The sequence below is a fragment of the Neofelis nebulosa genome, chromosome 12 (assembly GCF_028018385.1).
Source record: "Neofelis nebulosa isolate mNeoNeb1 chromosome 12, mNeoNeb1.pri, whole genome shotgun sequence".
NCBI classification, from domain to species: domain Eukaryota; kingdom Metazoa; phylum Chordata; class Mammalia; order Carnivora; family Felidae; genus Neofelis; species Neofelis nebulosa.
The window spans coordinates 15,777,899-15,849,987 of NC_080793.1; the positions used below are offsets into that span (position 1 = coordinate 15,777,899).

General features: G+C 46.9%; 1 long non-coding RNA gene across 1 annotated transcript; it reads right to left on the bottom strand.

Annotated features, from left to right (window-relative positions):
• Positions 1 to 34,557: 34,557 nt before the first annotated feature.
• On the bottom strand, positions 34,558 to 58,315 carry LOC131491427 (uncharacterized). The gene is made up of 3 exons (XR_009251450.1): positions 58,028 to 58,315; positions 55,888 to 55,946; positions 34,558 to 34,739 (listed from the first exon to the last, which is right to left on the bottom strand). It is a non-coding gene; the product is annotated as an uncharacterized LOC131491427 (long non-coding RNA).
• Between the last annotated feature and the right edge of the window lie 13,774 nt (positions 58,316 to 72,089).

Below are 72,089 nucleotides of genomic sequence, written 5' to 3' on the forward strand. Positions count from 1 at the left end.
GCCTTCTTTGGCAGGAGGGCCTATTAGGGGACCTACTTCATCTTGTTGATCCTGCAAGAACATGTTGTTATACATAGGACAATCCTTGGAAATTGTCCGACATTCTCTTTTGGATGATGTATGCACATCAATTGCATATACTGTATGTTGGAAGAAAACAGAGTTGCTTGTTTGTTTGTTTGTTTGTTTTTGTATCCATGGGTCTTTCCATAGCTCATGCCTTAGAATAGAGCAGGTTCAATTACCAAAGATGTTTTTCTAACAAAGGTAGATTAATACCAATTAACAGGTCAGGATAGGAGTTGGGACCTTAGCCTGCTCCCAGAATCCACTGTGATTTCATGTCACCTGACACATGCATAATTACACACACCAGGAAGCATCCTCCAGCGTGTGCATCACAATAAATGTGTGCTTAATCACAGCCACTCTGCATATATGCTGAATTACACGTTCTGCTACCTGCAGGATTAATTACATGTCGTGTTACATGCACACGATCAGAAGAGGTGACATCTGATGACATGAAAAGACCTAAGGGAACATAAAGGAACAATTTTTAAACAGGTGCATAACGTGTGTGCTTTCTCTTCTCCACAGAAGGCATCAGACGTTAATTTCTATGCAATCAATCAAGAAGTACTTATTGAGCACGTTCTGTCAATTTTACTTTTCTAGTGTCTCCCGCATGTAGACTTCCCTCTTCCATTTTCATGATCCCTAGTGCCATCACCTCTCACCTGACAGTCCAAGGTGATGGGAAGGACACTGCAGCAGAACATCTCTCCCTAACCCTCAGCTAACTCCTGGTCCCCGGTTCAAGTTACCAGCCTTTCTTACCTGCATTGCTGCAGAGATCCCTGATGGGTCCCCTGCTTTCTCCTGAGTCTTAAACCCTCCATCATCAACTAGGGACTCAAAACTCTATTCTGGTCATCTGGGTCCCAACCTTAAGACCCCTCAATGACTTGGAGCTTACCTAAAACAAAGCTGGACATTCTGAACTTGAACTGCAAAACCCTGTTTGTCTTTGCCCTTGCCCACTCCTCCAACCTCTTGTTGCCTTGACCTCTCTCCCTAACTCAGGAGACCCTAAAGCAGTCACACTGCTTTCCCTCCTTCCTCCCAGCCGACCATCATTCCACTTACCTCAGCATCATTCACGGGATGCCTGGGTGGCTCGATAAGCATCTGACTCTTGATTTCAGCTCCGGTCACGATCTCGTGGTCCGTGAGATCGAGCCCTGCCATCAGGCTCTGCGCTCACAGCACAAAGCCTGGTTGGGACCCTCTCTCTTCCTCTCTTTCTGCCCCTCCCCTGCTCACCATCTCCTCTCTGCTCTCTCAAAATAAATAAATAAAGTAAAATAAAAAGATATCATTCACACACACTGACTCTTCTGCTCCAAAGTTCTCCTCCCTCTCCGTGTATCTAATTAAATCCTACCTAACCCTCAGATTCCAGGTCAAGTGTACCTTTCCCAGAATACTTTCATGAGTGCCCAGACCAGGTTAGTTCCCACTACTAAACTGTGTACTTTTCCTTCGTAAGAAATGACTTATGGACCCCTGGGTGGCCCAGTTGGTTGAGCGTCCAGCTCTTGGTTTCAGCTCAGGTCATGATGTTGCGGTTTGTGGGATCGAGCCCTGCATCAGGTTCTGTGTTGACGGCGTGGAGCCTGCTTGGGATTCTCTCTCTTCCTCTCTCTCCGCCCCTCCCCCACTTGTGCATGCTCTCTGTCTCTCTTTCTCTCAAAATAAATGAACAAACTTAAAAAAAAGAAATGATCACAATAATTCCGATTCACCTGTGCAGTATTCTCATTAATGCCTGCCTCAGTCATTGTAAGTTCCCCAATGACATCGATTGGGTGCATTTTATCATTCATTATGTTCTCCTAGTATTGTACCTTGGTACACCGTAAACTTCTAGTAAAGTTATCTCGTAAAGTTTGAAGTATGGGCCATGCAATATGTGGAACAGATTTCTGCTAAAACTTATTTGTGCTTCACTGCAATTCAAATTGAACTGGATGTTGTGTATATGACCTGGCAACCCTACTTCTTAATATGTGATGATCGAGTGAAGGAATCAATTAGTAATTGAGTGAAGATTCGGAAGACCAGGCCCAGCTCTGGATTCTGGTTTATCCTCACAGGTCACTTCAATTTTCCTCACATACACAATGAGAGTTCATCATCTATAACTCACACTCCTACAATATGGGCGTGAAATGATGAGAAACTATGGGCAAAGCCAAATAATGATGCTTCCCTGCTACAGTCCCTTTCAGGACGATTCTTTGTTTCTAGAATTAACTGACTGGCGGAGGCATTCTAGTCTCCTCCAAATTCTAGCTCTCCCTCAGGCCCCTACCCCCAGATTTAAGCTACTCCGTTTTTGCAAACTATGCTAGGTCTTTTGTCGTCTGAGACAGTCACATTTTAGATCTCCCAGGCAGGGCTGGGACTGATATTTAATATTAATGCTTAAGAAAATAGAGATCAATGCAAGGAATCCATGATGAGCAAAATCTCAAAAGTTGAAATAAAAACGGCATCAGTAGGGCTGTTTTTTTTTTCTTTTGCCTCAGGCTCCAATACGGCTTGGCACAGCGCTTTTTGGTTAAACTTTTGATATTTTGCTCAGCATGGATTTCTTTGCATCAATTCTGTTTCTTAAAAAAATATCCTGAATCGAATACTTCAAAAATTATATTGAAAAAGCGTATTGAATGCATTGCTTATCTCGATTACTAAGTATTTTGCCCCTTTTCTCCACCTAGCACCCCAGTTGAGTGCCTCACGTGCCTCACTCGGGTCCCGGCTCTTGTAAGTGGAGCCAGCTTTGGAAGGAAACTTGCAGTGGAAAGGGTGTCAGGTGTAGGGGTAGGCGGGGCCGAAGTGCCATGCTGCATTTATCCCGGGGGGCCGAGAAGAGTAGAAAAGTTCCGAGCAACAGAGAGACAGATTCTAATTTGAGTTTTTGGAGGAGTGTTCTGGCTGCTGGTCTGGTCTAGAGAACGGGTTGGAGGGATCGTGAGCGAGGCGCGGAGACCAGTGAGGAAGGCAGTGCTGGGAGGAGCGTGCGAGATCCGGAGGAGGGAAGAAGCAGAAAGACTAGATGCAGTCAGCACCCCGCACGATGACAATGGACTCACTACATTTGCTTGCAAGGAGCACCCTCTCCGTTACCTTTACTTCTGGACGATTCTCTGCTGTCTATTCTCTGTTCAGCCTAGCACGTCTTCTTGGAAAGGAGCAGGCAGGGAGGGAGCGCAGAGGGTGGGCTTGTTAGCTCCAGCGAGTAGGATTCTGACTACGTGGATGCTCCCCGATTTATTTGCAGACCTTCTGGGCATTTCCCCAGCCCTTACATAAATTAGTTCCCCAGAGATCCATACATTGAATACCATACTTCTTGTTCCCCGCATATATGTTCCCAGAGCTGGGCCAACAAATTCACTTTCCAAAATGGCCTGGAAAGGGACTGTGTTATTGACACTCTCTCCCATGGTATTTGTATTTCAAAAAGCAACATGCTCAGGAATCCATCATTTCAATTAAAGCTCATCTAGGTGTCCAATGCAAAAAAGATATCAATATAGCAGAGTCCCCAACCCAGGAGGATTCAAATTTCATTTTCAGCCTGAGACCACCAGGAACGTGCTGTGTGGCCTTGAATCCACCGTATGGCTTTCTGTGTTTCAGCCTCGCCTTTGGGAGGAAGCTTGCAGGAGACAGATGAGCCTGAACTGTAGGATTTAAATCTTGATGCTGCTACTCACTCGTCATGTGCCCTTGGTCAAGTTATTTAGCCTTTTTTGAAACACACCTGCCTTCCCTTCCTGTCAAAGAGGGAGAACGATGCCCTTGCTCGAAAGGTTGTGATAAAGACGGAAGATGTCAACATCCGACAAGCGCTTAAAACTTCACGGCGTTCAATAAATGCAAGCCATCCCCTCCCCGCAATGGTTAATTGAGGCTGGTAATAGAAAAGAATGTGCCAAAAAAGAGTGGAATGCCATTTTTTCAGTTGGCGAAAACTCAATCCATTTACATGCCAAGATCTGCTGATACAATGAATAATTTTGGAGTAATTTTACAGTTGTGTATACAGAATGCCAAAATTCAATATGAGGGTGGGTTTTGATGAGACGGAGTCATTCAAGCTAATTGTAGTGCCATATAGGGAAATGCTGCTTGTGTTTGTGTCTTAGCAATATTTTTCAATTGTGCACTTAAAAAATAATAATTTCCCATCAATGTTCTCTTGACGATTTCCGAGACGGGAAAAATGAGCCACAAGTAGACTAGCTCCATACCATTGTGTACTATGGTCCGAAATTCCAATCACGAAAACAGGCAGAGATTTTAAGGCTTTGTTATTTTTTGGATATTCAACCTAGTTATTCCTTTAATGTGTTTTTAAGTTGGGTCTCAAGTCACGCTAAGTGTAGTCTCACACCATAGTGCCGAACAACATTTAAAGTTTGAGACATTTTTTTTTTCTCCATCTGTAAAATGGAAGCCACATCTGCTTCCTGTGTGTGGAATAAAATGAAATCAGAAAATGTATGAAAAGAGCTCACTCAGCTTAGTGTCTGATACGGAGCAAGGATTCCTTGATTGGGGTTGTGAGTATCATCATTATTGTTTTTTATAAATCGGTCCTGAACTTTATTTATTTAAAAAAAAATGTCCCCAATGTTTATTTATTTATTTTGAGAGAGAGAGACAGAGCGCGAGCAAGGGAGGAGCAGAGAGAGAGAGAGAGAGAGGGAGACATTGAATCTGAAGGAGGTTCCGGGCTCCGAGCTGTCAGCACGGAGCCTGATGCAGGGCTCAAACTCTCAAACCGAGATATCATGACCTGAGCCCAAGTCGGACGCTTAACCGACCTAGCCACCCAGGCGCCCCTGAACTTTATTTTTTTAAAAATGTTCATCCATTTATGGGGCGCCTGGGTGGCTCAGTCAGTTAAGCGTCCGACTTCGGCTCAGGTCACGATCTCGTGGTCCGTGAGTTCAAGCCCCGCGTCAGGGTCTGGGCTGATGGCTCAGAGCCTGGAGCCTGCTTCTGTTTCTGTGTCTCCCTCTCTCTCTGCCCCTCCCCTGTTCATGCTCTGTCTCTCTCTATCCCAAAAATAAATAAAAAACGTTAAAAAAATTTTTTTTTAAAAAATGTTCATCCATTTATATTTGAGAGAGAGAGAGAGCACAAGCAGGGTAGGGGCAGAGAGAGAGAGAGAGAGAGGGAGAGAGAATCTGAAACAGACTCCAGGCTTTGAGCTGTCAGTGCAGAGGCCGACTCAAGGCTCTAATTCATGAACTGTTGAGATCACAACGTGAGCCAAAGTTGGATGCTTAACCAATGGAGCCATCCAGGCGCCCCTTGAATACCCTCATTATAATGGTGATGAATAGGTAAAATGTGTTCTTTATTTTTTCAATTTTTTTCCAATTTTATTGAAACATTTCTCCCAACCATGTAAGTGAGCCTCAGTTTTAACACTGTGGCCCTGTAATGTGACTACTGCTTGATTATTATCTTGTATTATGCCATGGAATAATTACTTTAACTTTTATTTATAGATAAGACAAAGGAATAAAATATTTTTTATCTTATTAGAAATGAACTTTTCCATAACAAAATGAGGTTCATAAGATTCCCACAACCTGGATTCTCATAAAAGGTTCATCAATTTATCCAAAGTCACCAAGCAAGATCTTTGATTCGGAACACTTTCCACTATCCTAATTTTTTTGAACTTAACGTTCTCTCTGTGGATTTTCTTCCAGAATATTTAAATTTGAGTTTGACTTTATATCCTCTGGAACATGGCTTAGACACTCCCTTTCTTTCCCAGCCCCTTTGTTCTGCCATTAGTTGTCATGTTCTCAGTGAATGCAAATTCATTTTTACATCAGCAAAAGCAAAATTGAAGAAGGAAGGCCATCTGATATGTAGTAAATCAAACAAAACCACAATGAATTTCAAAGCCAAGTATAAATTTAAGACACAGCGGGATGTGTAGGAAAGAGCAATGAGCTCAAATCAGGTGAGCTGGAGTCCATGTTAGACTGTGCCACTGACTCATGCCACAGCATGACCTTGGGAGAGTCATTTTTCTTCTGCAAGTTTCTGTTTGTATTTTGACAAAATTAAGCGTAGTGCTAGATAATCACGAATTATCCATTGATTTCTCTTAAACGTTCTATAACCCCCCATTAATGAATCTAAAAAATTAAGCCTGGACCCCATCAAGTGTTAGAAAATAATGTGAGTTTTCCCGAGATTAAGAAGTATCCTGATTTTCTCCTATTATGGGTGTATTAGATTGAAGAGTAATCAGTGTAACACATCTTGATTTGACATGTTGACATCGAGGAACTTGATCATATGTTTCTGGACAAATTAGAAAAACGTGGACCAGATGGGTGGCAAATAAACCTGAGAGAGGGCTGGAATCTCCAGAGGAGTCATATCAGCATACATGTTTCTGAATGTCATCCTCAGACATTGAGATTGAGATGGTCCTGGGTCAGATTTGGTGATCACAATGATCTCCAGTTGATTCTGAAGATCATCTTGGCTTGGAAACCACTGGACTCGGTTACAACCAGGTAGATTAGTTAGTTGAATTACCTGGGTAATTTACCAAGGTGAGTCACAGGTTTCGATCTTTGACCTGATGCTTGTCAACTCGTGTAGGCATGATTTGGAGAAGATACAGGGGAGATATTGATCAGGTGTATAAATGTTGCAATATGTCGGAATCTCAAAATTATGCCGATGGATGGACTAATGAGTAGAAATAAGCAGAATAAAATGTAAGGGATGCACAAACTCCTGTACTTTATTTACAAGCTTTAAATTAAATTTTTACTTGTGAATTAAATATTTACAAGCTTAAAATTAAATGTGTAGTATCAGACGGCGTGTACCTGACCTGTGAGCATCTCACGTGAAACAGACATTCAGGTATGAGAAGACTAGAGAGGCATCTTTCTCCGAATAAAATTCTTTTTGTGGGCAAACATTTTGTACATGGTAACCCTATTTTTAATTATTTGAGGAACCTGCACCATTTTCCTTGGTGGCTGCCCCGTTTTGCATTTCCACCAATAGTGTGTGCGCTCCCTCTCCTCTACATCCTTACAAGCACTTGTTGTCTGTTACTTCTTTGATAAGAGCATCCCGACAGGTGTGAAGTGATATCTCATTTTATTTTTATTTTTATTTTTTTTTTAATTTTTTTCAACGTTTTTTATTTATTTTTGGGACAGAGAGAGACAGAGCATGAACGGGGGAGGGGCAGAGAGAGAGGGAGACACAGAATCGGAAACAGGCTCCAGGCTCTGAGCCGTCAGCCCAGAGCCTGACGCGGGGCTCGAACTCACGGACCGCGAGATCGTGACCTGGCTGAAGTCGGACGCTTAACCGACTGCGCCACCCAGGCGCCCCAGTGATATCTCACTTTAATGTCGATTTGCATTTCCTTGATTATTACCTACCATATGATCCAACAGTCCCAGTTCGGGGGTCTTTATCCAACGTAACTGAAATCAGGATCTTGAAGCAGTATTCGCAACGTGTTCATTGCGGCATTATTCACAGCAGCCTAGGCATAGAGACGATCTAAATGTCCACTGGCAGATGAAAGGGTGCAGAATGTGTGGTATATGCAATACAATGGAATAATATTCTGCGATATTAAAAAGAAGAAACTTCTGCCACATACAACAAGATGAATGAACCGTGAGGACGTTATGCTGAGTGAAATAAGCCAGTCATGGGAAAGCAAATTTTACGTGCTTCCACTTATCTGAGGGATCTCAAACAGTCAAAATCATAGCATCAAAGAGTGGAATGGTGGCCATCAGGGACTGGCGGGAAGGGAAAAGGAGGAGTTGCTAATTAACATGCATAAGGTTTTAGTTAAGGAAGATGAATAGGTTCTCGAGGACTACTGTGCAACATTGTACTTGTAATCAAAGTACTATACCATACACTTAAAAATTTATTAAGAGGGTCGCTCGTGTTAAGTGTCGTAACAACAATAAAATAAAGAAAAACGCTTGTGTAACGTATAAAGCAGTCTAAATATTGTAAAATGACAACAACGGATCTCGGAGGCAGAAGAGAATGGTTGTTAAAAGTCAGAAAGTCCCGGATATAAATCCCGACTTTAACTATAGACAGTCATGTGGCCTTGGGAAAATTATTGAACTATAGCATGGCTCGGCTCTTCCATCTATAATACGGCAATAATACCTTCCTAACCAGGACTGTATTAAGGATTAACACACGTAGCATATTGCCTGGCATATCACGGCACTCAGTAAATGGTATATCTATTATTTCAGGTATCATTATATGGTGCCCGGGATGAAGGAGGAATGAGGTTGGCTGTGCTCTGTTAATTGTCGAGGGACACCTGAAGAATCACATCCAGTTTGGGGTACCCTAATTTAGGAGATTTATAGGAATGTGTTCGAAGGCACGAGGTGGCACATAGTTACCGGGACTGTGAGTGCCTGGTAAGTACAATCGAATGCATTTTGCAGGTGTTGAGAGAGTTTTTTTTCGTGAGAAGTGAAACCAGAAGACAATATCAAGCTAACCCAAAGTGCAAATATAAGAAAGCTATTTTGGTTTTTAGCTCCACAAGGCAAGCTTCACTTCGATTGAACATAAGACTTGGACACTTTCTATGATTAGAAGATTATGCATTTCCTGGAGCGGGAGGCAGTCCCTTTACCCTTCGTTGCGTTCAAGCCCCATGGTCAGGGTCTTTGTGGAGGGGACTCCTTCCTAAGGTCAGAGGTTACGTACGGGAACTAAGACCTCTAAACCCCTCTGGAATGTTAGCATTGCTAGGTGAGAGTGATGGCAGCGTTCCCAGTGTCCTCCTGAGCATCCCGATATGCCAGGTGAGTGTACCTAGAGATGGGTGGGGTTGCCAATGACTTCCAGCTCCAGCCCTGGGAAATGATTTGTGTTCCCATCTAGTTCAGTGCATCTGTCTTTTCTCCCAGGGCATCAGCAAAGTGCCTGCATATTGGGCTCATCAGTCTTTCTTGAACTACAGAATTAGGGGGTTGCATTTGGCTAATGAACCTCTTCAGAAAAACATACTTCTTCAAATTAGGTTCTAATTGTGTTGGGAAGCGGCAATTGCCTGTAAACTGTTAATATTTCTGGAAGTTGCACCCACCTGAGTGATTTGAGAGCCAACAGCCTTGGGAAGGGCTGGACCGATAGGCTTCTGGACTGTCCCCCACGTGTTCGACTTCCCCTGCTCTCCACCTTCAACCTCCCCGAAAGGATCTGCTGAGTCTGAGCCTTGGGAAGCTCTATGTGTCTCATCAAAAGGGGACGCGGATGGAGTTTTCATATCAGAAGATCTTGCAATCAAATGGGATTTGGGTTAGGAATCCAGGGTACTTGGATTCTCAAGACGGGTGTAGACCGAGGAAACGTGTATAGTCCCACCCTCATTTAATCAATTAATCCGTTTGGTAATACCCCGGTGACGTGGCCTTAAACTCCTCCTGAAACATTTCCCAAACTGGGCAACTCAACGCTGTCAGATATCTCATTCTGTTTTTGTACAGCTCTGGGAGCTAGAAAGGTCTTAGTGAGGCCACCTCAGTATGAACTGCTTAGCTCCTTTGGGGAATAATACTGACCAGGATGATTATAACAGTCTGCATTTACTGAACACTTACTACCAACTAAACATTCTAGTAAGGACATTTTCTGGTTTAATCCTGATTATCATGCTATCGGATAAATGTCATGCATCCTATTTTATGGAGTAAGAAACTGAGGCCAAGGGGGTTTTTGTGATTTGCCCAAGACTCAGAGGTGAGTTTCAAGCCCAGATACATAGCATTGAAAAAGCCTGTCCTCCGAACCTCTTCCTTATACTCTAAATGCGGGTCTGTGTGTCCTCTCCTGAATGGGCCCTCTTTAAAGTCTCCCATCCCTGAAAGAGACTAGATCTTAGATGTGCATTTCATCTCAAACTTCTCTCCAATCAGTGTGGTTATCACTGGCCCAGAGCAGAGGTTTTCAAGCTCTGCTCTGGAAAACTGCATTTGGATGAGGTGCCCCTGTGGGGGCTGAGAGGGGCTGGGCTCACACAACTCTACGATCCCGTGTTTGCACCTATTTCTTTTTTACTTTTAAAGTTTATTTATTTATTTTTGAAAGAGAGAGAGAGGAGGAGTGCATGCACTCGAGCACACAAGCAGGGGAGGAGCAGACAAAGGGGGGAGGGGGAGGGAGAGAGAGGGAGGGGCAGAGGGAGAGAGAGAGAATCTCAAGCAGGATCCACACTGTCAGTGCAGAGCCTGATGTGGGGCTCACACACTCAGGAACCCTGAGATCATGACCTGAGCTGAAATCAAGGGTTGGATGCTTAACCGGCCGAGCCACCAGGGTGCCCATGCACCTTTTTTTTTTATCCACTGGACTTCTGCGTACGATCTCAGTTGGAGAAAAGTTCCATGGCTCATCAAAGTTCAAAAACTACTTCAGCAGACCGGAATATGGATACAGAATCTAAATATTAATGGGATATTTTAGGCCAATCCCTATATTATAGTACCTGCCCACCCTCGGATCCAGCTCTGAAAAGAGCCATGAACAAATGCCCGTTTCATAAAGGAGGGACTTACGTGTTCATCAGGCAGCAAAGCTTCCTAAGCATCTTCTTCAGCTACTCTGACTCTGGAGAGAGTATTTCCTTCAAATACAAATACACACCCCCAACGCTCACAGACACGGCTGTCTTCCTCACCCTGCGTCTTCCTATGCTGGCATGCACTCCTTTGTTTCTCCCCCACCCCTGACCCCACCTTGACTCCCACCCTCAGGAGCTTGACATCTGCATTAATCATAGCTTTTCTTTTGCTGTATTCTTGACGGTTTGACATTTGGGGGCTTGCTGACTCTGAAAGGACTGCCTTCCATTCTCGCAGAGAGTGAAGGACGCATGTCTGTCGTACGTAGGCCACCCAATGCAGGGCCTACACGCTGACCGCCATCTCTGTCGGGCTTTGACACTCTGCGTCACTATTCTCCTGCCCTAATCATCCCAGCCCCAGGTGCCAGATAGTCAGGGACAGCCCCTCTGTCTCAGACGTCACTGAAATTATTTAAGTTGGACAACCCTAAGCTTGGGTGCCCTGCCTCACTTGTTCCTTCCCATGGAAACCTCAGCTGAGGCTCCTGTCCATGTTTCCCCACCCCCATTTGCGTTCGAACTGACCCTGACGCTTCCCCAGGGAGCCCCCTTGAAGTAGGGGGTTTGTGTGCACAACAAACTTCTCAACGGCAACCTCCTCCCGATCCGTTAACCTCGCTGAACGTGAATAATAATACAACCTGTGTTTTATAGGAACTCTCCTTTCTCAGAGTGTAGCCGCCTGTTCTCTGCTTCTGCAATCTGCTTTTGAATAGTTATTAACCCAACACAACCAGATCTGCTTCTCAAGTTTCTTCCTTCTAGGAGAAGGGCAGGTACAGGTGGATTCTGAATAAACACCTTTTTCCCCCAACTAAAGACATAAACACATGCATACACACACAAGGACATGTCCTACCCCTGTCCCTTCCTGACTTGTCCCGGCTCTTAGCCTCCGCCCCAACCCTGGGACCTTCACGTCCCTCCCGTATCTACTGGCCGGCATGGCTTCCTGAACTTCACCCTCTTGTTTTCTCCTTAAATATGGCTTTACACATGTCCCTCTTGGCCTGAGCTGCTTCAACTGTTCTGAGAAATGGTCCCAAGGCCACTGCTTCTCCCTACGTATCCCTTACCTTTCCTCCTCACGTGACCTTTACCCCAGGCCTGATCGCAACGGCTGATGACTTCCTGATAGCTTTCTGCCTCCATACCAGGTTGGGCATTCCGTGAGGCTGGGGCCCACCCAGCACCGGCTTATGGGGAGCTCACAACAAATATTTCTTGGTTGAATGAATGAAGGAATGAATGGATGGTTGAATCTGACCTGTGCTTTCTGTTCTTTGCCCCTCCCTTTCTTCCCAGGAGCCATCAGACGTGTGTGCATGTGCACACACACACACACACACACACGCACACTCCTTTACCTTAAAATGATGCCTCTGTTTACCTCTTGGCAAATACACACTGAACAGCCCCAAGGAAACCATTCAATTTCTTATATATGATTTATAGGCACTATATCTTGAACTGAGTAGTAAAGAGCTTAATTTTTTTAATACATGAGAAAGATCTGAAATTGTGAATTTGGATTCAGGGAGAGGGAAAGAGAAAGGGGCAGGAAAAAAAAGAAGAGAGAGAATGAATGAGTGAAAAAAACTTTGAAGGAAGGGAGAGTGGAGAGAGAGAAAGAAGGGAGGAGGGAGGGAGAGAAAAATCAGTTGGCAGATGTCTCCTGCCAGGACGGCTCTCTTGTCTGGTTCACTCCAGGAGGGTGGGATATGGGACCCCATTGCCCCAACCTTAACTTATTTCCTTATGAACACGATGGTCAAGTTATTCCTGGATCACTGTCAACCCGTAGGGATACTCGCCCACGACTGTTATTTGGATACAAATTGCTAGAAACACCCAGAGTTGGAAGGTGTCGCTCGAGCCCCTTTGGGAGCCATTCAGATGGGAATCATTCTGTGGGCTGTGTCCCCAGCCCGTGGCTTGTTCTCCGAACTCTAGGACAGGTGCAGGCCTGGCGCCCGTATCGCCTTCCACTTCTTTGTCTCCGTCTAAAGAAACATGACAGACAGGAACAAGCTCTAGATGAAAATGATCAGTGGGACCTATGTAAGCTCCAGGAAGCAGATAGCACCGGAACAATAGGTTTGGGTGTGCCACGTTGGGGGGTGGGAGGGCTCTTCCCTTCAGGAGAATTAGGAGACATTCCGGGCCCTTCTCCCTACCTCTGCTGCTCATGCATCCAGAGACTTCACCGGAACACCACCGGTAATTGCCGCCTCCATCGAGATGTCGTTGGCTCCAGTTTAGAGGGGATAAGGACATGTGGCCTGTCTGCCGACTTGAACGGCGATGTCCCTCCCTGTCTCTTTCTGACCCCTGTTTACCTCTTCCTTCCCTCGGTCCCTGCTCCACTTTGTCGTAATTTCAGCCACAGGGGGAGGGAACAAAAAAAGTCAGATACGGAGATATCACTGGAGCAAATGGCGTTTACCGTTAATGTGGCGGCAAATGGCCTCCTCCCTGACTCATCGTGTTTTAACTCTGCCCTCTGTTCCCGTCCACGTCCACTGCTCACCAGCTGTGTGTCCCTGAGTTCACAATCCCCAGCCTCAGTCTTCTCGTCTGCAAAATGGTGCTGGTGAGGCTATTGCGAGATAGCGTGAAGCACCATTTAATGTTCACTATGATTATGGTTACCTTGTGTTGGGATGCCTGCAGTTGCCCACTCTGTATGTTTTTTGCTCTTCCTTTCCAATACCGGCCTCCCGATATCCTCTCACGTCGGGTTCCCCCGGGATCAAATCCTCTCAAAAAAAGTTTCCAGGGGCGCCTGGGTGGCTCAGGTGGTTGAGCGTCAGACTCTTGACTTCGGCTCAGGTCATGATTCCGGGGTCGTGGGATCAAACTTCACATCGGGCTTCCTGCTGAGCCTGGAGATTGCTTGCAATTCTCTCTGTCTCTCCCTCTGCCCCTCTCCCCCATTCCTACTCTCTCTCAAATAAAAATTTAAAAAAAAAATGTTTCTGAAAGCAGTCATTTCCATGTGAACATCGTTCCGTCTGTCTGCCCCTGGCTTCCCCAGTTCTAGACCACTTTCCACCACGCCAGCCAGATTATCTGTCTGAAACACACGCCTGATCCCTCCACCCCCCCCCCGCCCCCGCCCCGCCACGGTAGTCTCCACTGGCCAGATCTCCATACTTAACACAGTCAGATGAACGTGCTCCAGGCACTGTCGTAGGTGATGAAACTGTAGCATTAAGTGAGACGAGAGAGGTCCCTCCTTCAAGAAGAAGAGACAAAAAAGAAAAGAAGGGTGAACAGAGAAGATGACCTTAGTTAGTGACAAGTCAGAGGAGGGCAGTAAAACCAGGGAGAAGGCCAGAGTAATGAGGGTCAGCAGCACAGGATAGTTGAGCTTCACCCAAGCAGGGGAAGGAAGCAGCTGCATGCAGCCTGGGGATGGGAGGCTTAACAGGACGAGAAAGTAGCAATTACAGAGGCCGGACAGACAACGCGCTGGGCTCAGCAGAGCTGCAGAAAGGGGGCTGGGGTGGTGGGAAAGGGGAGGATGGCCGGAGGTGCAGGGACTAAGGAAGGCAGGACCCTGTAGACCATCTAGCAAGGTCCTCAGCTGTATCCTGAGTGCAAAGGGAAGCTTTTGCAGGGTGTAAAGCCGGGGAATGACATGATCAGTTTCCCCTTTTAAAAAGATCCCTCTGGCCGCACTGTGGAGAACGGAATTTTTGTGGCTGAAACTCCATTATTGACATTCAGCGCCCTTCGCTTGTTGGGCCCAACTTAAACTTTCGGCCACATTGTCCATCACTGCCACACGTCCCGGGATCTTGGCATGCTCCGCTGTTTATCGTTCCTAAATTCCACGTCCTTGCACACTTTTAATTCAGCCATTGGTGTTCTTTCTTCTGGCAACGCCCTCCCTGCTGGTACAGGTGGCTTCGTACCTCTGGACGTCCACGCTGCACGCTGGGACGTGGAACCAGCAGTTAATCAAGCAACAGATATTTAGCGATCGTCCACTGTGTGCCTGGCGCTGTGCCGGGCTCGTAGGATTCAGGGAGAATGAGACAGACACAGTCCTATCTTCACGGAGCTCATGTTCTGAAGAGTGCGTGAAAGTATTCAGGAAACATGGAATGTGCTAGAAAGCCTGTACCTGGAAAGATAACCAACCCAGTGCTGGCAGCACTCATCTTGGAAGCAAAGAATCACAGATTTACGGTCTCATGGAATCTGTAGCTTATAGAATCAAATCCTACCAGGAGAAAAGAAAACTTCAGGAATCGGAAATGAATATTTATCAAGTCTCTGGAGGAGGGGGTGGCTGTATAAGCTTAGAAGTGATAGAAGATACCACAAAGGAAAAGACATAAAGCAAACTGGAAAAATACCCACAGCAAATACGACAAAGGATTACTATCTTTATTATGTAAAGAGCGCATGCAAATCAATTAAAGTCACTAAGACCCCAGCAGATAAGTGAGCAGAGGGCAGAAAGAGACAATTCTCAAAAGAGGGAAATACATACAACTGGTTAACAAACACAAGAAAAACATGTTCATTCCCTCTAATAATCACAGAAACGCTTATTAAAACCATGAGATAACATTTTTCGCCTATTGAATTAACAAAGTTTAAACAGAAACAAAAAGAGGACAGCCAGTGCTTTCGAGAATGGGCTGACAGAGGCTCTCCACCATTGCTGGGAGACGCATAAACCAGGGCAAGCGTTTTTGGAAAAACAATTTGGCAGTGTGCGTGAAGACTCTTAAAATATGGTTTAATTTTAGTAATTTAATTTCTCAGATTTTTTTTTTCCTAAAGAAAGTTTCCGAAAATAGAGAAAGGATCTATGCATGAAGATTCTTTTTTTCCTGGAGCATTATTTATAGTAGCCAAAGGGTGGGGGGTGGATAAGAACGAAATAGAAAATCAGAGAGGTACAGATAGCCATATAAGGAAACATTCTGTGGCCATTTAAAAAGATGTTTATGAAATGCTAAAGTTAAGTGAAGAAGGAGGACAGAAAAAGAAATTCTGCGTTCAGTATGATTGTGCTTATAGGGAGAATGTCATAGGCACATAGACTTAAAGATTCCCACATTGTTAGAGAGAGCAGAGCAGGCCTGGGGGTGTTGGTCTGGGTCCAGGGACGTGAACTTCGCCACCCAGCTCATACCTCCTCGACGGTTAGAGAATTGGCAGAAGAAACACAGAGCCGTCCCCGGCGTCCCTGGGGGGACTGGATTGGGCTCCCCAACTTCTGAGTGAGCACCGGCATGATTCTGAGAAATCAGGCTAGTGTTCATTTTGCAAAGGAGAAAACTGAGATCGGGAACCGTTTGGTACCTTCCTCCAGGTTGCACCCATCTGTGGGAGAGCTGGTACTAGAATTCAAAGCAGTACAGCCTTCTACCTCAATATGCCTCTGGATGGTGGATCAGTATTTGCGTGTATTTGCAGGAGTGTGTGTGTGTGTGCGTGTGTGCGTGTGTGTGTTTATCCATGCACTTGCTGTGGATCTGCCCGCCTTTGTGTATGTTCAGAGGGCTAAGCAGCCAACCATTGGGGTTCGCCTCGACTGTCCCGGTTTTCTTACTCCAATCAGGCAGCGACGGCTGGTCCCCCGTGAACGCTTGTGGGTTCCACCCTGTTTGGTGAGCACAGGCTTTGTGGGCATGCTATGCATCTCTCGGTTTGTCTTGGTTTTTCTGCTGCAAACTGGCTGCCGTTTCGGCTCCCGCCACTGGGCTTCCCAGCATCTCTAGCCCTAGGCCATTCGCTTCCAGTTTGGTGGGCTTGGCTGAGGGAGGAGGGGGCGCGGTGCAGGCAGCCACCACGGCACCGGTCAGCTGGCTTCTTGGACGCCGATGGACGCCCCTCTCCTGTGATCCCCCTGCCTCACTCAGCCCACGAGTAGATCTGTTTGCTTTCATCGCGCCGACAGGCACACGCCTCCTGCCTCTTGCGGCTTAATTAGCTCTAATGGGGGTGGAGACTGTCCTTGGACGGCTTCCCGCAGCTGCCCTCTGCTGGCCAGTAGCCGCATAGGCGGCCGACACCGGCGACCCAGAAGCTGTGGTTTCTGCCTCAGAGACTCTGCCGACCGGTGGTGGCAGGTATTTCCCAGAGCGACCCTGACATGGAGAAGGCAGTTATGACAAAAGACCTTTGTGCCGGTCCTGGCCACTCAGCAGCCCCAATCTCCCCCTCCAAGAAGTAACGTGTGCAAAAGTGACTTCCCTGTGTCCACTGGGAAGATGGCTTGTTTGTTGAAAGCACGATTCTAACCTTTGTGACCCTGAGCAAGCAGCTGCGCTTCTCTGGGTCTTGACTTACTCACCTGTAAAATGGGCACACGATGGCGTCTGTCATGAGGTTCCTGAGTGCCACCCGGGGATCTTGATAAATGATGACGGTTGTCATTGATAAAGATACTATTGTCTTTGCAAAGGGAGCTAGCACTGGTTAAGTCTTCCCTGGAGTGAAAGGAAACATTGTGTGGATCAAATGCTTTCTGAGCTGGGTCTGGACGCATTGCTAGGATTTGACAAACACCGTTTTATTGTTGTTATTGTTATTGCTATTATTACAATGTGCCGAGTGTTGTCCAAGAGATGAGAAGGGTACAGAAATGAATAATTCACCGGGCCCAAGTCAGAGTAAGTGCACTACATTTGAAATCAAATAGAGAATTCTTATATTCAATTGCAGCATGTTTTAAAAATAATAATGACCATAATAACACAATCTCACGTTTGTCTAGCATTTTTCAAGTTTCGGAGTCCTTTTCCAGGCCCCTCAGAGAGATAATGGATGTGAGCACTTTAGGAAATAGACAGCTTTCTGCAAAATTAAGGTGATTTGTATTGAGGGGCGAAGTTTGTCTATATCCTTCATTGACTAAACAAATCGTTTGTTTGCTCCTGTTAGATTGATAAAGACGAGCCCAGAACTGTAGGATCGTGGACCCTCGGAGCCAGGCAAGACTTTTATCTGTCCCTCTCTTCATCCACTGCTGTCTGCAGAACGCTTGTCAGGAAGGAATCCATATTGCCTGTTTGATTGCTTCTGGGGATGGAGCGCTCACTTCCACTCTGCGTGGAAGTTCATCCGTCATCGGATAAGCAGATAACGGTGAGTGTTCTGCCTCTCTTTCCCGCTTGCCGCTTAAATCTCGACAACCAGTTATGTTCGTTTCTCCCCCTAAATCTCTCTCAGCGTCTTCATTATTCCTGCCTCTGCACACACATCACTTCCATTGCAATTACAGTGATGCTCTATTTGGACTGTCGGCTTAACCTACCCCCCGCCCTTCCCTCCCAATCCATTCTGCACATTGCTTTGTCACATGCAAATCTGATGTTGCATTCCCTGCCTGGAGAAATGCAGCTTCCTGAGCAAGGCCTGTGATCTCCTTTACGCCCAGCCTCTGGCCTTCTCCTGGAGCAGGGGTTGGCAAACTACAGCCTACAGGCCAAATGTAGCCCGCAGCCTGGGTGTGCTGTGAGCAAAGGATTTTTTTTTTTTTTTTTTGCATTTTTTGCATTTTTAAATGTAAAATGTGAAACAGACTGTTAGCTTTTTGGCTGCTCGAGGAGTTGAGGGCTTCATCTCTTGGACTTCAAAGCCTAAAATACTTAGCATCTGACCCTTTACTGAAAAAGTTTGGGGACCCCTCCTCTGGAGGGTCAGCTCCCAGCTTGCCAGCCACCTGGGGTAACTCACCAGGCTCGAAGCGTCATATGGTTGACACAGCTCTGTATCTGGCTATCCTGTGCTTCCCTGCCTGTCCCTCTGGGATGCTCCTGCTCACCTTTTTAATGTCGATGTGGATGCCGCTAGCCGAGTGCCGGAGACTGATGATGGGCCACGCGGTTTAAAGCACTTTACGTGGATTAACTCACTTGAGCCACACAAAGTCTATGACGGACTCACTATCATTATTCCCATTTTACAGAGGAGGAAACTGACGTGCCAGAGATCAGTTCGCTTGCCCCAAGTTATGGTGGCCAGTTGATTAAAGTCACCGCTCTGGCGTCCACAGGCAAGACCTCTCAGGACTCCTGGAGGTAACCTGCTCTTCTCTCTGCTCAGATAATTTAGTGCCCACCTGGATGATAACACATCCCCCAGAAGGTCGCCACTCTTTGTGCCAGTGGCCACCTGCCTACCTGAATAGTGACCTGCTGGAAGCCTGGGGTCATATATTTTGCAGTTTTTATTTCTTCCCCAGTACACATTCCTGGACCCGGCTCACTATTGTTGCTGAAAACAATACCCCAGAGAACCGGATGGCGGGGTTCACTGTATCAGAGGCACATCGACATTGGGGGGCCCCGCCAAGCTCCAGCTCTAAGGGGACGTGCCATGGACTCAAGAGGCAAGGAGTGAGTGAAGACCCTGGAATTTGAAACTCTTGCTTTAAGGCTTTATTGATGAAGCGATGGGGATGGGACAGGTTCTTCTGGGGTCAGACTCCCTGAAGAAGTCTAGAGGTGTAAGCCAGGAAGGGCAAGGATATGAGCTTCTCTAAAGATGGCAAAAAGAAACACACCTCCAGATAGGGGTCTTTTAAGCTTCCTATATAATAAATAGCTCTAAAAAGTGTGAAATGCTGTTTAATGGTAGGGAAAAGGCATTCTTGACGCTCTTAGGTTTAAGAGTGAGGGCTAAGTGAGAGGGAGGTGGATATGAAGGCTCTGGTAGAAAGTCTTTATCTCTGGTTTATTACACTGGGTTCTCAAAAGTCTCCCTTGCTCTCAGTCTTGGGGTTTCAGGATGAGAGTGAGGTAGACATTTCAGCCCACCCTGGAGAGCCACAGCTGCTTAAGGCATGGGGAAGCCTCAAGCATCACCCAGTGTGACCCGATGGAGGGAAATCTTAGGCCAGAAGCTACCTGACCCAAGAAGAGAGTAATTCACTAGAAAGACACGGGGACGTCTTGTAAGCTCTGAATGACGGGTATAGCTAGGTCACAGGTGCTCCACACAGCCAGATGTGCAGCTCTCTTGTGTCTCTCATTTCTGAGCATCACTTCCATCCTCTTCTACTGGCTTCCTCCATGAGGCACAGAACACGGAGCCTCATGGTTGTTATCACTCGTGTTCCATGACTACCACTGTGGAAAGACTCAGTCTCTTCCTTTAGTTCTAGTGTGAACACCCAGGGGGATTTCTGACTGGCCTGGCTTACATGCAGGAGTTACCCCTGGGACAATTTTCTGTGGCTGGGGGCCAGGGCAACCCAACACGGGCATTGCCGCCAGGGTCCCACCACAGTGTACTAAGGAAACCCCCCAACTTGGGGGGTGGTTTTGTGAGCTGGGTGGCTGCTTCTGTTGGTATCCACCTCAGAAGATGAGAAGTAGGGACCTGCGAGGCTCTTACATAGCCTCCACCGGAAATCTCATCTTTCCAAAGAAGCTGGCATTAAAGAACACTGTTTTGAGTCTTGGGTCTTCCTTCTAGGAAGCGAAGTAGGCAAGGCCTCCTACATGCTAGCTGTTTTATATTTAATCTTCAAGGCAAACGTATGAAGAGGTAATATTTACTTCTATCTTACACACGAGGAAACAGAGGCTCGGGGAGTTTCAATAATCTACCCGAGGATGCTCGGCTGGTAAAGAGCTAGCCTGGGAGGGACATCTGGGTCTCTTGATACGCCAAGCCCCTGTCCCTCTCTTTAAACAACTTTACGTCTTCCACTAACCAGAAAGTTGTTTTCTCCTTTGGGGGATTGGTTTTTCCTCGTTGATGGGAAGTGATCCTTTCTAATTTAAAAATCCAGCTTTTCTATTTAATTTTCACACGTTTGCCTGTTTTTTTCCCAGCCTCGACAGACAGACGCGTCTCCAACCCTGTGACAACTGACACCCCCCGTGGTTACGGAGGAAAGTGACTCTTTACCTGTGAGTTTCCGGGCAGTAAGGTAGCAGGTTAGTCTCTTACTCCAACAAGATAAAACCCAGGGTCTGAAGACCAGGCTGGTGGCCAAGCTTTCGGGTTAACTTCCTGTGTGGACTTCGGCGAGATGCTCCTCTTCTGATCCTTGCTTTGCGCATCTGTAAAAGAGAGCTACCACTTGTGCGCCAGAGACCCAGCGGGTACGTGGTGGGGCTACGGGAGGAATCGCTCTAAAGCCATTTCTTGTAGGTAGATTTTCAGTTTTCTGAGCTTCCCTTACCCATGCCACTCCAGGCGCTCAGTTTTCTCATCTGTAGAATGTTGCGTGTTGGACAAAACGCGTTGCCTCCCTCTGGCTCTCAAATTCTGAGCCTCTGGTTTCCATGCTTATGAAAACGGGTGCGGGACCCTCGCCTCGCCCAGCCCCACCCCTCCGCTTACCCCCGCAGAGATTCCTGTCCTTGTGCAGCCACCTCCCCTGCCCCCCTCTGTCCCCATCAGGCCAGTGACTCGCTCACCCCCCAGGGCTCCCAAAGATGACTCCCAGCAGTAGGCTTTCTCCTCCCGGCTCTTAAGGTGGCCACACACTGGGCTAAAAAAGCTGCTTACCAGCACGGGAAAGGATGACATTTAGAGTATCACATCTTTTTTTTTTTTTTTTTTAAGACTTGCTTTAAAGGGAAGCTGATATGGGAATGTGTTCAGAAGATGTCCCTCCAATTTGGTGCTTGGGGGCTCCGTGAAGGTGGGGGCGCAGGAAGAGAAGTTCTTCTGTGTTCCCTCGGGTGCTTCCTAAGGGGCTGAAAGATCAGTGCTGTTGTTCTCGCTTCCCGAGCCCCTTGGAAGTTATTTGGTTCCACCGGGAGTTGGCCACATTCACGGTGGCAAGGCTCTACAGCACCGGGCGTGAAGTTAAGTTTGATTGGCTGTGTGACCTTGGGGGAATCATCTCACTTCTCAGAGCTTTGGTTTCCTCCTCTGTAGGGTATTAGCATAATACCTGTGCTCACTCAGCCACTCGGTAACAACGGCCAGAGCCAGTGTCTCTGAATGCGTCCTATATACTAGGCACTAAGAAGATTGCCATGCACCCTTCTCACTTAATCCTCATAATAGTCCATGCATTGAAATGCTGTCCTTCTTGCTATTTTGCAGACGAGACAAATACAGTTCAGAGGAGTGAAATAACTTGCCGGGTCTGGAGGATGACACCCCCTGGAATTCCAACCCAGTCCTGTGTGACTCCAGAGTCTGTGCCCTTAGCCTTCTGCTACGCAGCTGGGCTAGACTATGTAGATGGTGCTCTGGTTACCTACCTGTCGATAGGTACCACGCCACCCCAAAACTTAGTAACGTAGAACAACTGCCATAGTATTATGCTTGTGGGTTCTGTGGGGAAGGGAGGTTGGGCAGGACACAGTACGGATGCTTTGTCTCTGCTTTACAATGTCTGGAGCCTCAGCTGGGAAGTTTCAAGAAGTCTGAAGGCCTGTCTGGCCCCTGGGTTGGGGTGACTCAAAGACTGGGCTCATATCGAAACTGCTAACCAGAATGCCCACATTCAACTCTCCATGCAGACTGGGCACCCTTACAGCGGGGTGACCTCCAGGCATTTGGATTGCTTACGTTTTGGCACAGGGGCTCCAAGAACGAATGTTCTTGTAAAACATTGGAAGCCCAGTGGCCCTTCATGATCTAGTCTTAAGAATCACGTGGCAACACTTCTTCCTATGATGGGGTCAAAGCAGTCATAAGCTACTCAGATTCAGCAGGTGGGCACATAGGTCCACCTCTCAGTGGACTGAGCTGTGAAGATTTCTGCAGCCATGCTCTAAAACCACCATTATGGGATCAGCCGTGATCTCTGCTGGGGCATCTGGTTAGACTGATAAAGACTGAAGAACCTGATGGGATCAGGGCCAAAGGGCACTCATTAGCTCTACCGTTGGCCTCAACATGAGCTTCCCAAGAGCCCAAAGTACAGTGGCCAAAGTGGCCGAGAAAGCTCCCCTTGATCTGAGTCAGCACTGTCTTTTGAGACGCCCTAATCCAGCGTATCCTGTAATGGCACAGAGGCTTCCGGGCCGCGGTGATGGGCGAAGTTGATCAGGGAGCAGATTATGGTCATTTAATCTTGTTTCCTGATGATGGAGAGCATGGGCTTTGGGATCAGACACGGGTCCAAACACAAGCTTGACCGTTTCCCAACCCTGGGAACCTGAGCAAATAACCTGACCCTTCTGAGTGTTGGTTCACTCTCATGTGAAACAGGGTCCTACAAATCGTACCTCCCTCCCCAGGACTTTTGTGAGAAGTCAGTGAGAAAGTGCTAACATGGCCCTTGGATCCTAGGAAGACTTCTAAGTGTTAGTGATAATTATTCGTCATTCAACCCCTCATTACACATGTTTTTATTGAGCACTTGCTATGTGACAACCACTGTTCTAAGTGTTTATTGTTTGTATTGTTGTTGCTCTGGTCATCATCAGCAGGTGTGGTCTACCTGCTTGAAAGGGCTCTTCAGATGGAAACTGAGAGTCCCGGGGAAGGATTGAGCCGCCAGGGAAACAGACGAAGAAGGCTGGGGTTCCGGAACCCCAGAGCAAAAACCAGTTGTGTCAACTGGGTAATCCGCAGCGATAGGGAAATCCCTAAATTCCATTTGGGCCCATGGGTCCCAAGAGTCTCCTTGAAAATGCCAGCAAGAGCATTCCCCATTTCTGGGGTGAATGTGCCTAATCAGGCCAGGCTTGGGTGAGAGGTTAGCGGGTCCCTGCAGTGATCATTGTCAGAGCCTAAGGTGCAGGAGCAGGGGAGGGGGGAAGCAGGGGCCGCACTCTCCTCCCCAGAGCTGTGAGCCTCAGACGAGACAAAGGGTGAGAGGGTGCTTTGCACACGGGGAAGGTGTGACAACATAAGGGGTGATGTAGATGATGCACCCACACACAGCCGTGCTGTCTGCAGTTTTCCCCATTCCTCACTGTCATGTGTAAGGAAAAGAGCGCGCCCTGAAGTTAGACTCTGCTTCTTACTGGCTGGGATAAGTTTAACAAATTCTCCTCTCGGCATCTCAGTCTTCCCATCTGCTGAACGGAAATAATGACCACAGTAACCGTCTTGACTGGTGTGAGTATTACATGAAATATCCGTGTGAAGATTTTGACACGAAGCAAGCCTGTGTTTTTCAAGGGGTCCAGGGTCTCCTGCATTGGAATCCCCCGTTTCAAATGCAACCCTTCCAGGGGCGCCTGGGTGGTGGAGCGTCTGACTCCTGATTTCGGCTCAGGTCATGATCCCAAGGTCGCAGGATTGAGCCCTGCTTTGGGCTCTGAGCTGAGCATGGAGACTGCTTGGGATTCTCTCTCTCTCTCTCTCTCTCTCTCTCTCTCTCTCTCTCTCTCTCTCCCCTTTCCTCCCACCCTCTGCCCTCTTCCCTCACTCATTCTCTTTCTCTTTCTCTAACATAAAATATAGACCCTACCTCTACTCCCATTAGAGTTTTGTCATCCCTTATTTTGCTCCATATTTCCCTACAGCTCTTATCACCTGATATACAGTATACTTCGTCCTTTCTTTCTTGTGTGTTTTCTCCACTTATTTTCCTATAAACACCATAAGAGTAGAGACTTTTTGCTGCTATGCCTCCAGCCCCTAGAACCGTGTTTGGTAAGTAGGAATAAAAGAACCCACGAATGAATGAATGAGGATCTCTGGAAGTGATGCCTCAAACTGCCTTTTCTTAAGTCATCCCAGAGGATTCTTATACACACTCAGGTTGGAGGACCACCACAGAAAGTACCTACTCAACACTGGTTGTCTTTCTCCCTCCTTTCTCCTTAAGCACCTTAAATTTGTTTAACTTGCTCAAAGAACCAGATTACCAAAATGAGATAACAGAGTGAGTAGCTCTAGGATGGATTGGATTATCTGATTAACCCACTAGCCGCCCCCCCCACCCCCACCCCTCTGTTGCAGACCTATACAGGACTTGGAGGGAGATAGCTCTGGTTTGGTGTATTTTCATGGCAGAAGGATAGGCATCTTTTAGGCATCGACCCCTCAAAATTGGGTGCCTATGGCTCAGGATCCTTGGAGACCCAGAGAAAGTAGCCTACCTAATGACCCCACCTTCTGCTCAGTTTGACCCAAGTCCTTGCTTGCTTGACCCCCATTGCATCAGACTTGGGAGGTGGCTTACCTTTGGACCAAATGGGGCATGGCCTCCACTCTAGCGGGATGGACTGGGGTTCAGCACTGGCCCTGCTTCCTGGGCTGATCGGGCTCTGGTTTGGGAGAGAACCCAGGATGGCTGACTGACCAACATCCAAAGGCCACGGAAAAAATAGGTGGAGGGTCGCGTCATCTATAATAACAGCATTGCATGGGGGTCCTCACGAGGATTTAAAGAAGATCAGAGAACTCCCATGGGCATACAGTAAGCCCTCGATGTTTTTTTAACTCCTTAAACCCCAAGTCATGTAAGGGAAAACAGGGCAATGTCAGATGGAGAAGGGTGGCTGTTGCTGGGAACATAACATACGGCTCCGGAGACAAGAGCCAAGGGGAGGGACGCACGCACTGGGGGAATTTTGGAGCCACTTGACTTAAGAAGCTCCAGCTAATCAATCCCTCTCGGCTCATCATGGGCCTTGCAATCAGGGCTCCCCCTGCTCACCTGCTGCTCTTCCCTTGGGGAAGCTGCCAGAGCCAATCATGGGGTATTGTTCTCCCAGCTCAGCTCCTTGGAGGAACACTCTGGACTTGGCCAGGAGACAGCAGGGGGACTCATGGAGTCTCAGGCCTGGGGTTTAGATCTGGACGGCCTAGTGCAATACCTTCAGTTCTCTCCTGAGAATAAGGAGGCGATGTGACTTGGCCAAGGTCACAGAGAAAGCCAGATCTAGAGAAAGGAGGAGATTCTTATATTCATTAATATTTACATTCAATCATTCAAGAGTATGTATTCATTGCATGTCATGAGTGCAGGGCCCTACGGGTAGCACAAGGCCACACTGCATTCCTAATTCAACTTCCTTTCCAATGCTTCATGCTTACTTCTCTGCAGACCAAAGACATTCCGGTGGTACCTTTATTCACACCTGGATGAGGGTCATGAAGGCGTTCCTGCCTGCCCCTATGTTCTCCCCAGCTCAGTCCTAGATTCTCAAGCCCTAGAAATTGCTTAGGACACCAGGAAATAGTGGATCCAATGGGAGTCCGTGGAATTTAGTTTATTTGAATTGACTTGAACTGAGTGAAATAGAATTACAAAACTAAATGGAAGTAATTGAATTGAAATATAGCAAATTGGATTGAATGGAGATTAATTGAAATGAAATCAATTGAGGATGTATGGAATCATGGTACTAGAAAAGGTTTGGACCTCACCTCCCTGAACTTGCTCATTGTACGGTGAGAGAGGTACCTCACTATACCATGTTTCCAGAACTAATGGAGAGTCTGAGGCGGGATGTCTGAAAAACGGGCCAGGAGCCAGTAGAAATCAGCTAGTGAAAAGGACTTTGGGGGGGAAAAATGATGTTGCCCAAGTCTGATAACCTCTCCACCTTCTAATGAATAACCAAGCTAGTCTTCTGAGCCTGGCTTTCCAAGGTATTTCCTGTCTAGGTTTGGGTGGGTGCATGAAGAAAGAGAAGCTGAAAGTCTCTGAGCCTAGTGGCAGAAAGAATGGCAGGGAAGTTCTTTGGGCTTGATTCCCTATGAAACTGAATTTATTTCGAGGAATAAAGATGTGATACTTGAAGCTGACCACCTTCCTTGACTTCCGAGTCACAAGATCCCTGTGCCCAAAAGTCCACCAGAAGTGCCCCTCCTCGGATAATGTTTTTAAAAAATTCTATTAAAATACACATGTGCTAGCTGGAGGAGATAGCGTATTTAATACCCACATATTAGTGTAATAACCTTGTTGTATCAACTGTCCAAAGCCAAAACGAAGGCTTGCATGGAGGGTGGAAAGAAGTGTGGTTTGCAGTAGGGAAGTTGGTTTGTATCATTGGCCAATGCTATTTTTAAAGATGGATGTAAATTGCTCTACCCAGGAATTGAAATAGGAAAGGCTCTATAATGAGGAGGCGTGATTCTTGGGATGAAAGAATTATATAATAATATCAGTCTGGTTTCCTAAAGAAAAGGCAAATGGTAGCCCACTGACCCCTTGTGCCGTTCTCTTCCCACAAATGGTCATAAATGATAATCAGCACTCAGTATAATAATTAAAGTAACTCACAAGCAATCTTTACAACAATGAAGGGAGTTAGTCAGGCCCTCTTTTTACAGGGGAGAAACTGAGCCCTGAGATCTTCAGCCATGCGCCTTGGGTCTTACGGTAAATCAGAGGCAGAAGGAGGATGAGAACCTCAATCTTGGCTCTCCAAATCCAGAGGTCTCTTAGGCATGTTATATGCTCATGACTCTAAGACTGATATCGATTTCCCTTAGTTGTCGTTGGTTGTGTGGGATAAGGGTGGCAGAAACCATGGGGTGGGCACCTCTGAAAGCCAAGGGTGGCTACAGTCCATTTCACAGACCTGAGCCTCGGTGGAGCAGCCTCTGGGGTGTGTAATCACCCTAATGAGCTGTGGCACTTGTCAAGGTATGTGGTCTGGATGCGTGTTGCTGTAATATGGAGATAATTGGCCCTGCCACAGGAACAGTGAGCCGGCCGACAGGCTCTTAGCAGACCCCAGGCTGGGCAAAATGACACACACACTGAGGGATGTCGCCAGCTACCCCAGCTCCGAGTTTCTTTAATGTTTGCGATCACAGTCATCTCTTACCACTAAGCACCAAGACCAGAAGCAAGGGCTCTGTAGGAGTAGATGGGTGGGGTGTTGATGGCACATTTCGGCACCAGCGTGGGTCCTTACTCCACTCGCGAGGGTTTCAGATGAAACTGAACTGAACTCAGGAAGACTCACAAAGGAGAATTGCAGTGACTTAACTCAGACACACACATCTCCAATCTTCACCCATAGTAAGGACCATCTCAGGACTTGGCCGGACCCTGAGCTCCATGTACAATCCATGGGAGGAGCCTTGGGCAAGTAACTAAGTGGCTTCCATTACTATGGCATAATTCCAGTTTCCATTTTTACTCCAGTTCCAGTAACTTGGGTGTTTTTATGTTCCCTTAGGATCAAGTTTGCATACGTGTTTCTGCCGTAATCATCACTCAGTTCACAAATATGGAATGGGCACGGTTTGCGTGATAGGCACTGTTCTAAATCCTCGGAATATAGGCATACAGATGGCAGACAATGTCTGCATGGTGATCATGTTCCATGGGGAGACAAATAAACGAAAAACCAAATGTACGCTGTAACATCAGGAATTGTATGTCTTATGAAGACAAATAAATGAAGCAAAAGCATCAAAGATATTCATCTAATTGAGTGGGGCGGGGTGAGGCGGTCAGGGAATGCCTCTCTGAAGATGTAGCATTTGAGCAGTCTTGTCTGGTGGACAAATGAGTGTCTGGGAGCAAGTGTTCCAGGTACAGGGGGCCAAGGGCAAAGGCACGGATGTGGGGACAAACCCGGACTGTTGAGGCATCATTAGCAGGCCAGCAAAGCTTCAGTGAAATGAGGGTAGAGGAGAGCTCTAGGAAATGAAGTCAGGTAGGGAGTCTGACCCACTTCCTTACTATTAGTTTGACCAGAGCACCTTGAAGATCACGGCAAGCTGGTTGGAGTTCTCTGTCCTGCCTGTGTTCTGCCAGAATGGTCTGATGTTAGTGACATCTGCTTGGAGTCCAAGATGGCTCCCTCCATGCTCCTGCCTGGTGATCCCAGAGGCGGCTGATTCCAGCTATCAACTTCCTTCTCTAGGCTTCGCCATACAAGCCAAGAGCAGCAGTTACTAAAGCTGAAAGACGCAGAGTGGGCTCACAAGGCCCCATGTTTTACTCCTGGATTTTTTCTCTTTCCCCCTGGGATTGGGCCAAAGTCCATCCGCCCTAACGCCAGTCTCTGCTGCTTGCTTGTCTTTGCCCCAGTGGGTCTCCGTCACCGTTGCTCGCGCTGATGACCTCCAGAAGTCCTCGGGAAGCTGGCTTTGCTGGAGTAAAACAGGAGTACTTTGTCACGGAGATTGCAATTGGAAAGAAGTTTGAATAACTGATGCGTTTTCTTCGTGATTATTGGTGGGCAAAACCGGCCCCGGCCAACCTTGCAGGCTCTTTCCTGGCCACACCCTGTCAGCATCCCTCTCTCTGCAGCCCTGTTCCAAGCTTGTGAGCGTTTGCACCCACTGTTCTCCCTGCCAGCAATGTGTACCCCCCACTCCCTCTTCTGTTAAACATCTACTCACAAGAACTCACAACTCCTCTGAGTTGTCCGAGAGTCTTGCGTTGTTCTGCCGCCTTCTGGTGGGCCCGTTCAGCATCTTCTTTCCCTGGCCACTTGTACGTGCTGCCCTAATAGCTAGTCCTAAACTTGTCCCCTCCTAGAGAAGGTCTACCTCAGGGCTAGGATGAGGCGTCTAACTTGACGGGGTCTAAGCTTCACAAGAGTCACAACGCCCGAGTTCGAGTTCAGATGCTGCCACTTACTAGCTCTGTTGACTTGTGCCTCAGTTTACTCCTCTCTGAAACCAGGATGGTAATAATGCTTCCCTCTTGAGGCTACCCAGATATGATAATCACCTCCAGGTGACCTCCTTGGTTGTCCTTTTACCCCTCTACCCAGCGACCACAGCGAGACTTAAGACAGCGTTCCCAGAGAATTTTCACGTGGTTGTAACCTGTTTCTCATTAGTCAAGTCTCAGCTCCAGTAAACTGTTCAGAAAGGCTTTCCATGGCCATGGTATTTGAGGTAGACCCTCCCCCTATCCAAGCCACTCTGTCGCATTACCCTCCAGAGTCGTGAGCAGTGCTGTTTACCAGATGTTTTCAGTTCTACCTCCGTCTGTGGACTGGACAACAGGATGACACCCGTCGTCCCTTGCTGTTAGGTGGGACCATGTGCCTAGTTCTAGACAATGACTTGTCAGCAAAAATGACGTTAATTATTCTGAGCCTTTTCTTGCCGATGCAAGACGTTCCAGAGATCTATTTTCTCTTTGATACGGTAACTGGCACCACTCAAGACAAGTCCCTCTAAGACGATGATGAGAAAAGATTCTTTTGTCTCCCAGACCCAGGCTGAGGCATAAACAACAACGACGCGTACAACACGACGACTTGGGGTTTATTATTGCAACATAACCTAGGCTAACCTGGCTGATAGACCCCTTGAATTATTTACCTTTATCCATGAATGTGTTAGTTATTTCTCAGCGTCTATTCTCCCTTAATTTTTGGCAAAGTGATGGCTTCGCAGAATCAGGACAACAGTTTCCATGCCCCCTGACAGGTGTTTTGGCTCAGGTCATGATCTCACGGTTCGTGAGTTCGAGCCCCGCGTCGGGCTCTGTGCTGACAACTCAGAGCCTGGAGCCTGCGTCGGATTCCGTGTCTCCCTCCCTCTCTGCCCCTCCCCCATCCACACTCTGTCTAGCTCTCTCTCTCAAAACTAAACATTAAAAAAATTGTTTAAAGTGTAACAAAAATATAAATAGATAACAATGTTATTTGGGGTTGCTATCGTAGCGATCAAGTCTCTTCGTTCACCAATAGCCTCTTTCAAGTCATCATGCTCGCTTATTTGCTTGATTAGCGTCTATTCCCACACATGCACGCAAATGTCGCTTGTATGAGAACAGAAATTATTTCTTTCTTATCCATTGCTATATCCACAGAACTAGCACACAGTGCCTGTCACAGAGTAAGTGCCTAAGGATACTTGTTGAACAATCGAGTGTCAATGGCATACGGTAATCACTGAATGAATCATTATCGTCTGTTATTCGACACCCTTCTTCTTTATATTTTAGAACAGGCTTTTTCTACTATCCATCGTGAAGGTTTGATCATGTGACAGTTCCTGAGGCCTCTGACCTTTCTCCTGCCTGCAAGAGCGTTTCTCTTCTTTCTTATTTACCAAACACCTGCACGAACAGGCTCTGGACTCATGTCAGAGACGTACAGAGTGTGATGGCTATAAGGGACCTTAGCGGTCACATGGCATTGACTCTCTCATTTTACAAGTGCGCGAACAAGCTCGGAGAGGGGGGACTAACTTGTATTTTACTCAGGTTGGGCTGTTGTAACAGAATACCATGGACCGGGTGGCTTAGGGACAATAGATATCTATTTCTCCCTGTTCTCAGGCAGGAAGTCCAAGATCAAGGTGCCGGCCGATCCGGTGCCTGGTAAGAGTCCACCTCCTGCTGGCAGACCGCTGACTTCTCGTATCCTCCATGATGAAAGAGGGCAAAGAACTCTCCAAGGTCTGTTTTCTAAGGGCACTAATCTCATTGATGTGGGCTCCCCCTTCGGGACCGAATGGTCGCCCAAAGACTCCACCTCCTAATATTATCACACTGAGGGTTAGGATTGCGACATTTGAATTTTGAGGGGGACACAAACATCCGGTCTACAAGCCACACAGTTGCTTGGTGAGAGGACCCGGAATCTGGGATTCTTGCCCGTCTTTTTTTTTTTTTTTTTTTTTAAGTTTATTTATTTTTGGGACAGAGAGAGACAGAGCATGAATGGGGGAGGGTCAGAGAGAGAGGGAGACACAGAATCTGAAACAGGCTCCAGGCTCCGAGCTGTCAGCACAGAGCCCGACGCGGGGCTCGAACTCACGGACCGCGAGATCGTGACCTGAGCCGAAGTCGGCTGCTCAACCGACTGAGCCACCCAGGCACCCCTCTTGCCCCTCTTTTAGCGTGGTTATTGTCACAAGAATTCTCAACTCCTCTTGGGGGAAGATCTTTGATCACACTTATAGGTAGACTGTATTTCTTAGTATTTCCTACGTCGGGACTTTAGAGTTACAGTGCAATAGTGTCCTCAGCTATGCGCTTCAGGACTTGTCCGCGGTTGGAGCCCAAGAGAGCTAAACCAGGTCACTTAAAGTTGAGTTAGGTCACTTCCTTATTCTCCATGTGAGGACGCTGAGGCCCAGAAAGGCAGAGAAACTTCTCTGACCGCACTTGGTCCATTTAGAGACACCGGGCGAAACTTCTGGCGTTTTCTCTGGGGCGCTAACTCTTGGAAGAGTTTCTGGCCCAGGAAGTATTGCATGCAGCAGAGATGTGGGTGAGAGGCTCTGCGATCACATGAGTCTCAGTAAGACCAAACTATGCGAGTTTCAGTAAAATCTGCCGCCAGCACTGAGAACAAATACAATTCAACACAATAAAAACAGCATGCCATAAATCTAATATAATAAAATCAATGTGGTGGTCCGCACCTCCTTTACCAGTGTTACATTTTTCAAGTCCAGGAGAAGCAAAAGAGAAACTAAGAAAATCATATCTGTCATAGAGCAGATGCCTGGTAAATGTCCTTGAAATCAGTTCATCTGACCCATTCAGCTTTTTTCACCTTCTCCTCTTCCTCTGATCCCCAGTGGGCACCTTATAGTTGCAGGCAGTTGAATGTTTGGAGGAATCTCCAGCATCATCTGACCCAGCGGTTCCCAGAAGATTTGATCAGTAAGATCCTCTGTTTAAAAAAAAAAAAAAATTTGCTTGATTGATCAAATACTCGTGATGTAAGTTAACATAGTAGTGTTCTGGGATGTCCCATAATTCCCCCCTCAAAAAATACCCCCAAAAGAAAAAAACTTGTGCAGCTTTTCAACTCCATATTTCTCCATAATATTGGATCACAGAGTCCTTTTAAAATTGAGTTTGCAAACCATGAATATGTCAGAGAACGCTATGGAAAAACCAATGTAGCTCAAATCCCACATCTTGTGTAAAAAAAAAAAAAATAGAGGCTCTGAGAATGGAAATTGGCAGTCTGGGACTCGAACCCGAGTCTTCTAACCAGAGTCCACTGTGTGTGGTGTTTCCCCACGAGCGAGGCGGCATGTTCTTCAAGCAGTTCTGAATGGCCAACGTTTCATTTAAGAGCTCATCTGCCAACAGATCGTGTCACAGAAATACGTACCCAAAACGATGTGTTGTGAAATGAATGGGTTTACAAACCAGGGACCAGCCCTGTGCCCTGCTCATTAAGAACAATCTGCATGCGGAACATCAGTGTGACAGGCCCAGCAAGGGATCTGTTTAGCTCATTTCGAGTAATGGAGACAAGGGATTAATCACCTCAACACCAAGCTGCCTTGCTTCGGTGGCCCCACGTGCCTGTTCTGATGCTGTCTTGTGTCTCCAATGCTGACGCTCGACGGTGCTCTCACCTGTAGTTCACGTCTCTGGGGTCTGGCCTGGGGCTTCCCCCACAGAGCATGGACCAACCACGTGGTCTGGAGGAGCAACTCAGAAATTAGGCGTCTGCTTTCTGTCCTCTCGTGGCCCCCTTCTCAAGTTTTCATGCATAGTATCACAAGTTTGCACAGACTCACGTGGGAACCGTACCTATATCTCCAATGCGGTAGGAACAGACCCTCTTCCTGCCAATGACCACCCCTCCCCCCGCCTGTGCTCTGTATGCCCGTGCCCACCCTCCTCCATCTCCATTCGTCTCCCAACCTCTCTTCTCCATCAGCAACATCTCCCTCTCTATGGGTCTTCTCAGCAGTTTATGAATACATTCTATTATTTTCCTTTTGCAGGTGTTCGTTCATAAACAAAGAGGTTAACGAAGTGGCCTGAGGTCACCCAGCAAATGTAACAATAACAATCAACATGCCTCCCTTCTCCATATTCAAAATTCTCAAAAGCATTGGCTAGCACACAGTCTCTATTCCTCGCCACATCATTCCGGTAATCTTCAACTCCCTCCAGATTTCCACTGTATCACTTCAGCCTAAACTCGGTCACCTTCATGTCGCCAAGTCTAAGGTGTATTCTGAAGTCGTCTCTCGACCTCTCAACCATTGGAGAAATCTACCATTGGATGACCATTGGATCATCTACCTACTTGGCCGTCCTCGTTCCCAGCTTCTCCTGCCAGCCCCTCCTTTTCTACCTAAGATGATGTTGAGCTCCCTAGGGCTTAATCCTGAGCCTCTCTCCTCCTAGGATCCCTGCGTTGCTTTAATATGCTCTGTTTCTCTCACTGGTCACTTCCTCCACGGACAACCCAGACCCTTCCATGATTGGGTTTCATCTCTATGCGATGGCTCCCACATCCGTCCCTCTGGTCCAGACTCTCTCTTGAGATGTAAGCTCATGACCGCTTGTTGCCCTGAAACTGCCTCGTGTCCCAATCTTCACCTCTCACCAGCCTCAGGCACATGCCCTCCTGCTTCTTTTCCTTTCAGGTTTCTCATCTCCCTTAATCACCTAATTTCTTATGTCAGCAACTTGGGATTCATTTTTGACACCTTGCCTTCCCTCTTGCCTCTGCTTTCACAGATCGTCCATCACAAAATCTTATTGAATCTATGTCCAAAATGCCACGCAAATCTACCAACTCTTGGGCACTCTCTCTGCTTCTCCCACCCTGGTCAAAAACAGCTACTTAATCACTCGATGCCCTTTGGATTTGTTCTCAGCATTATAGGCAGCATGCTTGGTTTAATTTTTAAATCAGAGTCTGATCATTTTGCTCAACCACTTAAAATCTCCAGTGGCTTCTCTTTAGTGCTAGAATGCAGGTCGTAATCCTTTCCCTTGGCTACAAAGACCTGGCATGATCTGACCCCCCTACCCCACATCCTGCCTCTCCCCACTCTTCTTATCTGTGGGGTCCACTCACTTTGGCATTTCATCTGCCACTTTCATGTAACGTGCTCCTTCTTATCTCAGGGCATCTATACCTTCTGCGCTCTTTCCTTTAAAAAACACTCATTTCTTACCAACACCCCTGAGAGAAGTGTTTCCTGACCCATTAGATCCTCCTCTGCACCAACAACATTAAAACTCTTATGACTTCCTATATTTTTCTTCTGTTCCATTTATTGGTTTTTGAATTATACAATTATTTGTATAGTTTACAGACTTCATGGCTGCTTCCTTGATTAGAATGTAACGTCTGTGACAGCAGGCACCAAGTCTTCTGTGCCCTATGATTCTAGAAGTAGCACTGTGCTTGTCACACAATCCTTGTGCAATAAAAGCCTGTAGAATAAATACAAATTAATGTCATTAAACTTTTTTTGAAAACGAAGGGCAGTGGATATAGAGTATTTTGTTTTAATTTTTTTTTAAAGTTTATTTATTTTTGAGAGAAAGAGACAGAGCATGAGGGGGAGAGGGACTGAGAGAGAGGGAGACCCAGAATCGGAAGCAGGCTCCAGGCTCTGAGCTGTCAGCACACATGTGGGGCTCAAACTCATGAACTGTGAGATCATGACCTGAGCGGAAGTCGGACACTCAACCGACGGAGCCACCCAGGCGCCCCGGGTGTAGAGTGTTTTAAACCAAGGTAATCTATCTCTTTGGCTGTCTGTGGCCTTGTCTGGGGAATGGAGGGAAAAAGCTCACCTCGTCTATTTCATGAGCATCGTAATAAGAGCGTGAGCCACAGAGGGCTTTGTGGATCTCTGTAAATACACAACAAACTGCTGTTAATGCTCTTTCCTTCAGACTGGCCCTAGAAGTAGGAGAGTTGGCTGCTTTTGTGATAGGAAAAGACAAGCTTAGGTCTCTAGTACGGCCTTGAGAAAGTCTATCTCTCCAGATCTCTGTTCTTCTAGGTATAAAAGGAAACAATTTCGTCCATTTCTTCCACATGCCTTTAAGGTCCATTCCTTCCAAGCTATTCCATGACCAGTTCATGCACACCGAGGTACAGAGACGGCTTAATCAAATGCTTTGGCAGACAATTGGTATTGTCACGGATGGCCACTAGGAAGCGGTGAAGCTCATCTCCAAAGCGAGGCCACATTCGGAGGGCAGCTTGGGGCTCTGCTCCTGTGTGGCCAGTTCTCATAAACGAGCTCCGGACTTGGTTTCAGGGGTCAGGATTTCAAGTCCAGATCTGCCGTTTCCTGTCAGTTGTAGGACCCGGAGCTTCTCTCTTATACTCTTGGAGCCTCAGTTTCCTCACTGGGAACGCTAGGGTTAATAATACTGACCTCACTGAGCCGAGGTGGGAGGAAGCAAGATCACGGTCAGGAGAGTCAGGCTGTGCTCCCTCCTAACCTTTTTCAGCAGGCGGGCACGTGACATCTCCTGGAAAGTTGGGAGGGAGTGGGTGCTGTTACCCTTTTAGGCAGAAGCCCGCTGTAGAGCTTTGGAAACAAAGGGCGTTGCTAGAAGCATTAGCACTTTAAAGTAGCAAATCATTCCCCGTTCTTAGCCTGCAGTGCAGAGCCCAATTTTTTAATCCAGAGATGGCAAAATTGGGCCTGGAGTAACTTGAAACCACAGGCTATCGTCTCACCAATGATTTACCAGCTGAGGCTACTCTGAGCTCAGAGGTTTGCACACTGCCCAGGGCCCCCGCTCCAGGGAATCTTGTCTCGCCCAGAGAACGATTCTCTGGAGATGAATACGAAAACACTGTTTGTCCTGTGACACTCTCCTGGAAGCCGCGCTTCTGGCTATGTCCTCAGAACATTCTAGTGTCCACCCATTTGGAGTGGTTAGCGAGGGACAGGACTTCCCAGTAAGAGGCATGTCTTAAATCATGTCTGCTAATAAATAGCTGTGTGTGTGTGTGTGTGTGTGTGTGTGAAAAGGCCATCAGATATAAATAGTTTAAAATCTAAACTCTGCCATTGACTATCTTTATAAACTTGGGAAGATTGTTTACTTGTCTGAGCCTCTAGTTCTCCTCTTCTGAAAGGTTATATTAATGCGTCTGTGATGGGAGCAAAAGACGAAATGCAGGTCAGGTATTTAGCTCTACGTGTGACACGTTCTAGGGGCTTACGGCCTGTCAGTGATTTTCCTTCCTTTGGGAGAGGGCAAGAGGTCACCCTGGGCCACGCGATTTGAAAGCTGGTGCCTACAGGAGCTATTCCTCGCTTTGGTGGCTGTATCCGTCATCTGCCGCTGCGTAACAAGCAACCACAAATCTCAAGGCCACGGAATGAGCATTTATTTATCCTACAGCTGGACCTAAGCAGGCAGCTCGAAGCCACCCATTGGCAAGGTCTCTTCAATGTGCTCCTTGCCCTCCCTGGACCAACAGGCAAGCCCGGTACGTTCTCGTAGAGATAGCAGAGGTGCAAGACAGCCAACAGGAGCACGAGATGGCTCCGGAAGCCTAGGTTCAGAATGGACGCCGTGTCATTGCCACCCCTCACCCCCATTGTCCAGCGCCCGTCACGCAGTTCTGCTCAAATTTAAGAGGGGTTAAAATGCACTTGGTGATTTGGGACGGAAGGAAGTGAAATCACTTGGCAAAGGCTGTGAATACAGGATGGGGTAAATAACTGGGGCCATTAATAAAATTTACCAGAGCTGCTATGCGTCCGACACTCTTCGTTTGTCGTGTGTGTGGAAGGGGAACACGCCATAAAAGGTAGAAGGAGTAGGAAGTGGTAGGAAGAAAAATATTTTCTCCCCTCGCTTCTAGTAGCTAAAGCATGGAAAATAAATGAAGCCGGCAAATCATGTAGTTCAGCCCAGGATATTGGTTGTTTTTTTTTTTTTTTTTTTTTTTAATTCTATTCATTTTTATTTTCTAAAATCACTTCGGATTCATCTTTTTATCAAGTAACTTCGGCACATAGTACAAAATTCAAAGGATCTGAACAGCCATATTCTAGAAAAAGGACATCTCCTCAGGGTGCCTGGGTTAACCATCCACCTTCGGCTCAGGTCATGATCTCACGGTTCGTGAGTTCTGGCCCCGTCTCGGGCTCTGTGCTGACAGGTCCGAGCGTGGAGCCTGCTTCGGAGTCTGTGTCTCTCTCTCTCTCTCTCTCTTTCTCTGCCCCTCCCCTGCTCATGCTCTGTCTCTGTCTCTCTCAAAAACTAAATAAACGTCAAAAAATGAAAAAAAAAAAGGACATCTTCTCTCTCCATTTCCCCGTCATACAATTCCCTTACTTACGAGACTCTTATAGCCAAGATGGGTTTGTAGCCTTCCAGGGAAATCTATTTAGATACATGCATCAGCATCCACATCCTTTTTCTTAACACGAAGCATGCACACACCATCGCGTACCTTGACTTTTCACTAGACAATTTATCTTGTAGATCTTGCCACAATAGGAGCAACCATTTTCCATGAAACAGCTGCCGATGTTCCTTCAAAAAGGGGGACTGTGAGTCTTGAGGGAGTAATCCAAAGCTTCCGGGTTAGTTCGAAATCACCTGCAAGGCTTCAGCGCAGTGGGGAGTTCGGCAATAAGGACGCGAGTAGAAGGTTGGGGTTCGGGGAACAGGATGCCTGAAGCAGATGATTCCAGGGCCAAGAACTTGTCTGTGCTCTGTCTCTTTCCATTCCTACCTGTACCACCTATATCCCCCAGTACCTTTCTTCTCTGCTATTTACATGAAGTTGGTTTCTTTCTTTTTTTTTTTTAATTTTTTTATGTTTTTATTCATTTTTGAGAGAGAGAGCGAGAGAGAGAGCAGGGGAGGGGCAGAGAAAGAGGAGATACAAAATCTGAAGCAGGCTCCAGGCTCCGAGCCGTCAACCCAGAGTCCGACGCGGGTCTCAAACCCACATACCGTGGGATCGTGACCTGAGCCGACGTCGGACGCTTAACCGACTGAGCCACCCAGGTGCCCCCGAAGTTGGTTTCTTTCACGTGTAGTCAAGAACTGTAACGAATACGGAGTGGTACCAGGAGGAGGAGTAGGCCGCAGGCTGTCCGTGGGAGACGTGGGATCGATGGATTGATCGATCGTGTAGGATTGAAGATGGTGACGATCCCCTGGTATTGAGTGTCGGGAATCTCAGAGGAAGAGGCAACGAGCGGAAAGGCACCAGCCCGGTGTCTGTGCCTTCATACACCGAATGCTTCCTGAGCTCTTAACTTTATTAAGTTATTATTCTAGGTGTCGAGAATCTAGTGAAAGGAAAACAGACAAGGTCACTGGCCTCACGGAACTCATATTCGAGTGAGGCAGAGACAATAAAGAAGCAAACAAACGTATAGCATCGTGTCAGGTAGCGATGTCTTATGAAAAGGCAAAGAAGACAAAAGGGGTGCCATCTTAATGAGAAAGAAGAAAAGAGGCCACCAGCCTTCACCGGCACAAGATTCTGCTCCATTCGTGCCTTTCTGCCTCCAGGCTGACTGCACAGACGGGCCGTCCTCCGGCCCATGGACGTTGAGAGGCATCTCCCTTATTATTTATTCCCCCCAAAATCTGCTGTCATGTTTGACCTCTCCGCTAGAGCTGAGTATCTCCTGTAAAGAGGCTGCAGGTTGCAATGCCCTCTGCCCAGGTGGAACCTTCGCTAACAAAGACCGCTCACTAGCACTGGTGAGCAAACGAGCGCCAGGGAGGTCAGACGAAATGAGTGAGATTCGAGCTTCACTCCGCAAGCCTCCGTGACTCCGTGTTGCTGACGGAACCGCGTTCGCCCTGTTCGGCATTCGGGGCGCTCCCTCGTGAGACCCAAAGTTGTCTTCTCGAGGCTCGTGCTCATTTCTCCCGATCGGAATATTTCCCAGCAAATGGTCATTCCCTTCCCTGGGCCCCGGAGGTGGGGCGTACTTTCCTGTTCCACTTCGGGACCGGCCGTGTGCCTGGCGGTGGCCAGGACCAGGTGACGAGAGAGGCGACGCGGTCAAAGGCGTTCAATACACGTGTGCCATTTGGTTTGTTCTCTTGAGCTTCTGTGAACCTCCAGGGGAAGAAGAGTCCCTCTCGGCCACTATTCCAAGGAGGTGGTAGGTAGGCACCTGTGGATGAGACGTGTACCAAACAACGTCTGGACTGTGAGTGGGGAAAACACATAAAAACTTGTCGCTCTACTCCACTCCTTTTGGGTGGCTCATTATGTAGCATGTTTGCGACAATAGGACTCCGGTAATCGACTAAATAACTCACTGCTTACCTCCATAAGGCTTCTATGTGGGATTTTTGCCTGCAGGGTCCCATCCATCTAAGCTAGACTTTCTCTCTCTAAACATCTTATCTGCGTGTCTAAAGCATAATTGCTAAGAAGCTGTCTGGGAGACAAGCACACACGGACTTGAGTTCCTGTTTGGCCGCCTATTAGCTTTGGGGAATCATTAGTTTCCTGTGCCTCAATTTTCTCAAGTGTAAAATGAGATTAATAATGTTTCCCTTGATAGGCTCTTGCAAGGATTTGGTATATCACACATGTAAAGTTTGTGCTCAGTAAATGTTTTGATGTTTATTACATTTTCTTAGATAACGTTGCAATAACCCTTCAAGGCAGGGAGTTTTACCACCATTTTACATGCGAGGAAACTGACGCTCGGACAAGTTAATTTGCTTGGCTAACAGTTATTAGGTGGCGAGATGAGGATACATGCCGGGCTGCTGGGATCCAGGACCCGTACCTTCACAGCCGTATTATGTTGCTTGGATCATCTCTGAGGTTTCTTTCAGTTTCTCTACTACGTGGTTCCTTGGTCAGAAATCTAAGTGCCAGAGGCCCAAATAACAGAGGTGTCTCCTGTGAGCCCAGCCTTTTCCAAAATGTGAGATGCACGCTGTTGATGGTCCAAGAGGCAATTTTGATGGGGAAGGACACTGATGCCATCAGATATCAAATCATGTTGGAAGAAAGTCATTTCCTTTTCAATGTCAAAGAAAAACAAAATCTTCGTTGGGTGCTAACATCTTTAATGCTTCTAACACTTGCTAGCCTCCCCGTTTCCATCCTTTCTTATAACAAAGTAAGAGCACACTCCGGGCGCAGAACTTGGGATAAGAAACGGTATCCTGTTAGAATTTCACTAACTGTGTGGTTTCTGTAACAGTTATTATGGCTGTTGTTGTTGTTTTCCCACTGTCTTTTATACAAACACATACTTTTGGCTTTCCATTTAGTAGAATTTAAATCCCTCTGGAACATGCATTTCTTTAACTAAAAAGGGTTAATTTAAGAAACACAAGTTAAGGGGTGCCTTGGTGGCTCAGTTGGTTAATCTGACTCTTGATTTCAGCTCAGGTTCACGAGATCAAATCCTGTGTCGGGCTCTGCACTGACAGCACGGGGCCTGCTTGTGATTCCCTCTCTCTCTCTCTCTCTCTCTCTCGGCCCTTCCCCAGCTTGCACTCGCTGTCTCTGTCTCTCTCTTAAAAAATAAATAAATAAGCCTAAAAAAGCCTTTTAAAAAGGGAAAAACAAGTTAGTTAAATAAAGAACATAAGTGGTCTATGAATAGTAAAAATCACAAAGATGGTGCTTGAACCACAGTCGTGTGGGAAGTACCGTGTTATGAAGGCGTTCGGCATTTTACTTTCGTCCATACGTCTATGGCAGCCTGCCTCGTGCCCTGTCTCCACTCCCGAGCCAGCATCTCCGTCCCCATGTAAACCGAAATAACTCCTAAGGGGTCTCTGACGGTGAAACTGTGTTCAGTTGCAAACATTTGAAACACCAACACGAAGTCTGTTTGTTTGCAATCATGTAGCCCACTAAAAAATAGACAAAACTGGACAGCCGCAACCCTGGGGTCCCCCGCTGGTTAGCTATGTGACTGCAGACAACTCGCTCCAGCAGTCTGAGCCCCAGTAGCCTCCTTTATAAAAATAGGTGATTTACCTAGATGATCTCAAAGGCCTTTTCCACCGAAAGTGCGTGAAGATTTTCAATATTATTTTTGTTAAAAGAATCACTTTACCATTGAGAATTTCAAATGTTCTTATAATAAACCCCCAGAATCAAGGGCAACAATGTATTTGCAATAGAAAGTTCATTAGCATTTTTTGATAGTTTTTGATCATTTTTGCATGTATTAAAATGAAACATTTGGTAAAAATTAAACATTATATGCAAATGAGTGCAACCAGCCTACTTTTGGAATAATAATTCATTATCTCCCTTATAATATATGTGAGTGGCTTCGTTTTATTTTCCAGTACACCATAGCTATTAAGTCAGCATGTTGGAAGTTGACCAAGAAAGTATAACAGAGGATCCAGTCTTTCATTTACATAAGTCCCAGAATTCCACCTGTCGAAATTTTATGCTACTAATAGGTGACAAGACTGTCACTCGATGTTCATTTATAATATTGTCACTGGAACCTAATAAACATTTAGGACATATTTCAGGAATTGTATTTTTGTTTTGTTTTGTTTTGTTGCCAGAAAGAAGCAAGCGTATCCGTGCTACGGCAAAAAGGTTCTACACTGGAAAGGTACTGTTAGCAGTGTTGCTGACTTTTTCTCTTGTGTGTTTTCCCTTCTTTTGCTTTTTCAAACAAGAATCACATAATTATGATATTAAGCTGGAAGGAAATATGAGATTCTTTGGCTTCAGTGCCTTCACGTGATAGGTAGAGAAATTTTGACCCAGAGAGGTCTAGCAGCTTGCTCCTGGTTACCCAGATCGTATCCGTGCTGGAACAAGAACCCAAGGCTCTTGACTTCTTACTCAGTGTGTTTATGCAGCTCCGCATGCATTGTTATATAAGATATAAATACAGAGACTATAAATATATATGCAAACATGACAACCATTATGTCGATTTTTCTCCAAAGTCAGTTCTAGAGAATCCTGAAGCTAGTCAGGTTTCTCGTCGATATCGTATCACTTGTATTTCCTTCCAACCTCTTTCTGGACCAACTACCACAACCAAATGACAGCCTTTCCCCCCACACTGCCACCACTGACAGCCCAAGCCACTTTTTTGGAGACATGAACTCATGCTGCCTTGTAGCACTGTGTGCGTGAAATTTTAATTCAGGTAGGTTTTGTTTATTGGAGCAAATTGTACCTTCCTTAAGGGGTAAGACTGCTCTCTCCCCAGGTTTCTGTGTTTTGTGGCACAGAATGTTCAGGACCAGAATGTGGGACGACTAAAGTGCACAGAACCTTAAAAATAAAATGGCCTGGGACGCTTGGGTGGCTCAGTTGGTTAAGTGTCCGACTCCTGATTTCAGCTCAGGTCATGATCTCATGGTTCGAGAGATCAAGCCTCACATCAGGCTCCATGCTGATAGTGTAGATCCCGCGTGGGATTCTCTCTCTCTCTCTCTCTCTCTCTTTCTCTCTCTCTCTCTCTCTCTGCCCCTTCTCTGCTCACACTGTCTCCCTCCCCCTCTCAAAATAAATAAACAACAAAAACATTAAAAATGGTCCAACCTACTTCCTTTACTGAAATTAGTGTTTTGTCAAAGATTGCATGAGAAAAGTCAAAGGCAGGGTCCTAATAAAATAAACACGGCCTTCTGATGCTAATAATATAAAAAGATGAATTGGCCCTGGAGACAGATGTGTTGCACAGTTGTGACTTTAAGGTTACCAAAAGGTATGTCAACTTCATTTCATTAAAAATAAACCTTAAGGTGAAGTTGATACATTATGGATACATCTTACTGTGACCATGTAAATGTTGAGTTATTAACAACTAGGCTGGGAACCCCAGGGCCACAGTTCCCCAAACAGCATGAATGGAGCTTTGGGCTCCAACTACCATTCCCAAGAAATCCTAAAATTTGAATAGTATCAATTGACAGGGATATTTTTTGGATATTTTTAAGACAAACAAGCACAGTACTCCTTTGCTTACCAAATAATTGCGACCATGTTCCTCCTATTGAGTGTGATATTCTAGGCTTCTCCGTGAGCCCATTCTACCCTCTCTGTCTCTTCTCAATCCACTCCTCCACATGAAGAATATATTTCAGACTCTCCGGTCTTCTCAGCATTTCCTGAAAATGCCTTATGGATTTGTTCTTCTCCTAGTCACCCTCTCTTCTGCTTGGAGAAATGCAACTTAACATTCAAGAACGAGCTATGAAGCATTCTCCAACCACATCAGGAAGAAGGGGATGATGACAATGGCCACCATTTACTGAGCCCTTAGCCCTGCCAGGCACCTTGTTCTTAGAAGTCATCCCATGTTCTGTGACCCCGTGATGGCAGCGCTCTCCCAACTCAACATGAGGGCACGTCCCTGACCTGCGAAGTCCCAGCACAGATCCTGATGTAGGTTCTCAAACACTATCTGTTGAATCAGTGATAGGTAAGATTAGGGTTATAATTAGCAAGTGTTTGTTGAATGAAAATACTGTAGAGAAGATTCAAATTATCAGACTGGAGATTGGGTGAATGACTCTAAATTGCCTTCCAACTGTAAGACTGATGATTTAGCTACCCTCATGTTCAAATAAATCCCCTCACGTTGGGAATTAAGAATAGAAATAAAAAGCAGAGACACTGTGATCTCATGCATATTCGAGCTCCCAGACCTCCCTATCCGAAGAGGCCCGGACGTGGATTCACATGCAGTCGCACATCTGGAACTATTCCTTCCCCACCGCCTTGGCAGAATCCCTGTGGCTTTGCAGCAGACCGTGCATGAGGGTATCTATAAATAATCACCCAAATGTAATGCCACCCAGCCTGCCGGGTTAAATATAGACATTGGATTAGCTCCAGGGAGGAGGGGACAAGTGATTCCCAACTCAAAGAAATTGTTATGAATTCCATTTGCTGCGTGAATATGTACATTGGATGTTTCCTTCCATAAGGATACCAAAATAGCAATTAACTCAAGGCTAATGTTATAGCTGCTACTGTCTCCCCTGCTTAATCTCTCCCCATCTGGATCCCAACACAGATGCTGACGTGTCTAAATGTGTATGTCAAGTGACAGCTCTCTCCACACCTGTTCTCAGTATACCTGCCCTGCCCCCTGCTCACCGCCTCTGATTCCCTTTGATGGGAGAAGGTGCCGCGTGGGTTATAGCATGCCATCTTTCACTTTTATATCATGGATCTCAATAGGATAGTGGAAAGGACTGACCTTTGACTTCATTCAGAGCTAGGCAGAGTCTGCTTCCCAATTTATCAGCTGTGTGGTCTCGGGGAAGTCACTTAACCTCTCTGAGTCTCATCGGTTTCTCTGTTTATAAAACGGAGATAATCTTGTTTCCCTGATAGTGCGCTGGGAAGATTTCACAAGATCCTCTGAGTAAATTGTCTGACCCACCGGCAGACTCTGAGTGAAACAACCTCTCTCCTTCTCACCTTATAATCTCATTTTATAGACCTCTGGAGATGAAATGGTCATTAGTGATTATCTGGTCCACTGCTTGCATTTGCAAGGAAATTGCGGGCTAGAGAGGTAAATAATGTGTTTCAGAGATTGTCAGATAGAGTTAAAGATGGGCCGCGGCCCAGGATTCATGTGTTCTGCCTTCAGGGCCAGCGTTTTTCCCAAAATCATTCATTCCTTCACTTATTCATCTATCCTTCATGTTATGCGTGCATGTTTTAATATTTGTTGAGCACCTATCAAACAGCAAGTGTGAGAATCGGGAAATGGGCAAGCAGGTGCAACTCTCACCACCACCCAAGGTGCTCGCAAGTTGGCACAGGAAAAAGTTAATAATATTAGCTAATATTTTTGAGCTCTCTTGTTACTCCACTAAGTGCTGGGAATTGTTCTAAGTACTTTACATACTTACCTCCCTTAATCCTCCCAAACTATATGAGTTATGAATTCCTATGAGAAAAACTGAGGCACAGAGCGGTTAAATGATTTTCATAAGATTACGTGGCTCCTAAGGGGTTGTTACAGCATTCCACTCCAGGCATCGTTATTCCCAAGTTCATGCCGTTAACCAGTAAATTATTATCATCTCCTGATGCAGAAATAAGACCAGTGATTTTCACACAGCCATCCAGGGAAACATAGGGACCGTCGGAGTTCAACACTCGGCCACTCCCACCATCCATCCAGTGGGCATCAGGGAAGGAGCCGATTCGGGGAATGATGTTGTCCATCTGATATTGTTAATGAACTATGATGTCATTAATTCCAGAGGTGGCAATTTGATAGAACCACATGGGCCCAGGCGTAAGACTCCAAGTGAATCACAGGAACACAAGATAGAGGAGACCAACCTTAGGTTTGGTAGCACTTCACGATTTGTAAAGCACTTTCACACATAGTTGCTTGAGCTGCACAGTACCGCCTTCGTGAAGAGGGCAAGGCACGGAGGGTAACTCCAATTTTACAAATAAAAATACCTAGACTCAGAGGTGGTAGCTTTGGTCAAAGATGCTAAGCAAGATTATAGAAGTGATGATAAGATAAACATAAGATACGGTCCTTTAGGGCATTTTCTGTCCTTTACCTTGCTCTCTCACCCTTTTGTGTTATCTAGTTTAAAAATAAAGAAACCCTAAGTAAATAAGAGAAAGGGATAATTTCTCTTTCCCGACATCAGATGTTTTGTCATCAGGGTTTAGTATGGTTCTCGATCTCAGACAGAGCTCGGTGAAGTCCTCCAACAAGAACACACAGTATAGATATTCTCCATTTTTGGCTAAAATGAGAGGCATTTGTTGCCGGAAGAGCAAGGCTATAGGGAATGATAGCTTGCATTTTTGCCCTGAGAGAAAGATTTACCAACCTTACAGTGAACAAAAGCAGGACACAGATAAGCCCATCATGTTTTATAAAAGAAACTGTGCTTGGGGATCATACAAAGGTTCTGCTCTATATGACAAAAAAGTGATAACATTATCTGTTGGAAGCTTTTTTAAAGACAGTCGTAACACTCTGATGGTCCAAAACATAACCTCTGTGGCCTCGGGCAGCATAGCATTTTGAGGACGCCTTTCTGATTGGATGAGTCAGCAGTGAAATGCATTCCCAAATAGACTGGAGTGAGTGCTGGCGAAGTGAGCGGGTTTCCGCTGCATTACCGTCAAACGGTTCTCAACATCCCTTTGAAAACCAAGGGCCTTCTCTTAGGAAACGTATAGAAGCACATACGTGCAAAGTTTTAACACGCTTTCAAGGAGTCCACAGACCACCCTGGGGCCTCATCATATACACTCTGGTGATACATATACAAAAGTGTAAAAATCTCAGCGTTTGAAAATTTCTTAGTTACACTTAAGAGGTGTTAGATCTGTATATTTCCAGAAACAAGGACTGTGCCTTATTCATTATTATGTCTTCAGTGACCAAGAACATAACAGATATTCCAAAACATTTGGGTGAATTGAACTGACCTAAAATATGGTTAAATGCTCTATCAGTCAGCTGTTACTGCATAACAAACTACCCCACAAGGTAATGGCTTAAAACAATGGCCATTTATTTGACCCATGATTCTGCAGGTGAGCAATTTGGATGGGGTTCATCTGGGGAGTTCCTTTGGTCTCAGCAAGGTCCCCATATGTGGTTTTGGTCAGTTGTGAGTGAGATACAGATTGTTTTTGCTGATGTTGACTGAGCTCTGTAAGATATATAGGGCTTGACTGAGACAACTGGGTTGACTCATCTGCAGTCCACATGGTCTATCATCTTTAGAAAAAATTTTTTTAATGTTTATTTATTTCAAAGAGAGAGAGAGACAGAACGTGAGCAGGGGAGGGGCAGAGAGAGAGAGGGAGACCCAGAATCCAAAGCGGGCTCCAGGCTCCCAGCTGTCAGCACAGAGCCGACGCGGGGCTCGGAGAGGCTCGGAGATCATGACCTGAGCCGAAGCCAGATGCTTAACCGCCTGAGCCACCCAGGCGCCCCCACGTGGTCTATCACCTTTAATCAGTGCGACATGAGCTGGTTCACATTATAGAGAGTGGGAAAACATACCTTCAGGTTCAAGATCTCTTGGCTAGTGGTCAGGAGCCAAGGGCACACTCTGTCCCCCCCAGCTCCATTTTGCACTACCCCCATAGGAGACTCAACTTTAGTTGGTCCCTACTTAGTCTCTCATGTATCCTAGTGTCTTCCTTTTGATCTCAGCCAGAAAAGAGCAGACTCATTAATTCCCAGAAATATATTAATGACTCATCTGTTAGCGATGTACCTGGTTATCAGTGGCAGCATCAGCCATGGGTGGCTTGGGGCCAAGCAGTCCGAGGAGGCTGGTGAAGCCATGAAGAGCAGACGGGCAGGGAGAAAGGGTGGATGACTGGTGCCCATCAGGCTGACCAACTGCAGACCCTTAGGCCGCAGCTCCACTTAAAGGTGAGGGTGACGCTTCACCTTTCCACGACTACAACCAGATTTCCTAGAGGAAATCCCCGGGGGGAAGAAAGCAGCCTGGATTGCCCGAAAGGCAGGAGGGTGGAGTCAGGAAACACTGAGATTGGAGGTAATGTTGTTAATGTGATGCACACGTGTCTGGAGGATGGAGACCCCCACGGGAAGCCTTCTCGCCACCCTGTCTTCTGACCAGGATAGGAGCTCCCTCCCTGAGCTCCCATGGCCTTTCTCCCTGCACCTCATCCGTAGCGTCGATCGCACGTTTAACCCACCGTGTTCCCCACACAGCGCAAGTTCTATGAGAACAGAGACCTCCTCCGTACCGCTATTATTCTCCCAAGCCTGGCATATGCAAAGGGTCCGGTACTTGTCGATGCAAGTTATTTACAATCCTCTTTTATGGATAACGTGAGAATCTGGGGAGAGGACACAGGGTCAGGTCTAGGATATAAGCCACCGAGATACAGTTTTGAGACTGGTCTCTCCGTGAGTCCACCATTTTTAAAGTTTCTCCCCATCTCTAAAAGTCTGACGTTCCCAATTCAACTTCAGAGCCAGAAGTTTTCGGGAGGGGTCAGGTTGCTTATGACGGGGTCTATCAGATTGGAAGCAATGCTGATGTAGGTGGAAAACAATGATAATAATCATAATAATCGTTATCAAAGAGGCTTGTTGTTCTTTTCAACTCTTATTAACCTGGATTTTGTTTAAGAGGTTTCCAATTAGCTTCTTGTAACTGCACAGTTAACCTTTTCTGAGCTTTTCTCTTCAGGCCCTCTCTCCCCAAGCCCTTGGCCCTCATTTCTGCCCATGGGGCCTCACAGGAATAGCTGGAATCCAGCCTCCTGAACTGCTCCTGAGCACGGGATAATTGCAATATAATTAATGAATTAAAAAGAATGAAATGTTTTAAGTGCTTTCAATATTCCCTTTCCTATAATTATCTACAGGAAACATGTTCATTAACAATCCTGTGCTGACAGCCCCCCGGCTCTGGATAAGCTAGCTCAGCTTCCAATAAGAAAATGAATTGATGACCTCTCTAGCTCAGGCCTTCACCTTCCATGGGGAGAGGAGAGGCCAAAGCAGGGCCATCATTTGGAAAACTGGCGACCAGATCAGGCTCCCTCCCACACCTTCCGTCAGGTCACCTTGACTCGTCTCAGATGCCAGGGATATTCTCTCTGCCCGTCTCCTCCGATGTGTTTTACACTGTCCCTCAGGGAAACACAATGCTAGCCGGTCCCTAGTAATGCTCTCATGTCTCATATTGTCTTCCTTTCGCCCTCGGTGAGAAAAGAGCTGAATCATTAATTCACGGAAATATGTGAATGATTCAGATCCTTTCACGCTGTGCCTTGCAGCCAGGGGTATCATCATCCATGATGGGGAACCAGAAGGTACTCAGGGTCATACAGTACACTGGGCATAGATGCCTGGAGCTAAAGTTTTTTTGACCATTGGGAGGAAATGTTTATATCAAATGGAATATTGGTATTGCATAATAGAGAATTAAAATGTGCATGGATGTCAAAAACTAAGGCAGTATACCAAAAATAACATGTTTATGAGGAACTGTTTCAAATGGGGTCCCCAAGTGCTCCAGGGACACCCGGTGACTGACCAGATGTATGGAGACATTTCCTGTGAAGTCTGGTCTCATGAGAGACTCCTGTTATCAGTACTTAGTGCCAACCCAGAACAACTAATCTTCTATACTGGAATCATGGAATGTCCACGATTATGGTAGACTATGAAAGGGGCATTTTGGAGGAGGGTCCCCTCCCAGAACCCCATACACTTACTTATTTTTAGATATGTGAGTTTCTAATATGTACAAGGTAATAAGGCAGGTCCAGTGTGGAATACATTGACAAACGACACAGGATCATGCATTCAAAAATCGTCTAGGCTGTGGGGTGCCTGGGTGGCACCTGGGTCCTGCCGTTGATTTCAGCTCAGGTCGTGGTCTCATGGTTCGTGAGACTGAGACCCACATCTGCTTGGGATTCTCTCTCTCTCTCTCTCTCTCTGCCTCTCTCTCTCTCTCAAAATAAATAAATCAACTTTAAAAAAAACAAAAACAAAAACAAAAACAAACCCACAAAGATTTTATAAACTAGTGGGGAAGAGATGGCTTCTATCTATAAATAACTGTAATGGAGACAGGACTAGGTAGTGGGAGAGAAGGACTTTAAATGTGCTTTGGGAGTCCAGAGGAGGTGCTATCATCTTTAGCCCAAGGGACTTGGGGACATGTCATGGAGAAGGAAGATTTCCAGCTACGACTTGAAGGACAGGTAACGGCTGGATGGGAAAAGATGCAGGAGTATGGCTGTCACCACGTCAGGAAGCAATCCTTAGCAGAGATACAGAGACTGAGTCCAGGGAACAGGGGTCTGGCCGGGATGGGACAGCTGAGGCTAAATGCACAGTTGGCGTGAGGTTGCAAGGAAGCAAGGCTGCATGGCAGTTGGGGAAGAGTCTCTGAAGGAGTTCACCTGGCAGACCAGGAGGTTAAATCAATAGCAGATTTTAGGCTTATGAGCAACAGGAGACTTTGTGCTTCGGAAAGACAGCAGTGTGGTCAGGAGGGACATGCTTCAGGTGTGCGGGATAAACACGGAGGCAGGAACTCATGTTATGAACCTAGCAGAAGTGTTCGTGTGGGCGGCAGAGGATGATGGCTCAGACAAAACCAGATCAAATCCCACCGCCGTCACTGCTTGGGCAAGGGACACCGGGCTGCCACTGTGCCGTGGCACAAACACAAATAAGTGGAAATCAGAGAAGCAAGCAGGTGAGGTATGTGCAAAGGAGCCAGAGGACACAGTGAAAAGTGCTGAAAGCCACAGGCACTTAAAAAAAAGGCAATCTGTTTATATAATCAAACCATCTGGGTGTATATTTTTGAGACAGGTGAAGTTGGTAACCAATGAAGTATTTATTGGGATAATCTTTGAAATATTTACCAAATTCTGATTTGGGTGGTGGCTCTAAGAGGCAGGCTTGTGGGCGGGGTGGGGGGGGGGGATACTGCAGATGAGTTGGACAGGGAAAAGGTCTGAGCAGTTGTCAAGGTAACAGAATGAGCTGGGACAAGTGGGCACGTCTCGTTTCCTTTCCTTTCCTTTCCTTTCCTTTCCTTTCCTTTCCTTCCCTTCCCTTTCCTTCCCTTCCCTTCCCTTCCCTTCCCTTTCCTCTTTCCTTTCCTTTCCTTTCCTTTCCTTTCCTTTCCTTTCCTTTCCTTTCCCTTCCCTTCCCTTCCCTTCCCTTCCCTTCCCTTCCCTTCCCTTTCCTTTCCTTTCCTTTCCTTTCCTTTCCTTTCCTTTCCTTTCTTTTCCTCTTTCCTTTCCTTTCCTTTCCCCTTTCCTTTCCTTTCCTTTCCTTTCTTTTCCTTTCCTTTCCTTTTTTGCCTTTTACTGGGTGAGCAATGTTGGGCAAGTTTCTTAAAATCTCTGAGGTTTAGTATCCTTATCCAGAAGCTGATCTTATGATCATATTTGGCTCCGAGGGTCATCGTGTGGATTAAGTCAGGTAATACATGCACATCATCAAGCAGAGAACGTGGTATTGACTAAACACTCAGCAAAGGTTCCTTACTGTCCTTTTCACTGTCATGGTTGTCTTTGGTGTGCCATTCTCCGTTTGTCTCCTAGGCTAGTCCTTAAGGAACTGTAATATCATTTCACCATTTTCCTATCTGGTCACTGTCTCACAGCTAACAACTTCTCAGGAGTTTTTGTTTGTTTGTTCTTTGTTTGTTCTGTTTTGTTTTTTAAAGGACTGAGCCCACTCTCTGTTCTGGAGAATTATGTATTACTTAGAATTATTCAGTTGCAAGGAACAGAAACGCAGGTGACTCAAGCTAAAGGAGAACATGTAGTTTCACGTGGCATGTTTTGAGGATGACTGAAGAAGCTCAGGTAGAGGTTCAGGGATCTCTGGTTTGCAGGTCTCAAATCTGAGTTCTTCAGTCAATATAATCATCAGAAGATTCAAGATGGCCCCCAGTGGATTCAGGCTCACATTCTACCCGGTGAGCAGCCCTCGAAGAAGAGTATTCATTGGTTTGATATGGTTCTTCTCCCCATCCTAAACCATCCTCAATGAGTAGATGGTTAGAATAAACTAATTGAGTCAGGGTTGGTTTGTGTTCCCACCTGTGGAGCCAAAGGCTAAAATGAGTCTCTGAACCCCATGGAATTAGAATAAGGGAGGGTGGCTTTGTAGCACAGTGATTCTCAAAGTATGGTCCCTGGGTCAGTAACATCAGCATCCCCTGAAAAATAGCTAGAAATACAAATTCCAGAATACAACTATATTGTACAATATATTATTATATCAATCCTACTATTATAAATATAATAATTCACTTCTTTATATAGACCTATAAAATCAGAAAGTCTGAAGAAAGGGTTCAGGAATTCTGTGTGTTTTGTTTTGTTTTGTTTTGAGAGAGAATGAGAGAGTGTGAGGAGGGAGAGAAAGAGAGAGAGAGAGAGAGAGAGAGAGAGAGAGAGAGAGAGAGAATCCCAAGCATGCTATGTGCTCAGCACAGAGCCCGGCGTGGGGCTCGATCCCACGATGCTGGGATCATGACCTGAGCCGAAATCAAGTCAGACACTCAACCAACTGAACCACTCAGGTGCCCCAGGAATCTGTGTTTTAAAGTCCCCCTGTGCGATTCTGATGTATGCTCAAATTTGAGAACCACCATTCTGAAAGAAAATACACAAACAGATTTCTAGAAAAGGACAGAAGTATGGTGAACGAGCAGAAAAAAACCAGATGCCTATTATAGGCTGCCCCCTAATAAATCAGCACACCCATTTTACAGAAGGGGAGCCCGAGGGTCCAGGAAATAATGAAACTACGCCAAGACTTCATGTCTGCTAAGCCCAGAGCCACATCTGGGACTCAGATATCCCGCTTCCTAATCCAGCACTCCTTCTACTGAAACACTGTAAAAAAAAAAAACAAAAAAAAACAAAAAAAAACCAAAGGACAAAATTCCTTGCAGCAAGGTATTGCACCTGCTTGTGTGGACTGTTCATTTTTTAAGGAGCTTTTTTTTTCACCTAAGTAACCATTACTTAATAGTGGATTGCCCAAATGCGTTTTCAAGACCTGAGCTTCTCTACTGCCCTGGAGGGAATAAGCCCCTGAGAAGTGATGGGTACATCACGCACCACATTTCCATTGCGTATCTGCTCACGTCCCAGGAAGCTTCCCATGCCCACAGGTTCTGCATGGCCAGATGACATGATTATCTGCAGATGTTACTGACTCCGGGGCCAAGTTATTCATATTTTACATTTGAAAATCATCTCCCAGCGAAGGCCAAATGAAATGACCTTTGCAGAATGAACTAGACTGAAGTCAACAAGAATTTATTGAGCAGGGAGTATGTGGCCAGGACCGTCAGTCAGGGCTGAACTTGTGAGGGAGGCAGAAAGCGTGGGCACTTCCCCAAAGGAGATCTCAATCCAGTTCGGCAGCTGACAGGAACACAACTAAAACAATTACGGAATTTTACAGGTGCTCTCGTCCTCCCGTTGTGCTAGCGTGTGCCCGGCACGTGAGCTTTCTTTCTATATTTGAGGACTTCTTCACATTATACATCTTGATTGGAAATAGTCCGCGCCCCACGATAGAAGCTGAAAAAGCCAGCTAGAAGCTTTTCCAGCTAGCCAGGGATTGAGAGCATGGATGGCCTATCAGAGGTGCCTGGCTGGGGGTCGTGGTATAGCGGGTGGGGGAGAAAAGACTGGGAAAAAGTTCATCGTAGTGGCGGCAGTGACACCTGCCTATTTTCAGAGCACTGGTGACAAAGGTGCCGGAGGGTGCCGGAAGCCCCGTGCGGGAGGAGTGCTCAAGCTGGCTGTGGATCCCGATGTTAAAACAGTGAGCTCCCAGGATCCCTACCAGATTGCTTGCGAGCTTATGTTTGTGATGGGCTTTGGTGGTATAAACTCCTTTGGTCTTCTGGTGGAACTTTGAACTTCTCAATATCCTTCGCTAATCTTCTATCTGGCTTAAATCTCACCAGAGTCGATCTCTGTTGCTTGCCCCTTTGTATCCTGGCTGAGGAACACTGCCTCCTGTCCATTCCTCAATACATCACGTTCTCTCCCACCGTCGGCTTAGGCTGGGGGTTCCTTCAGCCCAGGACCACGTTTCTCCCCTTGTCTCCCCTTCTTTTCACCTAGTTAACCCCCGCTCACCCTCTAGCCATTCGACCTCAGCTTGAACCCCATTTCATCATAGCAGCCCTCGAGCCCTGGAGCCCCTCTCTCCTTTTGCCCCTCCCCTGACCTTGCCATCTTCCTTTGAAGCACTATCCGGCCACCTCCCCAGACTAGATGTAAACTACATGAGGATAAAGACTGTGTGTTTTGCTCACTGCCCAGCATGGTTTTGGGTGCTTGGAGGCTGCACCGTCTGGGATGGCCCAGTGGGTTGAGCAAATGAAGACTGGTGAGATATGTGGTTCACACCTTACGCACTATAGTCCTTCTGCAAAGGGCCTGTGGACCCTGGAATCGCCAGGGAAAGTTTCTCGCAGTAGAGGGAGGTTGAGTTGAACTTTGAAGTATTTGTGGACCTTGAATGTGGGGGATTTGGACCAAGCAGCATATCCCAGATTGAGAGAACAACATGGGGGCCAGAGTAGGGAAGGGGGGAGTGTCACTGTGTGCTCAGAGGACAAGCAAGTGACTTAGCTGCTGGAACAAGGTGTCCGTGCAGGAGAGGAAGAATAGGTTAGATCACATCAGTAAGAGAAGGTAGATTTGATAGACTTTTAGGAAAGGAGTCTAATCCTGGTTCTGCAATTTTTTAAATCTTTTTTTAATGTTTATTTGTATTTGAGAGAGAGAGAGTGAGAGACAGAGCATGAGCTGGGGAAGGGCAGAAAGAGAGAGAGAGGGAGACACAGAATCTGCAGCAGGCTCCAGGCTCCGAGTTGTCAGCACAGAGCCTGACATGGGACTCGAACCCACTAACTGTGAGATCATGACCTGAGCTGAGGTCAGACACGTAAACGACTGAGTCACCCAGATGCCCCTCTGCTATCTTCAAGCTATTTGATTCTAGGCAGATGCCTTATCCTGTCTGAGTCTCAACTTCTGCCTTTGTAAAACAGGAATAACATCCAGTCCACCAATTCCTTGGAGTAAAGTCTAAAGTAATTTCTAATGTTTCTTCTGAAAATCAGACATGACCGTCTCCTGCTATCAACCTTTCAGTGATGCAGTTGCCTGGAAGACAAAGCCTGAGATCTATAGCTACGGTTCCAGGTCCTGAACCATGTGACCCAAACTTACTTCTCCAGCCTGGCTTCCTGGTGACCCACCCGCACACTCTATTCATGTTTCCTCCAGCTCTTTCCCACCTCTGTGTCTTTGCACATGCTTTTCCCTCCGACTGCAATGTCTTTCTCTTTCTGGTCCATCTGGTGAGCTCCTGGTCATTACCCATTAAACTCAGCTTATGTCCCCTCCTCCAAGGAGGCTCTGTTGCATCAGTGTTAATCATCTGGCTCCCTTCACAGCTCACATGGGTGTCAATGACGACCTTTTCCACAAATTGCTATAACCCAGCACCATCTTTGTGCCTGGAACAGAATAGGCGCTCGCCAACTGTGTATGAAGTCTAATCTAGTGTGGAAACCACCGAAGAGTAGCCACCGTCATCTACCAAACATTTGGTGAGCATCTATTATGTTCCAGGTGAAACATTAGGCCACGATGCACTGGTGGTTGTAGTAAAGCCATGCACTAACAGCAGGGGCTTGGGAGGACCTATTTCCAATCACCTCCATTGCCAGATAAGACAAAAATGCCCAGAGAAGTGAAGCGTTTGTGTAAGGGCACAAAGTAACTTACAGCAGCACCAAAGAGGAACCCACTTCTTGTGACCCTGAGCTTGAGAATACGTCCATATCGCCACCTGCTTTCATGCTTATCATGGCTCTAATTATCCCGCCGCTTAGCCACACTCGTTAACGCCTATTTTTATAGCCCCAGCTAACATTGTGGAGGATTGATATTCTTTTTTTCCTACCTTTATTAGCACATTATGCGACTGGAAGTCATAGCCTATGTTTCCCCCCGTTTTTAAGACGAGTTTACAAAGAGTGACTTCCTAATATTTGAAGAGTTTCTAAATTACAAATCCAGAAAATTTCCATTTCCACCCACCTCCTTGCCTGCTGTAGCAATTCTGGAGCCATGTGGTGGTGATTTGTAAATCTTTGAACCTGTAACAGGAGAACGGATAATTCTAAGAGTGCGTCTAAAAGAAATAGTTGACGTCGTTTGGAACAATGAACCATCCTGTCATTGGAGAGGAGACCTGAGACAGCATGAATGAGATCACGTCTGTAAAACGGTCTGAACCCCTCGGAGGCAGCCCCTCCATAAATACATGGCATTGTGGTTCCAGCCTTTGTAATACCACGTAACATGAGCGCTACTCATTGTGAGAGGAAAATGGTCTATACGGGGTTTCATAAAAAAAAGCGCGTGCTTGCTCACTCCTGCCTCCTGGCTCCCACCTCTGTTGTGGCCTCTGGGCCAGTATTTGGCCCTGTTTTCCATCTTGCCCCTTAAAATAGGCATGGATGTGTTGGAAAGAAGTCAGCTAAATGTGCCATGCCTTCAGTAATTCGTCCAATGTTTACGGAGAGCCTCCTGTGTGTCAGTCATATGCTAGGTCCCTGGTAGCTTGAGGCAAGTCTGTCCTCGAAGTCTTATCCCCAGCCCTCCCTGAGGCCCCCAAAAGTTCTTGCCTCGAGGGGTTTTTCTACCACACCAAAACTCTTCCATGTTGCGCCACAAGGGCTCAGAGCTCACATTTGCGCAAACATTTTATGGGTCATTTTGTAGGATCCTCAAGGATAGGAACCATTTTCATTTTGTCGCCCTACAAAACGTATTGCCAGTGAGAAGTGGCAGTGATATAAGGATAAAGGAAGACCATTCATTCAGTCGCTCACTCTGCCAATATCCACCAAGTGCCTGTAATGTGATGGGAGGGCACTATGGATATAGGTAAGAATGAGAGGCATAAGTTCCCTCCCCTCAAGAAGACAGGTAACAAAAACGTAAACAAGTAAGCATGTAACATAAGGACAGGGGGTATAAGTTTTGTGAATAAAAATAAACCAGGGTGAAGGGACTGAAAAACAACTGGAGGCCATTTTAGATAGACTGGTGACATCTGGATAAGACCTGAGAGAAGGAAGGAACCAAGCCATGTGGATAACTGGGGATTGATGATTGCAGGCAGAGAGCAAAGCAAGTGCAAAGGCCCTGAGGTTTAGACATGTCTGTGGGGTTCCAGGGCCAGGAGTACAGCGGAGTAGAAAGAAGTGTAGCAGGAAAGGAGGTGAGAAGGGCAGGCAGGGGTAGCTTGTTGAGGGCATTTGGCCAATATGGGAGCTTGGGCTATTGCCTCCTGCCTAAACTCCCACCTTTCTCCCTGATGTCGGTGTCTCATCTTTCCCATCTTCCCCGTGCATCTGATTTTAAAATCTCTATCCAATCCTGGGCAGATCATGTCACATCCATCCTCAAGGCTTGTCAGTGGCTCCCTGACATTGAAAAAACTAACTTCGGGGTGCCTGGGTGGCTCAGTCGGTTAATCGCCTGACTTTGGCTCAGGTCATGATCTCATGGTTCATGGGTTTGAGTCCCATGCCAGGCTCTGTGCTCATAACTCAGAGCCCGGAGCCTGCTGAGGATTCTGTATCTCCGTCTCTCTCTGCCCCTCCCTGACTCTCTCCCCGCCCCCTCAAGAATAAATAAACATTAAAAATATTAAAAAAAAATAAAAACTAAGTTCAAATTACTCTTCATGGTAATTTAGTGGATGTTTCAGCATTTTCCAGTCCTACCCTGGTTTGTATCCATCTACCTTCCCTCCCCTCTGACTGCTTCAGAACACGTGGAAAATGCCCAGCTCTTTCTTAGCATTGATCACGCCATTCCCTCAACCTTCTCCTTCTTTGTTGCTCATCCTTCAGGACTTGGCTCAAATGCCACCCCGTCTTCCATCCCACGGTCACAATGAATCTCTTTCCTGTGCGGTTCACCATGGGCGATCCATTTGGGCCGTGCCCGATTCTGCCTCAGTGGACATAACTTGTGTGTGTGTCGGAACCCAATGAGAGTGTCAGGAGCTTGAGGACAGGGATTTTGTTTTTAGTTACTCCTGAGTTCTCAGAACTTTGCATAAAGCCTGGCATCATGACCAGCTCTTGGGAAAGGTTTGCTGAGTGACTAGTGATCTTCACTGGAAGCAAACAACCCCAGGAGCTAATATTTGTTAAGGACTCACCGTGGACTTAGTCTTAGGGTAGGAACCTTATGTAGATTCTCTCATTTCGTCTTCATAGCAGTCAGGTAGTCGGAGGCTATCACCAATGCCGAAGACAGAAATTCAGAAAGTGAAGGGTCTTAACCACGTTCACTTTGACACTAGAGCCTGTGCTTTTAAGCATCACCTTGGACAAAAGCTCGACAACAATTCAACTCAACTTCCATGACGGTCAGAACCAATTCACAGAAGGGATGGAGAGATTCTAGTGGACTGACCATGAAGAGGAACTTCTTGTAAACGGAAGGTTTCTCAGTTCTGGAGTGTGTTGCCAAGGACCGTGATGGGTGAAGGTCAGGTTGCCATGGCCCTAGAAAGAGCTGGCTAGGATTAGGCACTCCCCCGGTGGTCCTTGGAGAGCTGCTGTTCCCAAAGTTGCCCCCACAGCCTTTATTTTACCCATAGAGAATAAAGAGCTGAGACCCATATTCAAAAGTCCTTGATCTTAATCCTGGATCTGAGTATGACCTGGCTAGGAAACTCATAGTTTCTTAGTCTTTGAACTGGTGGCAAATGTCTCTAACCATACAGTTGTGCAGCTGTCATTACTAGCCGTCCTTCTTCCCTCCTTCTAATAACATGCCCTGATGGTTATTTTACTACCAGAAAACATCATGTCCACCACATGGACAAATGACATATAGTCCCTATCATCACCAAGGAGTTTATATTATCCTTAAGAAGATAAAACACATGTTCCCAAAACATGATATGCATCCATTTGTGATAGACACCAATATAGGACCTTGTACACAGAAAATGCTAAACAAGTGTTTATGGATGATTGACTGACTGGGTTAATTAAATACCTCAAGAAACACTCGTCCAGCATTACTGAGTTCCTGGCCTCGCGTGCCGTAAAAACGATGGAGAGACGGACCATGTTTGTGCAGTATAACCTGAGAAGGCTTCACTGACAAGGTTGACATTTGAGAAGAGTCTGTAAATTTCAGGCTCCATGAGAGCAAGGGACTCTGTTTAATTTGCTCCTGTACCTCTGGACTCAGGACAGTGCTTGGCATGTGCAGGCACTCTCTACGTATTTGTGCAATGAATGAGTGACTAGAATGGCGGTGGCCAACACGGCAAGGGCATGTGATGGGGAGTCGCGGGGCCAGCCTCCTCCTAACACAACCACACGTGTGCAAGTCCAAGAAGCTCCACTCAGTTCCGGGACCACAAGCGCAGCCGTTTACGTTGCCCAACTGAAGCATACCTTTTGTCAATATTGCATCCACACCGAAGGCTCTCCTGCAGGGCCTTCCAGGTTTAAGGCCCCGTATTCGGTCTTCTTGGAAGCATGGGGAAGGACTGGGGCACTCGGGACTTAAGCAAATCTCTCAGCCCAGAATCTGCCAGTATTGGCCCAGGACACTAACGGAACCAGTCTCTGAAACATGCCTATATCTCTCCTGTGGCTTTTGACCACCTCCACCCTTGAGAGTTCCCCGGGCCCTGATCAGAGTGAACAAATGCTATGACTTGTCTCTCTCGTGACCCACCGGGTGGCCTTGAGTGAGTTACTGCTTCCCACTGGACCTCAGCTTCCTTAGTAAGAAGCCATTGAGGCTGGCCTGGATGATCCCCTCGGCCTCCTCCCCCGACTATTGTGCTACATCCTGCCCTGCTTTGAGTCAGCAGTAGTCATCAGCATGACTAATGTGTTCTCGAGCTGGAACATCTCTGCTTAGCAAGGGCCCGCGGGATGGAGTGAGTTTCTCTGTGTGCTCCTACCAGACAGGAACACATCCTTCTGCAAGGGCTGCGGCCGGGGCGCCTGCCCGCACCAGGCATGACGGTCCGGCCCCAGGGGACGAGGGCTTACGAATTTCATGGCAGTGTCTGGCACCTGAAACCTGGGCCTGATCCAGGTTCTAGGTGGGAGGAGGTTGTCACTCAGAAGTCAATTCACTCAGTAAGTGGAAAATTCCACCCCACCAGACAGCTGAAGCCACGAGGATCCAGAAGCAGGCTCTGTTTCTGAAAATCTTGAACCAGAGCTCCCTAAGGGAGATTCTCCAAAATCCTACAGGGGCAGGACTGCAAAATATTCTATGGTGTGGCATTAGGAAAATCACTTACCTCCCCTGCTCCTTTCCTCAATCTCTCTCCGGAAAGGAGCCAGGGGGTCACAAAGCTTTCGAGACCCTCCCATACTCACTGGAGGGAGCTTTACCCATTTTAGACTTAGAGCTGTGTCCTCAAAACGGCTCCGGGACAGCGAAGAGTCATTGTCTCTCCACGGCTCCATCTCTCCCCCTAACATAGACGCAATGACCTCTGCCTTCCAAGGCTGTTTTCAGAATAGATGGATTAATGTTTGAGACATAAACTATGAAGAAGGCAACAGAGGGGCAGAGGGGAAAGAGTAAAACCATCAAGTCTTCCCAGGCCTGGTTCCAATACTTTCTCTCCCCCTTTGAAAACGCGTAGCCTCGGACAAGTTACTTTTGACCTCGTGAGCTTCAATGTTCCCATCTGACAAACGGGAATATGGCACAAGGTCACGGCCGGGATTAAAGGAGGTGTTTTGTGGAAAGTGTCAGGGGCACACGGTAGGCTTGCAGCAAATACCGTGCCCTTGTCTCCATGTTTCTCTGGACGAGCACCTGAAATCACAGACATATCAGCAAGCTGCACTGTGCAATGTGTAACGCTCCTGTTTCTGAGAGGCTGGGCGTGCTCTGGGCTCACTGGAGGTCTTAGGTAACTGAGAAAAGGGGTGATTATTCTAGCCCCTGGACGCTCGTGAGGCCTGACAGGATTGTAGGGGCAGAGGAAGTAGCGTCTCAAGCCTAGCTCTAAGAAGAAAACGTACTTTCCGTGATTTGGCTTTACATTTTTTTTTAATGTTTATTTATTATTTTTGAGAGACAGAGTGTGAGTGGGGGAGGGGCAGGGAGAGAGAGAGAGAGAGAGAGAGAGAGGCACAGAATCCGGAGCAGGCCCCAGGCTCCGAGCCGTCAGCACAGAGTCCGACGCGGGGCTCGAACTCATGAACCGTGAGATCATGACCTGAGCCGACGGCGGATGCTCAACCGACTGAGCCACCCAGGCGCCCCTCCATGATTTTTTTTTTTTTTTAATATTTGGTTTGCAGTCCTGTTGAGATCAGCCACAGTAATTGTCCCAATGCCACCCCTCTTCCAACTCTGTTGGTGGCTTCTCAAGATCAGGCAGGAAGGTAAAGGTTTTGGTGTTCCCTTTTGGGGGGCCAGCAGGCACTCCCGGCTTCTTCTTGTGGATCTCAACGTTTTGTGCCTTCAGCCCCTGCCACGGAGCACCCCCAGGGGGAGAAAGGTGCCCTTGGAATGCTGGCATCAAGGACATCCCCGACACCACCTGCGTTTTTCCCGACACCCCAACAAGAGAAGTCGATTCTCTCCTCTAACTGCCAAAGCAGCACTCTTCAGCAGGTCGTTTCATTATCCCCAACTTAGTGGTGAGGGCTGAAGCTTAAGAAGCTCAGGTGAGTTACCCAAGCTCAAACACTAGCAAATGACACAGCACGGGTTTGGATCCAGGCTGGCTGGCTGCCTTTGACCTCCACCCAGTCTTGGCCCTCAAAGACGCGAGCCTCTGTCCCGGGAGTAGCCGTAAGCACAACACCAAAGCCCTTTGATCCAGCGCTCGGTTTAGCTTGACTTGATTCCAGGCGGTCGCCCTCATGCGGAGCTCCCCCAGGCGTGGAGTTTGAACTTGACCAAATCTGTCTCTTCTTTGATGGGGGCTTTGGATAAAAATTCCATGGAGGAAGGCCACTGGGACCTGCAGCGTGCAAGCAGTGGGAGCCACCCCCCAGGCAAAAACGGGCATTTTATCATGGATATTATCTAGAGCTGTCTAATAAAAAGCCAGTCAAATTTTAGGTTTAGATCATGTTGTTTTATGCTTGTTGTTTATTGATTGTATTACTGTTTTAAACTCTCTATAGACCCTCTTATAGCTTACATCCAGGGTGGACCACTCCCTCTATCCCACCCTAGGGACACCACTGGAGGAGAGAAAGATTCTAGAAATTGCTTCTGCAGGGCCCCCAGCACCAAGCACCCCCCCCCCCCCAACACACACACGTTAGCCAGAGACCTTTGCTTTTGTGTGGTTTATGTATTGGGGTTTGGACACAGCTTTGGCCAGGAAACAAGTTCCACCACTAAAAAGGAATTTGAAGCTATCCGCTGATATGTTCTTTCTAGAGTTCTGTCCAGTCGCCACATTTTATGGCTCTAAAACTGCTCTCCTCCGGGAGGAGTGATTCAAAGCCCTTATTTACATAAATGCACAAATTCCCCTGAAGGCATTTTGGAACGAACTGTGGACATTTCACATTTTGTGACAGTTGTTCCTGATGTGAGTCCCAATGATCATACGTTCCTTTTTATTAAAGCAAAGAAAAATATATTTTACTGTGTGTTCATCATTTGCCAGGCACTGTGTTAGGGACCGGCATTTCAAGAAGGAAAAAGGAAAACTATGATTTTTGGTCTCATGGGGCTTGGGGATGGTGGGGGAGAGAGACAGAGAGCAACGAATAAACACAAACAAATATGTAATTATAAGTAGGTAAATGGGGCACCTGGGTGGCTCAATCGGTTAAGTGTCTAACTCCTGATTTCAGCTCTGGTCACCATCTCACGGTTTGTGAGTTCGAGCCTGCATTGGGCTCTGTGCTGACAGTGTGGAGCCTGCCTGGGATTCTCTGTCTCTCTGTCTCTCTCTCTGTCTCTCTCTCTGCCCCTTCCCCATTTGCACGCACCCTCTCTTTCTCTCTCTCAAAATAAATAAATAAATATTTTTAAAAAGAAGTTGAGGTAAGATCTAAGAGGAAAAGGACCCTAATTTATGTAGGAGAGGGGTAAGAAAGCCTTGCTGCTAACGTCCTATTTCATCAGAGACCTGGAGGAAGATTAGTGATAGATGGTAGAGAAGTGGAGAGAACAGCATTCCTGGTGGTGGGAACAGCACGTGCAAAAAACAGCACTGAGAAGGGAACCAGCCAGGGTCCCTCAGGAGAGAAGGGCCGTGGGAATGCAGTCAGGCAAGGGTGCAGGGCAGGGGGCTGGGAGGCGGTCAGCAAGGCAGGCAAAGGTCTCATCCAGCCAGACTCTAGAGGCAGTGACGAGGATTGCAAAAGTCCCTCAAAGATTTTAAGCAAGAAAATGCCATGACCCACTTTTTATTTTAGAAAGACCCCCTCCGGCTGTGCCATGAAGAACTGAGTCACTAAAACTTGCTGAATAATCCTAAAATATCTTCACTACAGAAATAGTGGCCTCCTTGAATCTCGGTGAGAAAGTTGTGACTTTGAGCTCTGGGCTTTGTCTGAGTCAACTCCAGGCCTTCTGCGCACACAGGTCTGGTGGGGGAGGGGGGTGGGCTTCCAGAGCTTGGAAGATTGTAGACCCATCCCTTGTGAAGTCCCATGCTGCCGGCTGATGCGCTTCCCTCCCTCCCTTCCTCCACTGGGTGAATCATAGCTGGTGTCCAAAGTGGGTGGATCCTCCTGCCGGCTCCCACCAACCCCCCCCCCCCCCCATCCCCATCAGAGGAGGCAGCTTTGCCAAGTCCCCCTCCAGAGTCAGGGACACCACCTGTCATGTTGCGTCCTCCTCCTACTCGGACATCTGACAGCCTCCGTGACTCGTGAGCCGAGGAATCACAGATCGTCAAAGCCAAAGGGACCTCAGAAGCCATCCGATCAGCCACCCGGTTGACACAACTCCGGGAGGGGACGGGTGCCCCTAAGGGCCACGATTAGCCAGGGGCGGTGTCAGGACCCAGGGAAGCTGCAAGGGGGCTGCGTGATCAATGCCTCTGGCACAGCCTAGTGCTGCCATTTGAACAGAGACAATGTAGGCGTGGAATGGTGCCCTGGAACGGGAGTCCAGGGACCCCAGCTCCAGTCTCAACTCCAGAGCCGGCCTGCTGAGTGGCCTGGGGCAGGCTTCCTTCACCTCTCAGCTGCACCGCTGTCCCCTGCACCCTGAACGTGCTACAGACGCCCGACGTTTGCCCGAGCTCTCACCTGCGGGACCGCAGACCGCGGAGGATGCTTGCTGGGCCTCTGCACCAGCTCTCCTCCCATCCTGCTGGAAGAAGCTACTGGAACAGCTGCCGTCACCGCCCCCCCCCCCTGCCCCCTGCATCTGCACACGGGCCATGTCACCATCTGCCCACGACCCTACTCAACCTTGCCTTTCCTGACAAAATCCCCTCACCCCTGGCCATTCTCCACTCCCTCTCTGTCATCAGAACGCACCTCTGAGAACACTCGTCTTCCTCCGCGAGCACTCACAAAGCTGGTCAGTCTGTGACGACGGCCAGAGCAGTGGCCGAGCCATCCGTTCCGGTGCGTCTCCCCATTTAATGCCCCCTCCCCCCCCCGCACCCCACCGTACTACAGTGAAATGCCAAGAGAAGAAAGTATTTTAAGTTTATTTATTTATTTTGAAAGAGAGAGAGCACGAGCAGGGAAGGCGGCAGAGGGAGAGAGAGTGAGAATTCCAGGCAGGCTCCACGCTGTCAGCACAGACCCCGGTGGGGCCTCGAACCCTCGAACTGCGAGATCATGACCTGAGTGGCAGTGCGAGGCTTAACCGACTGAACCTCCCAGGGGGCCCCCGAAAGAAAACAGTTTATACAGGAAGATGGAAGCAAAGAGAGGTCCGTGATGTTGCCAAAGCCCCTCAGATGGTCAGTGGGGACAGTGGCCTTCAACCTCGTCTCCGGTCAAGGCTGCCAGTAATTCACGCCACTGATAGTTCACGAATAAATGCTCCCCCACGCCCATAACCGGACATGGGGACTTCGCCATACACCCAACGAGGGACATGTGGGAGACGATCCAGAGAGCTGCAGGATTACGGAGGGGAGGTTGTAGTGGAAGAGAGGCTTCAAGCATGCCAGCAGGCAGTGGCCCACTCGGTCTGTGCCCTGCGCCTGGCCTTGATGGTGCCTGTGGTGAAAGACATCCCGGCCCCTCATCAAAGAGGCATCACTTGCTGGCTGTCTCCCCCTCCCCCGCTCCTTGTTTTCTGTGCCACTCACTAATGTAAAGTGGTTTTTGTTTTTGTGTTTGTTTTTTAGAGGAGTCCATGGCTTTCACGTGCGGCGCTAAGAGAATCATGCAGATGGCCCCCAGGGCCCCTGCGTAGATGCACACAGGCCCGCGCACCCACCTGCGAGTGCACGGAGGCCCCGAAGCACCGGTTAATGCAAAAAAGAGCCAATGATAGAAGCACTGTGTATAACGCTGAGCTTACGTGACTGCGTGTATAAGGGGAGGGACTGATCTTTGTGGGTTAAGGAGCAGCGCGTATGGGCGTGGTCGTGGAATACGCAACTTCCTTCTTTCCAAGATGGCGTCTGTATGTTGTGAGAGTGGAGGACGTTTCGGGACTCCCGGGAGGGAAGAGGTGCTCTGTTGCAGTGGCTGCAGTATCCCCTTCAGCAGGGACCACGGGTGTTGACCCTGGCCTCCTTTTTCCAAGGCACAGCTACTCTACAGGCCTCTGAGGTGCCCACTGAGCACAGACATGGCCACCTGCCCTCCGGTCCCGGCTCAGGTTCTGTGGTCGGCCGTCCGACGGCATCCCCTCCCCAGGCCCAAGAGGCTCTGTCTCTTTCACTCCTGTGAACTCCTTCCTCAAAAAAAAAAAAAAAAAAAAAAAAAAAAAAAAACCACTTCCCTCCTTCCTAGGGTCTTCTGGGGCGGTGCAGATGATACCCCCTCAAAGGCCAAAGTCGTCATCCATGTCAGCTCCCTACCTGGGGTCATGGCAGGGGAATAGAGGCCCACGCAAAATAGTACCTTTTTATGTCACTTGTCTTTTTTCACGAATCTGTTTTAAAAAGTCAGAGAAGAGTCAGGAAGAATCACGTGGAAGGTGAAGGTAGGGTGCTTTATTTTTTTTTTTTTGGTCTATCGATAGGTAACATAGAATGATTAAGAGATCCAAATAAGGGGCCACTGTAGGAACAAAATGAAGTAAGGTGATTCAGATAAGCACTAAGCACCATGCTTGACACATGATCAGTGCTAGGTAACATGTGTATGTGTGTGTGTGAGCGTGTACGTGTGTGTTCACGCCCCCTCCAAGGCCCCTGAGGGCCTGCGAGATGGAACAGAAGGGTGACAGCCCTCTCCTTTTCTCCAAGACAAGTGATTTTCGGAAGAAGCACTTCTCACCGCTCTTCGGCCCGAGCTGAGATTATAATTAATTGCTTTTCCTCACTCAACCCAGATTTCTTTCTCTCATGCTCCAAACGCTGGCAGCCTGTGCACTTCATTTTTTGTTTAGCCTGAGGGGCCATTTCCATCGGCCCAGGTGCCAAGTGCCCCTCTGCCGTGGCCGAGCTCATTAGATGCAGGGCCTGTCCTGGGCAGGTGCTTGCCGAGGCCCGAGTGCTCAGTGCTTCCTGAGCAGCCCCGAGCCGGCCAAGTCCAGGCAGTGTGGGGGAGGGTAGCTGAGGTCTGTCAACCTCAACTGCTCTTATTCACGCAATGCTTCGCAGCTCAGCCTCCACTGGGATTTTGACAAGACGTGACATGTGTTTTCTGACAGTTGGCCCCGAATCTAAAGTAATTGCTTGTGTATGTAGTCGGATGAAAAGCACGTGGATTTCAGATTAAGAGCCACCTACATAGGTTTGGCTCTGACACATACTGGTTGTGAGACCTTAGGTAACGAGGTCCATCTACCATAACATGGATGGGTGTTTGCCTTTGCTCTTTCAAGCACCATGAGTTTACCCATAGCAGAGAACCTTCTCCACTAACCATACTCACCCATTTACTCATCTCCACTAGACTATGAGTTCTTTGAGGGTAGGGACTGTGTCTTGTTCACCAAAGGAATCCTGGTGCTTAGCTAGGTACCATCACTGTAGACGCTCCATACAATAGTTGGTGAGTGAACGAATGAGCTAATGATGGATGGATGGATGCATGGATGGATGGATGGATGGATGGTTTGTTCTAACGTTGGTATTCCCTTATCTGTCAAGTGGCAGAAATACCATCTACTTCATGGAGATTTTATGGAGATTAAATGAAACGAGATCCAGTAAACACTGGTCACAATCCCTGGAGTCTAAAAGACTCCAAGTCTACCAAGCAAAAACTGCCTCCTTCCCCGGATCCATGAACGAGTGCCCTCAGGGTAACGTGTTAACTTCAGCAGATTTCACTAGATACTTACACTTATTTACTTATTGGTGAGCTTTCAACATTCGAGTAGTTTACATAGGGCTGGGGTAAACTTTAAATCACAAACTTGGCCATTTCACTTTTCCACGTAAACCCACTCGACGGTGCTCCCAAATCAGTGGGCAAAACAAGCACTCTATCAGTCAATTACCAAAATTCTCAGGGTAGCCCACAGAGTTCTGCCCAGGTTCACTGTCACCTATCTCTCGAGCCCTGGACGGTGCTGATCTGTCCCCCAGTCACACTGGCCTTATTTTTACACATTAGGCTTAGAATACACTGGATTACTTTGTCCTCGGGACCTCCCTATGTCTCACTCTCCTGCCTCCAAAGGCTCCCACCTCACGGGTTACATCAGGATCCCTTTTTTATAAATGCTCATAACTCACATTTTTTTCTTCATTAAACACAGTTCAAAATATATAAGTATAAAATGTATTTGTGTGATCACATGATGAATGTCAGCCTCCAACATGGATTCCGTCTTGCCAACTAGCACATTATCTGACACATTAAAAGGAGTCGACGAATATTTACCGAAGGATGAATCTTTCCCCAAACCCGGCTCTCACACTCCTCCCCGGACATATACACTTACCAGCAAGTGTTTTCCTTTCCATCCTACGTTTTGGGATTCTCTATCGTATTTTTGCTCCTCGGGCTGGCATGTTTAGTGGCAAGCTGGAACAGGTGTATGTTCTGACAGAAGCTCCTCATTCAGAAGTCTTGGGAAATTTTCGTATTTAGATCCAGTCTCCTGCCATTTGCTCCCACCTACCTCTCTGCGATCCTTTTCTCTGCTTTCTCCCTTTGGGTCATGGCGATTACACTCCCAGGAATCTTTGGAAGTGGAAGTGGGCAGCCCACGTGGGAATTAGGGAGACGCTTTATCTTAGATCAAGCCTAAACTTGACCGAAAAACTTCTGGTCATAAGATGTTTTTTCACTTTTTTTTTTTTTACTTGTAAAACTATTTGGGACTTGGGCTCTTGGAAAGAGACAGTTATTTACAGCATGTCACTTTAAATCAAAGAATAAAACTTCCCCTGGGTTGGGACAGGCAGACTGGAGCCCCAGTGCATCAGCAACCTGTCTGGGTAGCTGGTCTAAGGTTCGCCTGCCTTCAGTGACTGTTCCTTTGTCATTAAGTGGGAGGAGTTGTGTATATCATATGGACAGCGCTGATATGAGATTTAAACGTGACAACGCGTGCGAAATACGAAGGGATGCCCTCAGGAAAACACAGACCTTTTCTCGCGTGATTCGGATCTGGTGAATTCCTTGAGAAATTTCGAGATGAGGGAGCCGGACAAATTGCGTGAGAACCAGCCCAAACAACTTCCTCATGGGTTTCGTTGGAGCTCCTGCCATTCCAGGGAGCCAAAGCTTGCATTAGAAAGTCAGTCTTAGGGCACCTGGGTGGCTCAGTTGGTTAAGCGACCTACTGCGGCTCAGGTCATGATCTTGAAGTTTCTGAGCTCGAGCCCCGTGTCGGGCTCTGTGCTGACAGCTCAGAGCCTGGAGCCTGCTTCGGATTCTGTGCCTCCCCCTCTCTCTGCCCCTCCCCTGCTCATGCTCTGTGTCTCTCCATCTCTCAATAATAAATAAACGTTAAAAATGTTTTTTCAAAAAGTCAGCCTTATAATCGTTGGCACTTGAATTAGGCAGGAAGTGAAGCTCAATTATAGATTATTTTCCCTGAGAAAATTATATAGGAAGTTATTTAAGGTATACATGCACATCTAGAGAGATTTTTCTTCAAATTATTCACCTGTGTCTCCAATTTGCATTGAGATTTGACATCTATTCACTTGAATTGTCTCTCTGAGTTGACACTTTATCTAGATCCCTGCAGCCATTCCCCCAATCCAGGCTTCAACCATTCAGTTTACCATTATGTTTGAGCATCTAACCAGATGCTATAGGTCTTCAAGCCTCTGGCTCGGAGCACAGCCAGTCCCACCCCCTCCCACCATGCCAATTATTCCCCTATAAGCTATAAGCTATAAGCTATAAGAAATATCTCCTGAAAATCCTATTCTCATATTTCCACTGCCCTGTACCGTATTGCCTATCAATACTTAATGTCGACTCTGACTTTAGTCCAAACCCCATGGATTTGAAGGCCCTTCCAAATCTGACTCTATCTGTCCCTGCAGCCCATCCAAACATCTCCCGATATTATTTCCTACCCACCCGCCAAGTCTAAGTTATCGTTCTCATCCCCAGACAAGTCATGTTGAGGCTTGCTCTGCACCTTCGCTTATGTTCTGATTTTTCTGAAATATATTCCACTGCTATTTGCCTGTTGTTGAAACGCGTTTATGGATTCACATCTGACCCCCCTACTTTCCTAAATCTTAACACTACCTTATCTACTATCCCCTTCCCATTCTTCCAGATCAATTCCAATCCTGCCTCATCCAGGAGAGCTTTGCTAATCTCTCCAGCTCATACTGACCTCTCTTCTCTGAACTCCAAGTACATTTATAATTAGTCGAAGTTATTTTTCTCAAGTGATTCATATACTGCTTTGTTTTGGTTGTTGTTATTGTTGTCGTTGTTGTTGTGTGCTTTCAAACGAAGCTGATTGTTGAGTTTAGCCCGGATATGCCAACTTCCTAGGCAGTAACTGGCTGGATCTCATGAGTTTGGGGAGAAGTTTCCAAACCAACTGGTGAGGAGAGAGCTACCTCCTTTTCCTATGCCTCAGTCCATCTGCCCCCTCCTTTCCTAGTCCTGCCCAAAACATTAACAGTAGTATTTTTTTTTTTTTTTTTTTTTTTGCTAGTGGGCAGGGTTACTGTATAGCACTCTTTTTTGTCTTTCCTTGTGCTATGGTTAGTCGCACCCTTACCATTGCAGATGGCTAATTCAGGGGTTAGCTTCTGAGTACATCCCGGTCTCCCTTTCTGTTCCGTCCTCCTGCCACCAACTGGGTGAATAGTCAGAATTTCTGACTCGCACAAGAAGGTGACTTGGGGCAGCTTTCCAGGGTCTCATTCTAACCTTTACCTTTTCCCCTCACTATCTGATAGACTCATCCTTCTTATAGATCTCAGAAATTGAGGTCAGAGTAGCACAGAGAGGTCATCTTTTCCAACCCTCTCACTGGACACACGACAACATGATGACTCAGGGGAAATGTGTTGCTTCTGGAGGTCCCGGTGCAAAGCGGAGACAGAATCTGAACTCGGATCTCTTCTCCTCTTTTTGTCCAGCTATCTTTCAAGGATACCATGTTCTGGGGCTCACAATGAAGAAATCTATCTTTGTTTGACTTTCATACCTGGATCTCACCAGACAGACACTCTCTGGTGCAAAAAAAACAAACAACAAAAACAAACAAACAAACAAACAAACATGTATTAAATTTATAAATGCCACCTTATTTCCACATCATCTGTGTCATTTGTGAAAAAAAAAGTATCATGTTTCAGGGATGGCAATAAACACTGGATAGTATGGAAACCTCTTCTCTCCTTGGAGCCTGGACAGGGATCCCAGCTCCTTGAAGTGCTTAAGGATGGGTTGGGAATGGGATCATGCATAGCATGAGCTGGAGGGCCACAAAATGTTGCCTTAGAGGAATTAGGGAAGGAACCTGGAGACAGCACTTGACATTAGCTTCCCTAACTCCAACAGCACTAGGTACAAAACCCACTGGGTCCAAAATGAAATGCTGGATTTAAAAAAGAAAAAAAGGTGACGCAAAATTAAATGGCCAAAAGCCACTTGATGTTGTAACTTGGATGTCAACTCACAAATGATTTAATTCTATCGAAAGCTCAGTTCAGAGGCACCTGGGTGGCTCAGTCGGTTAAGTGTCCGAATTTGGCTCAGGTCATGATCTCTCAGTTTGTGAGTTCAAGCCCTGCGTCAGACTCTGTGCTGACAGCTCAGACCCTGGAGCCTGCTTAGGATTCTGTGTCTCCCTCTGTCTCTGCCCTTCCGTTGCTTGTACTCTCTCTCTCTCTCTCTCTCTCTCTTTCTCTCTCTCTCCCCCCCTCAAAAATAAATAAAACATTAAAAATATTTTAAAATTAAAAATAATAAATCTCAGCTCAAATTTTACCACTTCTGTAACACCTTTCTTAACCCTCATTATTAAGACAAATTGTCCCCCCATGTTGTCATAGAATATATTAATATTTCACATTGGCTTGTTTGTTGTGCGAGTTAGCTATGTGTATATTTATTTGTCTTTCCCAATCAGTTGAGAGACTCTTTGGGACAGAAGCGCCCTTAATACATATTTCTCTCTCTTACAGCCAGGATAGTAAGTATGCAACATACTGCCTTCACCTCAAGCCTTGCTCTAGGTAGACATTAATAATCAATCACAGCATCCCTTACCACAGTGCTTGTAAAAGGCCTCAGAACCCTTCATAACAAAGCCCCTTAAGCTCCTTCTGTTGCAGAATCAGAGTTTTGATGCAAAAGAAACTTATTTGTTGCATCTACTTATTACAAGTGGCATAGCGGCTTGAATAGTGTTGGTGTTCAGTTAATATTTGTTGAGTTGAAATAGCTCCTGACAGGCATATACAAAAAAAGTGGGGGGTGGGGGTTTAGGAGACGGGTGGCTGCTGTATGGGTGAAATGAGCTAGGGCAGGGAAGGGCCACAATAATTAGGACCTGGGGCATGGGTTAGAGGGAGGAGAGTGGTCCAGGGCACATTTTCCTGTTGGTATAGCAGCCTCGGGATATAGAATCATTGCATTGAGCTGTGCATGGCAGAATTGGGTCCCAGGCAGAATGACCATCGGGTCATTCAGGGACAGACAATCGGGCCGTTCTGGCAGGACCACAGC